The sequence below is a fragment of the Ostrea edulis genome, chromosome 5, assembly GCF_947568905.1.
Source record: "Ostrea edulis chromosome 5, xbOstEdul1.1, whole genome shotgun sequence".
Lineage (NCBI taxonomy): Eukaryota > Metazoa > Mollusca > Bivalvia > Ostreida > Ostreidae > Ostrea > Ostrea edulis.
This window is the reverse complement of record NC_079168.1, coordinates 74,855,107-74,927,195: the sequence shown is the minus strand read 5'-3', so window position 1 is coordinate 74,927,195 and position 72,089 is coordinate 74,855,107. Positions and strand designations below refer to the sequence as shown.

The 72,089-nt window shown below is 34.8% G+C and overlaps 1 protein-coding gene and 2 long non-coding RNA genes across 4 annotated transcripts; 1 reads left to right on the top strand and 2 right to left on the bottom strand.

The window, feature by feature from the left end:
- Positions 1-2,439: 2,439 nt before the first annotated feature.
- Positions 2,440-5,394, bottom strand: LOC130054766 (uncharacterized). Its single transcript, XR_008803092.1, has 2 exons — positions 3,349-5,394; positions 2,440-2,889 (listed from the first exon to the last, which is right to left on the bottom strand). It is a non-coding gene; the product is annotated as an uncharacterized LOC130054766 (long non-coding RNA).
- A 10,276-nt stretch (positions 5,395-15,670) lies between these two features.
- Positions 15,671-23,162, top strand: LOC125650634 (uncharacterized). Its single transcript, XR_007361049.2, has 2 exons — positions 15,671-15,873; positions 22,981-23,162. It is a non-coding gene; the product is annotated as an uncharacterized LOC125650634 (long non-coding RNA).
- Positions 23,163-31,608: 8,446 nt separating this feature from the next.
- On the bottom strand, positions 31,609-64,475 carry LOC125650625 (uncharacterized). Of its 2 annotated transcripts, none has more exons than XM_056165505.1 (15): positions 64,185-64,475; positions 63,215-63,268; positions 62,325-62,561; positions 61,760-61,867; positions 61,343-61,420; positions 39,685-40,471; positions 39,479-39,592; positions 38,470-38,615; positions 38,084-38,180; positions 35,941-36,021; positions 35,582-35,701; positions 35,317-35,381; positions 33,498-33,588; positions 33,150-33,208; positions 31,609-32,809 (listed from the first exon to the last, which is right to left on the bottom strand). In XM_056165505.1, exons 1-15 carry the CDS (start codon positions 64,452-64,454, stop codon positions 32,735-32,737), a joined length of 2,382 nt encoding a protein of 793 aa, XP_056021480.1. In that variant the 5' UTR covers positions 64,455-64,475; the 3' UTR covers positions 31,609-32,734. The 2 variants fall into 2 exon arrangements, with proteins under 2 accessions (XP_056021480.1, XP_056021479.1); XM_056165504.1 differs by lacking the exons at positions 61,343-61,420; positions 61,760-61,867; positions 62,325-62,561; positions 63,215-63,268; positions 64,185-64,475 and adding exons at positions 50,952-51,029; positions 52,241-52,348; positions 53,164-53,394; positions 54,651-54,704; positions 57,588-57,915.
- Between the last annotated feature and the right edge of the window lie 7,614 nt (positions 64,476-72,089).

The window sequence follows — 72,089 nt, the reverse complement described above, 5'->3', positions numbered from 1 at the left end:
TTCTTCTTACCTTGATTCGAGATCCGCCTCACGCCACCTTTTTTTTAATTTTCAGTTTCGCATTTTTAACACCTTTTTTATGTTATATAATTAAGTGTATATCATTCTTCAATAATATAATTCAAACGCATATAGCCATTCTTTATAGAAATTTATATCAAGTAAGGGGTTAGGGTTAGACAGAAAGTAATTAAAACCAGGTGAACTGTTACAAAATTTTTGTAATTTGTTGATGGCCTGATGCTCTCTCTCTCTCTCTCTCTCTCTCTCTCTCTCTCTCTCTATATATATATATATATATATTATATACTTTCAATTTCATCTCTTCTTATTTCTTTAAAAGTTTGCGGGCATATATCACACGATATATGCCCGGAAACATTCCGGCCCGCAAACATTACGTCACAATCAAATTTCTACGCCGTTAATTTTCAAATTTTTCGTGCTTTTCATCTTTTACTCAGTTAAACCGATAAAGTTATTGTTAAAAATAAAATTATTGTTAGTTTCTAAATGAAATTGAAAGTATATAATAAAAAGGTTATAGACTTTGTATGGGAAAATACAAATCGCAAGCTCGGTCCGTCTACGCGCCAAAAAACTCGGTCGTCATATTTTCCCATACAAAGTCTATAACCTATAAATATAGTGGGATAAATCTCCGATATAATATTCTAGGGTGCTCAACGTGGCCTCACGGAGCTACATAAATTGTATACAAAGGCAATTAAGTGGAACTATCCTCACCGTGGTCGATTTTATTCCAAGGACAATAGTCATGCCTCGACGAAAGCACATGTGCGACGAAAGAAAAAAAGCATGCCATGCAAGATATCTGCATTTCAATTTTTATAATTGAAATACTGTATTATTCATCAGTGACATGTTATTGAACATTGCCAGAAATAAATGTCTTGTAAAGCAAATTTATATCAAGTAAGGGGTTAGACAGAAAGTAATTAAAACCAGGTGAACTGTTACAAAAATATAAGATATCATATAGAGCTCAAAATGCGTAAATAATGCATGCACCCTGTTAGTAAATCGGCGTACGTTTATGTCTACATGCTCACTGTCATGATCGTGTGCAGGATTGGACAAAACAAGATGGCAGACGTTATTTCCAAACAAAGGTAGGCTCTTAAAACTCTTCATTTTAACGACTTATTAGACGACGACTTTATGAATTGTTTGTTGGAATTCTTACTCATGTACACGTACAACTCCAACGACAATTGCTACTGTAAAAATATCCATTCGCTATCTCCTTCAAATTGAACCAATATAGCAGATCTATACAAGAATCATCAATCTTTGCTTACGACAGATGTAACGTTGACTGTTCGTATCCAGGATATATAAGATCATTTTGACCTATAAAACACGTGAGAAATTATCATCATTTTATAATCCTCTGTAACAATATAAATTCGACGTTTCCTGAATTCAATTAGCCCGATTACATATTCCCTAATTCCAAACTCTGTTATATAGATTTTCTCCTTTGTTTCAGGTATCAAGCCCTAGAACTTCATTCCATGAGATGGGTACACTTTGAATGTGCGAAATTTGTGGTGAGGAATTCAAGACCAATTCTGAATTGCGTAGGCATGTATAAAGGAAACATCAATCAGAGAAATTGTCTTCGTTTGTGACCAGTGCAACACACGCTTTTGCACATTATAAAAGAAACATGAAGTAAAAAAAATTACATTGTTTTCTGAATACACAAGGTGCATATATATATACCATGGCACCGTTTTATATATCCGTTTATGTACATTATGAAACGATTATTTTTACGGAATTATGCTTTGTTTTACAGAGATACTACTAATCTTTTACATTGCATTTTACACATGTTGATTTGTTATTCCATTGAACCAGAAGTGTTCTTAATTTTTACTTGTTATTAAATATATTTCAATGTTATCGCGTTTGTATTGAACTGATAACAACTACATTGTAGTGAAAAAATTGTATTGAAGAGTAACCTCTCATCTGAGCAGCAAATATTGAAGAAGAAAAAACACCATGGACAAAACTGCTTTTCATTTAGGTTCATATTTCAGCTACAGGAGTGATATTGCGAATTTCTGAGAAAATATCCTTTTTATTTTCTTTCATCAGTATATGCACTATAAGGTTGAATTCAATGTAATTACAAGAAACGAAAGGTTTTAAAATACAAAAATGCTTATATTTACTACATTCCAACAAACACTTTTACCGTAAGTAATTATCCTTGTAAGTGAGTTGGCCTCGATATTTTGTATGACATATGCACCCAAGATTATTAGAATTGAAATGATAGGGAAATTTTTCAAAAGATAATAAATCCCGCTTTAACAATCAAAACTGGTTCCAGCAGAAGCAAACATATGAAAGGCACAAATGCATGTGGACAGATGATTAAGTATTGAAAACATGAACACCTCAACATCTTATTGTCTTTATTGTCATTGAACAGCTTTGTGAAATGTAAACCATCATGCCTGAAGAGATTATCATACGTCAAACCATGCTCAGTTTTAATAATTCCATGCAGATATCACAAATTTTAAGTGGTTGGGAATCGAACATGGTCTACATGTGTATATACAATAAAAATGTATTTGCTTCAGAAGGCAAAATGAAAACTTTTCAACGTTTTGATCTTCGAGAACAAGGCTCCTTCTAACGTGTGGCAGAACTTTAGATTCATGTGCGCGGTGAAATTCTCAAACACTTGAAGATTTTCGAGCTGGCTCTTCCGGCTTTCTGATAGTTCCTTGCTCCACGTGCTCATTTAGGTTTGTCAAATCCATGGTTTTATTAGGAGACATAAAATAGAACACACTTCATTCACTTGCAACTTTTAAGCTTAAGGAAGTCCGCTCCTGACTGGATCTGCAAGAAAAAAAATGCATGTACAATGTATTTCAGAAAGGGTCCAATCCTGAACCAAAATCGAGGTCCAATCCGGCACGTTTATCGTAGAAACGACCATAGTCCAATCCTGCACATTAGCAAATGTTCAAGTCAAGATATTTATTTAACCAAGGCGATTTAAGGGACGAGTCGCATACACTGGTTCAAATTTTCATCAAAAGATATGTGCAGAGTCTATTTTACCGAAATTATCTTTCTTAAAATGCATGAAAACATGATTAGAAACATCTTCGCCCGCTTCGAATTCTATTGAGGCAACATCGTCAACTTCGATCAATGAATTTAGAGTTGTACGTGTACATGAGTAAGAATTCCAACAACCAATCGACTTAATGACGCCTCCCTGGCCAGGCAGTGTTTTAAATTCATAAATTCGTCGTCTAATAAGTCGGTAAAATGAAGAGTAACTGTACTAACCGTGTGTTTCACCAAGATATCAGTGCAAAATCCATTCACAAAACATAAGGATAAAAACTTATTTCGTTGTCTTGTTATTAAACACAAGCTTTTTCCAACGCGAAATCATATAGGCCTAGAATGTTTTGCATTATAGCATACCCTCAGGAAATTATTACCTGTACCGGCACCACAAGTAATACATGATCATGAATTAAAGAATGTTTGGGCGAAGTCGAGAGTTCGACAACAAATGCGTTTTGCCGTTCTCACACTCCTCAGCAGTGTAAACCTTGCCGTCACTGTCGTCCATGTTGCATTTTTTTTTTCATTTTGAAAGACGTTAAGAATGACGTCACAATGACGTAACGTCACAAACGTTACTGAACTTCGCAACATCGCACTTTGGAGCGACCATCGCACTTTAGAGTCTTACACACACACATATATATATATATAAGATAATTGTTTACTTCATCATGGAAGGAAATGTTTTTTCCCCTCCGTTATCACGTGACGAGAAGCTTTTTTATGATATAATACGAACACCAGAGCACGCTTCTATCACTAAGCATCACCATCCTGTAACAATGGCGCAGTTAGTTACATACTGAATGACTCTCTCTCTCTATCTACTTTCTCATTCATTATTGTTTAGTTTTTAATTACATGTGTGTGCACGTATATTGAGTGTAATTAGATATAAAACACACGTAATTCAAATATGTAAGAATATTCTGACGAAGGGTTTATAGTTACCATTTATATGTAGTGAGATAAAGGATTATCACTCTGACTCATTTTCTATCAAGATTATTAGTTTAATTTTCGGAGATTTGGATTATTGAAAAATGTGTTTTATGTCTGATGTTTTCTGATCATGTTTATTTTTTACTACATTGATTACAGATTACCTAGTGAAAGCAGAAGCAGTGAGAATAAAGATCAGAAGAAAACCACAAAGAAAACACACAATAATAACTACGGCAAGCTCGAGAGTGAAAGCCATGGAACTAACAACACTCACAACAAACCCACCGTAAAGAACAACAACAACAAACAAAACAACAACAACAATGTCCAACAAAAGAAAAACAACAACAACAATGTCCAACATAAAAACAACAACAACAACAACGTCCAACACAAAAACAACAACAACAATGTCCAACACAAAAACAACAACAACAATGTCCAACACAAAAACAACAACAACAATGTCCAACACAAAAACAACAACAATCAAAATAACAAAGGCCATAGCAAGAACTCACAGTAAGTCATTATTTACTTATTGGAAATAAAAAGTAAGAAACAGTTATGAAAGATAAACTGTGATGTTTTAATTATTATCTTCAATAAAGAATGCAATATCTTGACATAAAAACTAATAATTTTACTAAACAGGCCGGAGAAAGGCGGTCACGATCCGATACCTCCTCAAACGCCTCCAGGGTAAGTCAGATCAATCTATACACAAATAAAATCTATTGGTTTACTTTGATATAGTTTATAAGTACTGTAACCTTTATCTGTAGAATATCTTACTTTATGTAACAGCATCAATCCCAATGCACAGATGGTGAACTATGACATATCTCCTACCCCATCTCCACATTAAAAAAGAGAAAAGTAGAGGAACCAACGGTATAGTATCTTCTTTTTACTTCAAAATACAGCACCATACAATTTTGAAACTGGAAATTCTATATGATGATTTTTCAAATGAAAAGAAATGATGGGAAAAAGAAACTACAAGGGGAAAAAAACCCTCACTAACAGAGAATATGAATCTAATCTCCTAGATCTGATCTATAACATTATCTGTTTGATATTTTTCAGCGGACTGACCGACATACAGCCCTGTTTTTACGATTCGACTTCTCCACAATAAGCTGCTGATTATATAGCTTCTCTCCCGATTGTAATGGACGGAAAACATTCAATAATTTCTTATCTGACGCGCCTGTATTCAAATTAAGCTTCTTTTAATTTTCTAATTCTAACCTACATTGTATATTGAATATTTGCTATGTGTTGATTAAAAATGGTTTGATTAACATCAAAATACGAAGACAAGAAAAATGAAATGAGAACAGAATCTCCTTCAGAGAATATATTGTTCATGATTATGTGTAACTTTAAAGAAAATAAAGATGGCAATCAATAGTCAAACAAAGTTAGTGCTCTTTATTGTCTGGTTTTCTTTTCCCTTTTTTTTTTTTATTAGCGTCCGACGAAAAAGGCAGTGTTGAAAAACTAACTTGCAGTTTCATATATACTGTGTATATATATCTACTTTTAGTAGAAGAAAATTATCTCATTTTCCCCGGCTGATGCAAGATAAACGGGTGTTGCTAAAACGCGGAACGGAAAATGAAACGGAACGGAAAACGGAAAATATTATATATGCAATGTTATGGGGAGGTCAGCATTTTTGCAAATTAAAAGGTTTATCGTGAACAAGGGAAGCAGAAATTACAGAGAAAGCGGGAAGTCATCCACATAATTCACCGTTTCATATACTCCATACTAATGCATATGTATATTTGCCATGAAAAATATTAATAAAGACCAAATAAATAATAATCATACTGAAAAAGACTTTTCAAATTTTATATCCAATGAAGAAAAGCCCCCCCCCCCCCCCCCCCCCCTGAAAACAACATTGTAAAAGTTAAATTAATTTTTCCAACAATTTCCCCCAAACATAGCCAAATTCTTAAATCGAACTTGCTTTTATTCGTAATTTAGTTCTACACCTGCTATAATACAAGTACATGTATGTATTTATCAAATTTTAAAGCGAATGAGTCCGATGTGTATAAAGGATTTGGGATGAGTTTATTTAAAAGTTCGTACATTTACTAACATCCTGCGGATTAGTGTTCAAGCCGAAGAGATACAGCAGGAAATTAAGAAAGATTGAAACAGAACCAATGAAAACTAACGTGAAGTTTACGATCCATAGTATGAAAAATAATATATGAAATAGCTAAAAGGCTAACAGACAATTTATGCTTAAATGAAATTATAAGGTCATCTCATCATTAACCTAAATGTTAAGATACAAGTATTTAGTTTAAAAATAAACTGCTAGAAGTCCTCCCTATTTAGGATTGGAGTGCTGCGGTCACAAAGTCTCTATTACTTAAAAATAATATATCAAACACAAGATGTTTAACTTGCTGACTTAATAAGATCATGCATTGTCGTTGTTATATATACATACCCCACTTCCTGTTGTAGGTACACTGTATTATGAGTAAATTTACATGTAAATGTGCGTTAATGACGTTTTGCCACCGGGGGTTGGGAAGTTGGGCATATAAAGTTAGTGTGTTATTTCCATTCTCTACCCATAGGTGTCGCTGCTCGCTAACACATCTGTCAATACCGACATTTCAAAATTTTTGCAAAACGCTTTGTAAATTCTTGCACAGACATTAAATATGATTAGGTGTGTAAAACGTTGTTATATTCGATAATCTTGTGATGCATGTTCTATATCTTGTGATGTATGTTCAATATCTTGTGATGCATATTCGATAATCTTGTGATGTATGTTCGATAATCTTGTGATGTATGTGCAATAATTGCATTGTGGGTAATATGACACAACAGCGTTCGGTTACAGTAAGGACAATTTTCATTGGTTGGAAATAACGAAAGTATCCGTGATGCAAGAATAACGTAATTCTTCTTTAATGTTAATGATATGAAATTAAAACTGAATGAAGCAAGAAAGCCTTTGCCAAAATTGTAAATTTCATGATCCTAGAGTAGGGCTATCAGGGTGGGACCAAAATTGTCATAGTGATTTTTAAAAATGCCTTTATCATTTTAAGTATTTCTTTAATTATTCTGATACTATTTAAAATGAAGCAGAGACATATGAAACTTTGACAAAAGCCGCTAGTAAAATTATGCATATATAGGAAATCAAAGGAATGTACCAAAATTTTGAATTTAACCCCAACCCCCCTAGAGTTCTGACTTTAAGCCCACAGGCACCCGAAGTATGGATACTACCCCTCCCCCCCCTTTTTAAAAAAAATTTTTTTTGCGGTGATGATTTCTCTGAAATGTGTATACCGGTAGAAGGCCAATCTCTATAGCTTACAAAAAGCGTGAAACGATTACATAAATCGAAAGAAGGATGAGATTGGCAGGGAATCGACACATTTAGGAGAAATCATCGCCGCAAAAAATAACAAAAGAGGGGGTGGGGGTGGTAAGCAGTGTCCATACTTCAGGTGCCTGTGTCTAGGACAGGTCCTAAGAAGTCATACAGTGTTACTTTTATCATACTATTGTATCATATTTTGCATCACCGGATAATTTCGTTATTTCCAACCAATGAAAATCGTCCTTACTTTAATAGTACGGTGTTGCATTATATTACCCATAATGCAGTTATTGCACATACATCACAAGATTATCGAACATACTTCATAAGATATTGAACATACATCACAAGATTATCGAACATACGTCATAAGATATAGAATATACCTCACAAGATATTGAACATACATCACAAGATATTGAATATACATCACAAGGTTATTGAACATACATCACAAAATATTGAACATACATCACAAGATTATCGAACATGCATCACAAGATTATCTAATATAGCAACGTTTTACACGCCATACATAATGCAGAATTTTAAGATAAAATTGTTTTACCGCTTGTAAACAAATTCCCACAATTTAGATTTTAATCATAATAAAGTATTTTCTTCCGATTTTTTGTGTTATCTTAGCTACATTAATCATTCTAATTCTTAAATTCTTTTCCATTTTCCGTTCCATTCCGTCTTCCCGTTCCGTTTTCCGTTCCGCGTTTTAGCAACACTCAAGATAAACAACGTTAATACTTTTATACGCTAGGATTCTTATAAAACATTCGAAAATAAAAGAATTAAAGGTATAAAAGGAATCAAAAGTCACATATATTTTTTAAAGAAAGATATGCGAACACAGTAAACAATAAAACAGGTGCTTGCGAAGAGGGAAATGGAGGCATGTTGGAAATACGTCCGGTGACCCCTGTCATCTGGGAAAAGACATCCGTCAAAAGCTTGTAAAAGGAAAAATGGTACATACAGTCAACAACCAAATATGTTTGACCTTTGTAGAGAAGTAAAAAAAAAAAAAAAAACATCCTTGAGAAGGAAGATGTTTCCGGAAAATACCCGGCCACGTTGCTTTTTTTTTTTTTTTTTTTACACTTAGTTCAAGCATAGACATATAACTGTTATATGTCTATGGTTCAAGCAGAATTTCATATTTGCAATTGCAGTTCAATCACAATGATAATAATAATAATAACCCACATATATAGTACAGAATGTACAAAGATGAACTAAAATTCGAAAAATATTTCAATATCCTACCCATAAAAGATGCTATAACCTTTTGTAAAAGTTATCACCAAAAGGCAAAACAATATTATCACGTTTAAAAATACAATGAGTGCAAACAAACACTTTTTTCTGAGAAAACCATGTTCCTTATAAAAAAGAATTAATAGAATATGCTCCTCGACGCGCACTGACTACTCAAATCTAAAACGGCAGATGTTGTTACAGTTTTATTTCTAGAATGTCTCAGCGTTTAACTGACAACTTCATGCAGTCACGAGATGGATTTTTTGATAATTCACCCAAATGTATTCTGTGTAAACACCTTGTTGATAATGTTACCATTCAATTTTACTTGACAAAATCTATTCCAGAAAATTTTATTAATCTTTTAACAGAATTTAGATTGTCTGCTCACCAGCTTAGAATTGAACAAGGTAGATATAATGGCACAGCAAGACAAGATCGATTGTGTGAATTTTGTAATTTGAACGAAATTGAGGACGAATATCATTTTATTTTAATATGTCCTTTGTACGAAAACCTCAGATCTGCATATATAAAAAAGTATTATTGGTCGCATGCTTCTATGTTTAAACTGGTACAACTGATGTCAATTCATAATAGAAAACAACTCTGTATTCTGGGTAAATTTTTAAGAAGTGCTTTACTCTTACTATCTAGCCAAATTATCATCTAATATATATGATGGGTTTTTTTAAAATGTAAACTTGACTTATAACTCTCTCCTCTAATATTCACTCCACTTTTCATATTGTATACATCTATTTTGTTTATACTCTGTAATTGAATATATATTATGTTGATGAGTCGTAAGTCTTAAAGCCAATAACAATACAATACAGTTAATCTCCATACTCTCACATGCCTTAAAACATTTAACCATTTTTATGTTACATACTTACACAATTGTGTAATTGTGATAAATAAAATCAGTTCAGGTAAGTATAGGGCCTTTAGATAATCTGTATCCACCCAGTGGTTGTCCGTCCTCGCGATACCTTTAAAAATGTTGGTGAAGAGGAAGGGGCGCGTCTTGGACTGGGGAACACAGTTTTGAGGGTGTTTTGAAATGTATGTGAGAAGGCAAATAAATGTTTTCAAACGATTATGTTGGTAATAATGTGTTGTCTTATAGTGTTTTCTAGATCGGATGAGCATGAGACTTGTTTTAACAATGTGAAGTCGGAAGTTATTTTGGGTCTATTAATTAGCATTGCAATTTCATGAAATTATGGGATTGACATTGGCCGAAAAATAGGGAGCCAACACAATTAAACCAAAATGGCGATGTACTGAATATTACTTGACTTTTCAAATGTTTTATTGCATCATCTGTCTTCGTTTCTCAATTTAAAAAAAATAAATAAAAATGCATTCAAACAAAAGGAGCATAAAGATGAAAGATTCCAAATACTGCAATTCATTCTGACTGTTTAAGAAAGCTATGGTGTATGCTACAACAGTCCAAACTTTTCAGGGTACAGCCCAGGCCATGTGAAGCATGTAGACCCCCCACCCACCCCCACCCCACCCCCATTTTTGACAGCGTTGAAATGCCGTTATTTATACGTAAAAAGTTACGTTATTTTCAAAGTAAAGGAATTTGCTGATCCCTCATTTATTGATAATAGTATAAATGTTAAGAATGTAAGCTAGAACTTTCTCTCATAGATAGGTTATTTCCACAAATTGGTCTATAAGGTACACATCATTACAACATATACTGACTGCCCATTTTACCGTACCCGGTATATTGAAGAGAGAAATCTAATCGTTTCCCGATGTATCATTTGAAGCTCAACAAGAACTTTATTTAACATATTTAAAAGATAAATACAGATGTATTTTATGGATGATTAATGAATATCTAGAAAAAAAGCGGTTATATTTAAAGCTGCAAAAATGTGTCTAGTTTATAATTCATATGTTGGTACAATTACTTTTTTATACATCCGATTTGCAAATCATATGTAATTGTTTCTCCATATGCTGCTGCATCTACAACATACATCACTGATATTGTCCATTTACTTGTGTATACACCTGATTTGCAATTCATATATGTATGTACTCGTTTCCCCCACATGCTACATCCACATGTAGTTTTTAATTCATGTAATCTGTAGTTAATGTAATCTTTTTGAAATTTCTTTCTTTGTAAACTGTCTTTGCTGTTAAATGCCCTCTGGGCCCAAAATTGGAATAAACTTATCTATTTCGTATAAATGTAATGTACGTATACAAATGCGGCACACTCCAAACATGTGACTAATGTACCAAGCAACAACATATGTAGGGGTGGGTGGGTTATAAGCTCTTTATTAAATGTTAGGAATTTTGATGCCCTCTGATTTGTCCAGACGATCTTTTCCTGGTATGCAAATTAGAGCGTTGGGCGGTTTATTTGGGATTTCCCTCTTGACCAACCATAGTTTTGCTACATTTTTCATAGACCAATCAAATTGCGCCTTTTACAGCACGTATCAGAAAGTCATATTCGATTCCGTTGTACTAGGGAAAACTGCCGCGACAAAATACACGGTCACATTGTTAATGGCTTTACTAAACATAAGTAATTATGATGAAATCACTATTTATTACAATGCAAACTTTTATTACTGTTTTGACTGTTGAAATACAATCTAATGCAAATGGTATATCCGCTCTCACACTCGCTACACCATGAGACGATGTAACATCTAATTCTAATTAGATCGGTTGAAATATGATGTGTTGCAATACACAAACAAATATAATTGCGAAAACTTGTAAAATTCCTGATCATTTGATAAAGCGGTTATAAACTTTTGATTTGTCCACTCATGGCTATACGGGCCTTGTCATGTATTGGTTGATAACGGCCTTGGTCAACCAATATTTGATGTGATCCGTCATAAGTAGACCTAAAATGTTGAGTGCCTGCGTGTAAAACAACGTGCAAACAATTAGTAAGTAAAAAAAAAAATTAGTAACATTATTATTTTAATACAGGAAAATACATGTAGCATGAATTTCAATGATAAATATTTCATTTTGAAGCGTGGAATCTATTTTAAAATTTGTCAGAGACGACTCCGAAAAGTATGAATTTTTTTCCGAGCTTACCATACAGGAAAATGAATGTATCTCTACTCACTCAGCTGACAATAGTGAGAACGTATTCTAGTTTATCATCTCTACATTTCCTTTTGTAGACACGCATGCATAGTTATATGAGAACGTGTACAAGAATTTCCAACTAAAGAAAACACCAACCAAAATCTAGGTTGATTGGTTCATTTCATATGATATGTCTAAAAGAATAGATGTATCAATCATATCTTATTTCTCTCATACTTGTATGCATCTATAGGTGTTGGGTGAAATCTGCTATAATTGTTAATTTTACAGTTTTACACAGTTTAACCTAAGAGTTTAAAATCACACATGTGTATAATCCCGTGGGGATCCGAGTTAGAAAAGGTCCTCAGTACCCCTTGCTTGTCGTAAGAGGCGACTAAATGGGGCGATCCTTCGGATGAGACCGCAAAAACCGAGGTCCCGTGTCACAGCAGGTGTGGCACGATAAAGATCTCTCCCTACTCAAAGGCCGTAAGCGCCGAGCATAGGCCTAAATTTTGCTGCCCTTCACCGGCGTCTCCATATGAATGAAAGATTCTCGAGAAGGACGTTAAACAATATCTAATCAATCAATCACATGTGTATGGAATTCCGTACCAATCTTTCAAAATAACAATTAAGGGCTAACCTAATTTGTACTTAAACAATGCCTTTCATTCGGTTATCACATGGATTTAGAATGATATATTTCAACGGTTGAACGCAGTTTCAGTACAAGTATCGAAAATTCTGAGAACTTTTGCAAGTTCCACAATATTTCTGGTTTTAAAACTGGAACTCACAAAATAAACCGGAGCTCTGTTGGCCTCGCTTCCTCTCGTTTGTGCATAGCGCCATTTAGCCGCAAAATAAACTGTAACTCTGTGTAACACCATTATGCGGGATGTCAGTTTAATCACAGAATTTAATGAACAAAGTCATAGAGCTAAAGAAATATATTTGTACATTGCACGATTTCTGAAATTGATATTTTGAAATAAATGCATGTCAATTAAACGAAACGAGTGACAGATACAGACTATGTAAGAATGTAAACAAAAGATGGTAATGTGGCCAACAGGACTAGCGATGGATAGAAAACTTCCGTTAAGGTCTTGTTTGGTAGCCACGTCATCAGTATCAGTAGCTACCAGTGGCGTAGCTTCCATTGAGGCAACCGAGGCAGCTGCCTCGGTAAAAAAAAAAAACAAACCCACCTTTTACGTTGTTAAAATGTCGATAGCTTCTGGTTAATATTCGAGCCCAAGCTACGCCTATGGCTACAGGGAGATTATAGTATAGTATACAGTCAACAGTAGAACATACCTTACCTTTGTAGAGATTTAGAAAGTATAGTATACAGTCAACAGCCGAACATACCTTACCTTTGTAGAGATTTAGAAAGTATAGTATACAGTCAACAGCCGAACATACCTTACCTTTGTAGATATTAAGAAAAATGCTTATATAACCAATATTCTTATGTTCTGTATTTAAAAAATACGATTACAAACATACGGTAATGGAAAATTTTTACTTTCAAAAATGAATAGTTTCACCCACATAACAAAGGATAAAGGAAAATGTGTTTGAATTAAAATTGATTTGGTAAATGATAAATTATGAAATTTTGAAATCTTTTCAAGAAACACTGAACCGGAAAAATAAAAACTTATATACTGCAGATTCAGGTTTGTCATACACTTGTGAATTTCTTGTTATCACTGGTTTCTTTCAACAGATCAAAGTCACCAATTTCCGAGTTTGGCCTGCATGTGTCGACCAGAATCAAAATTAGAAATATTTACATATACTTGGATTTCTGTGTTGCAAATACGAAAATATGTTCTGCAGCGGTTCATGACTTTAATTCGAAAAACTCTTTAACGTTGATATTTTTGACAAGAGAGCGCAAGGGGAAAAAAACAACAACGGACTGGATTTCGGAGATATCGAAGTTCATTCAATTTAAACAGTGTCTCTTGTCTTTTCCTTCACAAAATAAGACGATTGAAATACATGGTCAACAAATTAAATTCCGAGACAAAGAAAGTGAGTGTAAGTAAAATTCCATGTCGAAAAAACATTGCTACATGACAAGTGGGTTTTTTTTCCGGTGACATCTCTGGACGGCCGTTTATCCGGCTCCAGCATGTTCTTCTTTCCGATGATGACTATGATGTTTTTATTCAGACCTGTATAAATAGCAGCTTGTCGGTGTACTCAGCGGACAGCCAGTCCCACTGCAGACTAAGAGTGGTGCACCACTCTGCCGCCGCTCTGATACCAGTACTGGAATCGGTTTAACCGTTAAGACGTGTTTTAAACGATCGTTCCGTGCGCAGTCGGTAAACAGTTTTCTTCGATGATCCGTCGTTTGTATTAATTAATTTATTTTATGGTTTCTATAGAAACAGTATATGATATAGTAATAGATTCCAGCATATGTTGTTGGTTGTAGAGTTTTAGTTATGACATTAGTTAGATTATGTATGAGTTTTATCATCATCGTCATGCTCATCATCAAAATTATCTAATTACATGTAGATTTACCCTGTTTTTGGTCAGATGTTTGGTGCGTGTTGACTATGGTCATTTTGGGGTATTTTGGTGTTGCATATGCATGCATCTCGTAAGCATCTTTCTCGATGTGTTATTTTCATGCATTTAATTTTTACGCACTTCGTCTCCCATCGTTTTAGTCCGATTTACCGCTAGTGTTATTATGGTGTTCTGAACAAGCCACTCTCTCCCTCGCGTTTAGAGCGAAGGATCGAACTGCAAAGCCAACGAAGCGAAAGCACAAAGTTGCGATGGCGAAGACGCGAAACTTATGTCCCTCCCTTGCCCTCGAGTTTTCGCATCTTCGTCTTAAATGCGGTCTGATAAGAGGACACCACAGGCTATCTTCTCTTTTAGAGGACGTCACTAGAGTGACAAAATGGCTTACTACTCAGCTTGCACTTGTAGTAATCTTGAATTATTTTTTTTGAATGGATTCAGAAACGAGTTTATGAAATATACGCAAGCTTTTGTGTAGAACGTAGATCTGTAACCGTAATGAAGACGGATTCAACTCAAACCGATACCATCAGTACGACTGAGTTATAGACAGCAACCCTCAACTCTCTAATAGGACGTTCATATAGTATTATGTTTAGAGGTTTAAAGCGAATCTATAGAATCTCATACAGGTCCTTTTAGCAAATCCAGGGTCTATAAAGATGTCAAGAATTTTATCAACTTGATGGTGTTGTGTGGAATTAGAGACAAAATTGTTTTGAGATGTGTATCCCGGCTGGTTCGGCTTGTTCTGGGTGTGGTCAGGTTTTGGATCGGGGCAGGATGCTTGCAGGTGGGTTGATGTTGCGGGGGTTTAGGCTGTCTCGTTTGGGATCAGCATTTCGCAAATTATGTTATCTTATCATTGTGCCGTTGGGTCAGGTGCTGTCTGGCGTGTTTCGTGCCAATAGTTTGGCTAAGGGTTGCTCCGTTTGCCTGGTCTGGATGTAGGGCTTACAGTGGGTGTGGTCGGTAAGCGGGGAATACGTGCTCCTGTGGCTGGGTCCCACCTCTGGTATATCTAAGGGTCCGTGCTTTCCCAACTCTTGATATTGTGTTACTTGTAGAAGTTATGAGATTAGTTACTGTTCGTTATCTTCACCTTTCCACTCTGTACATTTAAATTAAACTGGATCATTGAATTCAGAAAATTAGAAAGCAGACGTAAGATGAATTTTATATCGTAAAAACATTTCTACATGACAAGTTTGATTTTCCGGTGACATCTCTGGACGGCCGTTTATCCGGCTCCAGCATGTTCTCCTTTCCGATGACGATGTTCCGACCCAATGACGACGATGTTCCGACCTGTATGAATAGCAGTTGATGTTAATGTAATCAGCAGACGAGCCGTCCCACTGCAGACTAAGGGTGCTGTCACTACTCTGTCTCCGTTTCAAAACAAGTACTTCATGTAATTCAACCGTCAATTAGATATTTGATAGGACGCTCCACTAGTACTGCTTTTCAGCATTCGTTGTCAGTCGGTAAGCCGATTTTTTTATTCCTATAATATATTTAGTTCTGAAGCGGAACGTTTTCTGAAGCAGTAAAAAATATATACATGTATTGTAATAAATAAGTGATAGTTCCTAGCATGTATTGTTTGTGGTGAAATTTTAGTTATGACTTTGATTAGATCTACAATCATTTCATTTCAAAGGTAAGGTGTGAATTTCAGGGTTTTATCATCACCATCATAAACAGCAACAAACCCGATGTATTCCATAATCGGTTTCACTCCATAAACGGTGTAAAATCGCCTGTGATCATTTGTATGCTGTTTACATGCATCTGCTACACATATTCTTTATTTCATTTACGCACTTAAACTTGAGTTCCGATTCGTCCCCATTGTGACGTTCTCTACAATAGTCTGTCACGAGAAGTTTGATTGAAACAAAATTGTTTAGAACGTACTTTGCAATATAGTAGTTTTACAATCTAATTAGATTGAGTGATTTTATAAAAGATGGATTCAGACATGGACACAGGTTTGTACCCTTATTGTTAAAAATAAAAGTTAATGAAGAGAGATGTATGAGAGTAAATGATAACCTTCACATAAAACCACTAATAGATATTTTTATTTTAAATGATGGAACTTTATACTTGCTATGCAATAACAGATTGTGGAAGGAAATCTCGTCTTTTCTGACGTCTTTCGCAAATCTAAGTTAACAATTTACGACTCCAAATCTGAGTCGAAGGTAACAAAAAATGAAGAATTTTATAAACTAGATGACGTTGTGTTGAAATAGATAAAACTGTCCAGGGATGCTACACTCGGTTGTTTCGAATCTATAGTCAAAGTACTATTCTGTTCAGAAAAATGAAAAGTGAGTGTATGTAAAATTCCATGTAAAAAAAATTGCTACATGGCAAGTTTGATGTTCCGGTGAAATCTCTGGACAGCCATTTATCCGGCTCCAGTACGTTCTCCTTTCCGATGACGTTGTTCCGACCCGATGACGATAATGTTTTATTCCACACCGTGTATCGTCACCCTTGGCTAGCGAAGATGGCATATAACCTGTGTCCCTTGTACATGTATGCTGTTTACTTGCATCTGGTAAAGATCTTTATTCTTTATTTCGATGCATTAATTTTTTACGCATTGAAACTTTAGTTGAGTCCTGATTTGTCTCCATTGTGACGTTCTCTCTATCAGTTTGTCACTAAAAGTTTGATTGACAAAATCAAAGTTCAGTTTATCCCCATTGTGACGTTCTCTACAATAGTCTGTCATGAGAAGTTTGATTGAAGCAAAATTGCTTAGAACTTACTTTGCAATATAGTAGTTTTACAATGTGATTAGATCGAGTGATTTTATAAAAGATGGATTCAGACATGGACGCAGGCCCCTGTTTGTACCCTTATTGTTTTAGTCTCGCTTTCCCCAGACTCTCGCCCTCGAGACTTTGCAAAGTCTCGAGGGCGAGAGTCTGGGGAAAGCGAGACTATTATTGTTTAAAAGAAAAGTTCATGAAGAGAGATGTATGAGAGATGCATGCAAAATTTAAGTGGATTTATATTAAGAACTTTCTCATAAAGCCGCTAATAGATATTTTTATTTTAAATGATGGAACTTTATACTTTCTATGCAATGACAGATTGTGGAAGAAAATCTCGTCTTTTCTGACGTCTTTTTCAAATCTAAGTTCAGAATTTACGACTCCAAACCTGAGTCGAAGGTAACAAAAGTGAAGAATTTTATTAACTAGATGACGTTGTGTTGAAATAGAGATAAAACTAGGGATGTTATACACTTGGTTGTTTTGAATCTAGAGTCAAAGGGCTATTCAGTTCAGAAAAATGGAAAGTGAATGCATGTAAAATTCAATGTAAAAAAAAACAACAACAAAAAACAAAAAACATTGCTACATGACAAGTTTGATTTTCCGGTGACACTTCTGGATGGCCTTTTATCTGGCTCCAGCAGGTTTTCCTTTCCGATGATGAATATCCGACTTGTATAAAAAGCAGCTTGTCGGTGTACTCAGCGGACAGCCAGTCCCACTGCAGACTCTGGGTGGTCATCACTCTGCCGCCCCTCCCAAAAACAATTATTACATGTAGTCCAACCGTTAATTACATGATTTATAGGACAAGTTTCTGCGTTAGTTCTCAGTTGGTGAGGCAGTTGTTTGTTCATAACATTTAATTCTGTAACGAAAGGTTTTCTGAAAAAGTGAAACGTATATTGTGATAAATGTGATAGTCCCCAGCACACATTGTTTGTGATGAGGATTTAGTTATAACTTTAATTAGATCTAGAATTATTTTATTAAGCAGAGTGTGAATTTTAGGGTTTTATCATCACCGTCATCATGAATAGCAACAAAACCGATGCATTCCATAATCGGTTTCACCCCCATGAACGGTGTAAAATAGGAAGTTTCATTTCCTTGCATTTTACTTATGTTCATTTGTATGCTATTTATCTACATCTTCCTTTATTCTTTATTTCGATGCATAATTTTTTACACACCGAATTCCCCATATTGTTATGAGAGTTGAGTCCGGATTTGTCCCCATTGTGACGTTCTCTACTATAGTTTGTCACTAAAAGTTGGGTTGAAAACTGTTCAGGACTTTGCAAGATAGAAGTTTTATAAAAGATGGATTGAGATGTAGACGCAGGTCCGTGTTTGAACCCATATTGTAAAAAGAAAAGTTCATAAAGAGAGATGTAATGGAGATGCATGCAATATTTACTTGGGTTTATACATGTATAGCTCTAAAACTTCATTGTTATTTCGGATTTCAAACATTTCGGTTGAGCATCACTGAGGAGACATTATTTGTCGAAATGCGCATCTGGTGCATCAAAATTGGTACCGTATAAGTTTTACATTATGACCCCTGGGTCGAGGGCTCTGCTGGTGGACTGTTGGTCCCCGAGGGTCTCTACAGCCCAGTAGCTAAGTACTTCGTTACTAGCTTGAAAATACGGATGTATATTTAATTGCTGTTATAAAATTTAGAAATTAATTTCAAAATTAAGGATTATCTCCCTCATGCATAGCTCTTATCCTTAGACGAATATGACTCCACTTTTTTTTTGGCACGCTGTTTTTGGCTACAATAGCTCTAAAACTTCATTGTTATTTCGGATTTCAAACATTTCGGTTGAGCATCACTGAAGAGACATTATTTGTCGAAATGCGCATCTGGTGCATCAAAATTGGTACCGTATATAAGTTTTACATTAAGAAATTTCCACATAAAACCACTAATAATCATTTTATCTTAAATGTTACAACTTAATACTTTCTATGCAATGACAGATTGTGGAAAGAAATTTCGTCTTTTCTGACGTCTTTCGCAAATCTAAGTTCAGAATTTACAACTCCGAGTGGAAGGTAACTAAAGTGAAGAATTTCATTAACTAGATGATATTGTGTTGAAATAGAGATAAAACTGTCTAGGGATGCCACACTCGGTTGTTTTGAATCTAGAGTCAAATCAAAGGCTATTCAGCTTTATAAAAATAGAAAGTGAATGTAAGTAAAATTCCATGTCGAAAAAACATTGCTACATGACAAGTTTGATTTTCCGGTGACATCTGTGGACGGCCGTTTCTCCGACTCCAGCATGCTCTCCTTTCCGATGACGTTGTTCCGATCTGCATCGGTCTACTCAGCGGACAGCCAGTTGCACAGCAGAGTAAGGTCTGCTGACGCTCCTAAATGTAGTTCAGTCGTAAATTAGATATTCCCGCGTTCGTTTTCAGTTGGTAAGCCGGTTCTTCCTTTATAATATTTAATTCTGTAGCAAAACGTTTTCTGAAACAGTAAAACTATATTGTAATGAATAAGTTATAGTTCCTAGTATCTATCGTTTGTGGTGAAGTTTTAGTTATAACTTCACTTCAATCCATACATGTAATCATTTCATTAACTATGGTGTGAATTTTATGAGTTTTATCATCACCATCATTATAAATAGCAACGAAACCGATGTTTTCCATAATCGGTTTCACCCCAGGAACGATGTATAATAGGACATTTCATGTCGTGTGGACATTACCTGTGGTCATTTTTATGCTGTCTACGTGCATCTGGTAAACATCTTTCTTGTTTTTTTATTTTATTTTAGTGCATTACTTTTTTACTGAAACTTGAGTTGAGTTTCGATTTATCCCCATTGTCACTACAATAGTTTGTCACTAAAAGTTTGATTTACAAAATGAAAGTTGAGTTTATCCCCATTGTGACGTTCTCTACATTAGTTTGTCACTAAAGTTTGATTTAAAAATGAAAGTTGAGTTTATCCCCATTGTGACGTTCTCTACATTAGTTTGTCACTAAAAGTTTGATTTACAAAATGAAAGTTGAGTTTATCCCCATTGTGACGTTCTCTACATTAGTTTGTCACTAAAAGTTTGATTTACAAAATGAAAGTTGAGTTTATCCCCATTGTGATGTTCTCTACCAGACTTTACATAACTAGAAGTTTGATTGAAACAAAATCGTTTAGGACTTACTTTGCAATATAGTAGTCTTACAAAAGATGGATTGAGACGTGGACGCAGATCTCTCTTTGTACCCTCATTGTAAAAAAGAGAGGTAAATGAAGAGAGAGATATATGAGAGATGCATGTAATATATAAGTAGGTTTAACCATATCAAAACTTTCTCATAAAACCGCTCATAGAATATCTTTTTTATCTTAAATGCTGCAAATTGATACTTGCTATGCAATAACAAATTGTGGAGGGAAATCTCGTCTTTTCTGACGTCTTCCGCAAAGTTCAGAATTTACGACTCTGAGTCGAAGGTAACTAAAGTGAAGAATTTTATTAACGAGATGATGTTGTGTTGAAACAAAGGCAAAACTGTCTAGGAATCTTTTGAATCTAGCGTCAACGGGTCTATTCAGTTCAGAAATCCATGTTAAAAAACTTTGCTACATGACAAGTTGTTTTTTTTCCGGTGACAACTCTGGACGGCCGTTTATCCGGCCCCAGCATGTTCTGCTTTCCGATGACGTTGTTCCGACTTGTATCTCATAACTCCTACAAGCAATATGAAATAGAGAGTTGGACAATAATCATTTCATCAAATTAGGTGTGAATCATATGAATTTTATCATCACCATCATCATAAACAGCAAGAAAATTGATGTTTTCTATAATCGGTTTTACCTAGGTGCAATAATGTAGGCCTAACCCTCTCCGATTTTTTTTATTCACACGTTTTCAGCCCCCCCCCCCCCCCCCCCAAATTTCGGATAGGGCTACATTATTGCAGCTAGTTTCATCACATGATAAGACGTTTCATCGTATGCATATCACTTATGGTCATTTTTATACTGTCTAATTGCATCTGGTAAATATCTTTCTTAATTCCGATGCATTGATGTTTTAGACACAGAATTCCTTCGTCTTCTTAAAGAAAGTTGAGATCCGATTTATCGCCATTGTGACGTTCTCTACTAGTTTGTAACTAGAAATTTGACAAAATTATTAAGAACTTTGTAATACAGTAGTCCTAGGAAAGACGGATTCATGCATGGACGAAGGTCCCTGTTTGTATCCTTATTGTAAAAAGATATGTTTATAAAGAAAGATGTATGGGAGAAGAATATCTATTTCAAAATTGAAAGTTGGTTTATATTAAAAACATTCGTCTTTCGCAAATCCAAGTTCAGAATTTACTCTGAGTGGAAGGCAACAAAAGTGAAGAATTTTGTTAACTAGATGATGTTGTGTTGAAACATAGGCAAAATTGTCTAGGGGTGCCACAGTCGGTTATTTTTAATGTAGAGTGAAAGGGCTATTCAGTTCAGAAAAATGTAAAGTGAATGTAAGTAAAATTACATGTCGAAAAAACATGACAAGTTTGATTTTCCGGTGACATGTCTGGACGGTCGTTTCTCTGGCTCCAGCATGTTCTCCTTTCCGATGACGATGTTCCGACCCAATGACGACGATGTTCCGACCTGTATGAATAGCAGCTTGTCGGAGTACTCAGCGGACAGCTAATCCCACGGCAGACTCTGGGTGGTACACCACTCTGCCGCCGCTCCAATATGCGGTCGATCACCAAAATCATTTCCGTTATACTCGAAAATCCAACGTAAAGTCGACACTCGATTTTCACCACACTAATGTTAACACGATACATTTTAGGCATTTTAGAGTAAATACAAGTTAAAATAGTATGAGAAATGATTTGATTGATGTTTATTATAGCGTAAATAAAGACATATCTTACAAAAAATATTATAACAGTTATAATTAAGAAATCTGGAGAGTCGTGTCGACTTTATACTTTTTGATGCCAAAGTCGACATCAAAACTGTATATATTTTAGAAAGGAAAATTACTTTTCAAAATTACTTTTCATATATATATATATATATATATATATGTGTGTGTGTTTGTGTGTGTGTGTGTGTGTGTGTGTGTGTGTGTGTGTGTTGCATTCGATTTCAGTGGTTAAACCTATACAGCAAATCTTGTTGTTTGTAAAGGTTTAGTTGTAATGTTTATCTCAGATTCACCTTACTTTAAGTAAGGAATGGATTCTAATATTTTCATCATCATCATCATCACCACCACCATCATCATTCTACTCATCAAATTTGATATTAACTAATCAGTTTTTACAGTGTATAATATATCTACCTTTCAGCTTACACGCTCCATTCAATATGCCGGCGTGAAGAGACTAAGTCGCTCTATTGTATATCATCGTGTATACTCTACAAAACTGAAAGATATTTTCGTATTTTACGTTTTAATAATTCTAACTGAGTTTTAGTGATAAATCAATATATTAGGTCGTATGTATCCGTGGGCAGTGATTTGCCTATTTCGAAAATTGGAAGTTTCCGTTAGTGAGAATGCTAAGGGAAAACGGGGTGAATGTAAATATAACTCGTTTGATTTATTGTACGCACGTTAGATTGGACATCAGTCGTTTTGTATCTGGTATACAATGCTTTAATTTGCCATGCTTTTGATTCTCGTGCTCTTAATTCCTCTCTTTACAAAAGTTTTAATTTCAATTTATTGTTTTTAAAAAAATTTAATGAATTTTTGTATGTATTACTTGTTAATTGGGTTATTTTACGTTATTTTTCAGTGGAGATTCAATCGTGCTAGATTGGAGCACTGGCTTGGAAATGACTCTATGTTTGTTGAAATTTAATGGCGAAATACAAATAATAGCCCCTTGGGTTAAAATAAAATAAAACATCTCAACATGAGTGAACAATTCTAGACGGGATGTAAAACAACCAACCAGCCACCCACCCGCCCACCAACCAGCTACCCACCCACCAACCAGCTACCGCCAGAAAAAGCGCTTTCCGGTTTTGCAATTTGTATCATAACAAAAATGCTACAGAAAATTGTTACAATATATATACAAAATAAAGATAGCGTATGTTTGTAAAAGAAATTGGTTAACCAGCCCAGTGATGAGCCTGTGTGTCACGGGTCAGGGACACAGTATTGATAAATAAAATTCCTGCATCTAACCACGGTTGCGTCAGTTCATCAGTATGGACTGGTCAAGATTTACTTATAAATATTTTTACATGATTACACTCACTGGTTGTTACTTGATTGTCATATAATTGTACGATACCAATAAGATGTATATCAATGTTTTAATAGACTAACTTATAAGGTTAGGGAAATTGGGGTGCGGTGTCTGTGGGTATACATGAGGGGTGCAGAAGACGGAACCCTCCAGTCGCGGACTGGGAGTTTGTCTCTACCTGCCTCGTTCATACAGGTCATATGTATACACTTCACTTTTTAAACCTTATAGGTTCAGGGGATTCAATTCATATTTAGATATTTTCAGAAGTTTATATAAGAACTATTTGTTTTATGTTATGTTTGTATTTGATATTGATATTTATTGTAATAATTCCAATTTATACATATATAATTGGGATGTTGTAAATTTAATAAAGAGTAGCTGACCGGAAAGTCTGTTTTTCTGCTTCCTTTGTTTATACAGGTTGAGTGTAACAGGACAACTCCCCTTAACCTGAAGAGATAGCTAGTCAACAGATCCAATAATCGTTGGATTTTAAATCTTTGAACAATTTTCAAGAACAGGACAATGATTACAATATTCCCCACTGCCTAAATCTTCTCACTACCGTTCATTACAGGGCATAGAGGGAAGGCACACAGAGGTCCCGACGAGCATTAATTCTGTACGAGTATATGCATGTTACGCTTTGTGTCATATCTGACTTGAAAATACTTCTTCAATTAGCAGTTTACAAATATAGAAGTCCAAGTCAGTTATGGGACAGAATTTGAGATGATATTTGTTCCGGGTATCGAGGTATATAATACATATTCCGTGTTCTCTGCAGATTTCGATAGTTACTAAGTTAGGAGCATCCTAACACACGCTAGAGCGAGACAACAAATGACATGTTAACGTCTTTTAACGTTTATTTAATCTTGTCACAGTGCAGTGGGTGTTGACACGAAAAAGAACACTCGCTGTTACGCCCGGTAAAGCGTCATACATCGGTCAAGTCTACTGCTGGCAACGTCTTTTTTATGAGCGAAAAAATATCCTTGAATGGGACGTCATGTGGTGTGTTGGAGCTGAGAAGAATCTCACCATTTTGTCTCGAATTCAAAATGGCGATACATACTCTTTTTCGTGACTCATGATATTTTCATTAAAGTGGCGAGTATTTATTCATAAAATAAGATATCTCTTTAAATAAGAGAGATATCTTTATTGGTTAAAGAGATATCTCTGTAAGTTAGAGAGATATCTTTTTACGCTAGGGAGATATATCTTTTGTTTAAAGAGATATCTCTTTAAACAAAAGAGATATCTCTTTAAGCAAATGAGATATCTCTTTACGATTGGGAGATATCTCTTTCTCTTTGAGAGATATCTCACAAAGCGAGATATATCTCAAAGCTAGAGAGATATCTCTCAGAGAGAAAGAGATATCTCTCTAGCGTAAGAGATATCTCTCTATCGATGTAAAAAGATATATATCTTTAAGTTAGAAAGATATCTCTTTAAATTTTCAAAAACAGATATCTCTTTAGTATAAAGAGATATCTCTTTAGATTTCCCCCCGGTGATCATAATGACTTCTCCCTGTTGCATTGTCAGTGAAATGATGTAACCCTATTTTTTAACCAAGCAAAATACTTCTAGTGTACAAATGGCGGGAAAGGTTGAAGAGGTGGTTGGGGTAATATTGTCAAGTTGCCGAGAGGCGAAATCTAGTCTAGCTCGCATATTTCATCAATTTATTGTCTTTGTTTTCTGTTACCTGTACATATATACATTTCACATGCGGTAAAAAGCAAAATCTTCCCACGGGATTGCAGCCATCAGGGTGTTGCTAAAACGCGGAACGGAAAACGAAACGGAACAGAATTTAAGAATTAGAATGATTAATGTAAATAAGATAACGGTAAAAATCAGGGATCAGGGGTGGGGGGTGGGGTGGGGGTCCATTTTGATTAAAATCAACAATTTGGGAATTGTTTACAAGCGATAAAACAACTTTATCTTCAAATTTTGCATTATAAATTGATTAATCAAATTTAGTTAAACGTTAGTATAAGAATTTACAAGGCATTTTACAAGAATTTCGAAATTTTGGCAATGACAGGGGTGTTAGTGAGCAGTGACACCTAACCTATGGGTAGAGAATGAAAAGAACACACGTGGTCCCCCCCCCCCCGGTGGCAAAACGTCATTAACGCACATGTACACGTATTTACACATAATACCGTGTATGTGTGTACTTATAACAAGGAGTGTGATATGTATAAAACAATAATAATTCATGATCTTATTTAGTCAACAAGTTAAACATCTTTTGTTTGATTTATCATTTTTTAACTAACAGGAGACTTAGTAACCGCAAAACCAATCCTAAATAGTGAGGACTTCTGGCAGTTAATTTTTAAACTAAATACTTGTATAGTTTAACATTTGGATTAAGAATGAGATGACTTTTAATTCCATTCAAGTATAGATTCTGTGTTAGGTTTTTAGCTACTTCATATATTATAAAACAAATCTGTTAATTCCTCTTACTATTGGTCGTAAACTTCACCCTAGTTAACATTGTTTTTGTTTCAATCTTTCTTTCCTGCTGTATCTCTTAAGTTTCAACACTAATCCGCAGGATATCGGTAAATGTACGAACTTTCGCATAGATTCATCCCAAATGAGGCAAAACTTGTTTCTTCACCGGACTCGTTCGCTTTAAAATTTGATTTGATACATAAATGTATATTGTATCAGGTGTAGAACTAAATTCAAATTCAGTTATCTTAAACATTTGTAGTTCGATTAAAAGCACGTTCGATTTAAAAAGGTTATGTTTAGGGAAAATTGTTCAAAGAATTATTTTATCTTTTACAATGTTGTTTTCGGGGTAGGGGGGTGTACCTTTTATTCATTGGATGAGCTCATAAAATCTTTTCTTACCATACCAGCCAGAATAAAGTAATAAATTATAATTCAAGGCTTTTCAGTATGTTACCTTATTTATTTTTTCTTCATTTGTGAAACATATTGTCAAAATCTGGGGAGTGGGGGGTGGGGGGGGGACAAAGCCGGGGAAAAAGATGGTGCCAATAGGTGCTTGCTTAATATTTTTATTAAAACTTACTATATGCAAAATATTATGCAAGCGCCTGTTGGTACATTCATCTGCAAAACACACCGTGTAAAAATATATGATAATGCTTTAGTATGAGGTATCAATATGAAATGGTGGATTCTGAGCATGACTTCCTGTTCTCTCTGTAATTTCTGCATTCCTTGTTCAAAATAAGCCTTTTGATTTTGCAAAATGTTGACCTCCTCATGACATTATTGCATATATTTTCCGTTTTCCGTTCCATTTTCCGTTCCGCGTTTTAGCAACACCCCAGCCATCATGGTAAGATTTGCTTTGGCGGGCTTCCATTTTGGGGAGGAGTACTTAAGTATTCAAACTAATAAAAATATTGGAAAGAGATATCTTTTTCTCTTTCAGAGATATCTCTTTTTCAACGATTAAAGAGATATATCTTATACTTTGAGAGATATCTCTCTAGGAATTCTTAGAGATATATCTCATTAAATGAAGGAGATATCTCTCAAAGTAAAAGAGATATCTCTCAGAATAAAAGAGATATCTCTTTAAGTGAAAGAGATGTCTCTCTAAGTGAAGGAGATATCTCTTAAAGTATAAGAGATATCTCTCTACGTGAAAGAGATATCTCTTAAAGTGAAAGAGATATCTCTTTAAGTGCAAGAGATATCTCTTTAAGTGTAAGAGATATCTCTAAAGGTAAAAGAGCTATCTCTCTAAGTGAAAGAGTACGGAAGCCGATTGGTGCCAGGGTATAGAATTAATATTTATTTAACTGGCGGCCGCCACTTATTAACTGACGGCCGCCACTTATTAAATGGCGGCCGCCATATAAATTAACTGGCGGCCACCACTTATTATCTGGCGGCCGCCAGTTATTTTATCGGACGGCCGCCACTTAATTTATATGGCAGCTGCCAATTGCAAAAACAATGTAATTCGTATCGCTGAGTGATTATTTTGGAAAGCTTTGGAATAGTACGCAAACACGCAGCATCGTTTTTCAAAGTATATAGGCACAGTCCGAGGAGAAATTGTCTTCTACAATTGTTGACAAGCAGAAAAGGAACCTAAAATGTCTCTTTTGTCCAAACTTCGTACTCCTAAATTGGAGGGAGGGGACTCCGTTCATCCTTCAATTGATCAGTTCATTCATTATTACATTTTTACCATTCATTACTACCACCCAAAGAGTGGGGTGGGGGCCAATCCGCCAATTAATCTTATTTCACATGTGAAAATAATTTAGTTTGCATGTGAAAATAATAGAAAAAAATGGAGGGTCAGCCCCGTGGTTCTACGTATCTAACAGTACAATCGAAAAACAATAATTTAATGCTCTTAATTGTGTGTATATATATATATATATATATATATATATATATATATATATATATATATATATATATATATATCACATACATATTACTAAGCATTAGGGATGGATTGCAACCCTTTCATTTTGAGAGAGATATAGAGAAAGAGAGAGGAATTGAATAACTGCTGACAGCCATATAAATGATTTAAATTTAGTGGTGGCCGCCATATAAATTAAGTGGCGGCCGCCAGTTAATTTATATGGCGGCAGCCAGATAATAAGTGGCGGCCGCCAGTTAAATTAAGTGACGGCCGTCAGATAAATTAAGTGGCGGCCGCCACTTAATTTATATGGCGGCCGCCAGATAATAAGTGGCGGCCGCCAGTTAAATTAAGTGGCGGCCGCCATATGAATTAAATGACAGTCGCCAGTTAATCTATATGGCGGCCGCCAGATAATAAGTGGCGGCCGCCAGTTAAATAAATATTAATTCTATACCCTGGCACCTATCGGCTTCCGTAAAAGAGATATCTCTCTAGGTGAAAGAGATATCTCTCTAAATGAAAGAGATATCTCTCTAAATGAAAGAGATATCTCTTATTTAGAGAGATATCTCTTAAGATTAAGAGATATCCCTCATCTTAAAAAGATATCTCTTTAAAATAAGAGATATCTCTTTAATTCAAAGAGATATCTTATTTTTCGAATAAATAGTAAAAGGGCTTGTCATAGGCGAGAGCCTGTCCCGAGACACAGTTAGATTATTCTAATTATAGTTATATATGTTGTCTCTGTTCACACTACGTAGGATTGGTACTCCCGGACTAAGAGTGGCAACGATGTAGGGTAGGTACTCCCGGACTCAGAGTGGCAACGATGTAGGGTAGTCCCGGACTTAGGTTGGCGACAATGTGTGTATGTAGACCGAAATATTACACGTATAACAATCAACTACGTGAATGATTGCTGCAACCAGTATACGCTCTATATTCTGAGTTATCAGGGTGACCAAACAAATGTTGCTAGTGTCAAGGATTATTTCACTATCAAAAGAAACGAAGATTGTGTAATAAATATGCACTTAAACGTCCTTGTAATAGTATGGTACGCGCAGAAAGAATACCAGCTAGGAGTCATATCAGTGTGTGAACCTACCCTCCTAATCCGACAGTGTGTTGGACATACCCTCCTAATCCGACAGTATGTTGGACCTACCCTCCTAATCCGACGAGTTCAGATGATTTTTTTACCCTTGTTTTGATACACGAGATCAGACTTATATATTACAGAGACGTACAATATATGTTTCCGATGCATGGTGAGCTACACACGACAATTTATATTCGCTGCCCCATCGTCACAAGTCGAGGGTTATTGATTCGTTACCTCGCACTAAGTTTGCGAGGTATCGGTAACGAATCAATAACCCATGACAATAATTGTCCAATTGTGTGATATTAAAGAGTACAAAATCTTCCACAGTAAAATACTGATTATCTCTTTATGGAAACCAAAGGTTATGTCCAAAACAAACGTAAACATTGGATGTCAGAGTAGAGGAAAGAAGGCAAGCTAAAGAGAAAGTGGTAAGAGCTACAACCAGACACCAAACACGTCAAGCACAGGAGAACTACACCCAAAAAGATCAGGAGGTGAAGAGAAATTGTAAAAAAAGACAAAAGAAAGTATGTAGAACATCTAGCACAAGAGACAGAAACAGCATGTAGTAAAGGAGACATCAAAACTCTCTATAACATCACCAGACAGCTGAGTGGTAAACCACCCACTACCAATACACCGGTAAAGGATAAAAACGGAAATGTAATAACCAAGATTGAAGAACAACTTACGAGATGGAAAGAACATTTTCAGGAAGTACTAAATAGACCACCACCGACAAATCCACCTGATATAGAAGCGGGGCAACCACTAGACATAAATATTGAAGAAGTTACAAGAGATGAAATAGATAGAGCAATAAAACATCTTAAAAATGGGAAATCAGGAGGAGTTGATAACATTCCACCAGAGGCAATTAAAGCCATGGACTATATTTCAGTTGAGGCCCTTCACCGCCTGATAAACAGAATATGGAAGGAAGAACAAATTCCAGATGATTGGCGAAAAGGACTCCTTATTAAACTTCCAAAGAAAGGTGACTTTTCCTCATGTAACAACTGGAGAGGGATCACCCTGTTATCCATTCCAAGCAAAATCCTATGTTATGTCATACTCTATCAAATTAAAGCAAAATTAGACAAAATGCTTAGAGATGAACAAGCAGGATTTAGACAAGAGCATTCCTGTGTAGACCAGATAGCCACCTTAAGAATCGTAGTAGAACAGACAATTAAATGGCAAACATCTCTTTATATGATCTTTGTAGACTTCGAAAAGGCTTTTGACAGTATCGACCACCAGGTACTGTGGGATATTCTCAAACACTATGGCATACCTCATAAAATCATCTCTATCATTCAACAGCTTTATGATGGATATAACTGCCAAATAGTTCATGATGGAAACCTGACCGATCCGTTTGATGTCACTACCGGTGTAAGGCAAGGATGTCTCCTGTCCCCTCTCCTATTCTTGATGGTTATAGACTGGGTAACTAAAACAGCACATAAAAACCCAAAAGGTATACAGTGGACAATGCAAAACCGCCTGGAAGATCTTGACTTTGCTGACGATATATGTATGCTATCACATAGATTTCAGGACGCAAAAGAACAGACCATCAGTCTTGAATCAACAGCAAGACAAACGGGCCTTCTAATCAATCCAGTAAAGACAAAGATAATGAAAATAAACACTGCTCAGACAGAGAAACTACAAATAAGACACAAAGAAGTAGAAAATATAGAAGAATTCACATACCTGGGCAGTAGCATCAGCACTACAGGTGGAACCGACGAAGACATAAAAGCTCGGAAAAGGAAAGCTCAACAAGCCTTTGCCATGCTAAAACCAGTCTGGAGAAGTACCACCTTGAGAACTAGTACCAAACTAAGGCTTTTCAACTCTAATGTCAAATCTGTCCTTCTCTATGGGTCCAAAACTTGGAGAGAAACATCAGCATCCATCAAGACACTCCAAGTCTTCTTAAACCGCTGCCCAAGAAACATCCTTGGTGCGAGATGGCCAGATACGATTAGCAACAAAAAACTGTGGAAAAGAACCAAACAAGAACCAATTGAGATAACAATTAGAACAAGAAGATGGAAGTGGATTGGACACACCTTAAGAAAACCTAACACCAACATAACTAAACAAGCTCTAGAATGGAATCCACAAGGCAAACGTAAGAGAGGCAGACCGAAAAACACTTGGCATAGAGGGATCAATGCAGAGCTACAGGCCATCAATAAAACATGGGGAGAAACCAAAAGAATAGCCCAAGACAGAAAAAAGTGGAAAGCTACTGTGGTTGCCCTATGTCCCCCATGGGACGAAGTGGATTAAGTAAGCAAGTCTTTATGGGTTTTCTGAATTTTACTGGTAAAATATTTATATTCATTGAAATAAAAGTTCAACAGAAAATTTTTGTATACATGATTAACCATTTCTGTCTGACCTGACTTGACTGTGGGTTACCTATATTGCCTTTGCATAAAGATTTTGTGAACACAATCCATGGATTTTTTTTTAATATTTCCAGAGTTACAATGTATTACATTTTGCACTTTGTGTATGAATATTTATACAAAATAAGATCATTATATTGAAGATCTATGTCTTCTCTAACATAGTTATCAGTTATATATTACTTCTTTAAAAAAATAACACCAAGATGCTGTTAAAATATTATCATTTATTTATCATAAAATCAGCAAAGTTAAGATGTACAGTGGCACACAACCTATAGCTTTATATTCTAAATGAAGAGCATTTTAAATTGCTGTTTATATCATTAATCTAGGTATTACTTTAAAACCCTGAGATATAAAATCAACACAAAATAATTCTCTGAATTTCAATCTCTACATACATGTATTTCAAAAGCCAAATAATTTAGATATGAAAAAAAAATCTTAGTAAAAATAATCAATACATTAAATAAAAAATGTGCCAGTTTTCTTTTTGTACAATATTAAACAACAAACGAGTCAGAACAATAATTGTAAAAAAGTACCATCGCGATCTCAGTAGTTGTGAATACAAGCATCATAGTATAAGATTTTATTAACCAAAATTTAATGCAAATTTAACTCGAATCAAACAAAACAAGCAATGAATTGTACCTGAAACTTGACCAAGAATAAACAAATTCAGAAAATGTTATCTTTTCTAAATTTGTAGAATATTCTCAATCTTCAACAAATTATCAAAAGATATTTGAAATTGCAAAACTTTTGAAAATCCTTGAAATAAAAAATATTACATTATCTATATATACACTGTATAGACATTGTTCATGTACTGTATGTTGAAAGTTGCTAGAACCAGCTAGCTGGGAAAAATTAACGTACATTTTAACTTTTGTGAAAAATTAACGTACATTTTATCATATGTGAAAAATTAATGTACATTTTATCATTTGTGACATCCAGGTACTGTAATGTTCTAAAAATAAATCAACTGTACAAAATACAATGGTTCAGGAACTACCTTAGTCATTATTTCTGTTTTGAAAATACAGACAATATTATTATACATAACATATGATAACAACTTGTTAGAAAACTTAGGCATAATGTTATAAACAGATCTGTGTATTGTGGTTTCATCAATTTTCATGGGGTGCATCAAATTCCATGGATTCATCATAAAGTATAGTTTCGTTGATATCGTGTATTCGTGGAAAGCTTAAACACGGAAAACAACAAAAACTGATATTCAATGAAAAATGAAGAAACCACAGAATATCAAAACAAATAAATGATGATAGTGTCAATAATAACAGGAATGATCATGTTCAATCTTTAGTTGACCACAGCTGAAGTGCACATTGTGTTGAGGCCACAAACCCCAGCGCCGCGATAGACCAAGTAATAACCCTGAAACGGAAACAGGAAGTTTAATATCATTGAAGTCTCCCCGAGAAACTATTGCTTCTTCTACAAGCAAAATAATATATACAGAACTGAATTTGTTCACAATATTTTGTGTTTATTTAGCGCACCGGAAAAAATGTTGCTAAACATTTTCATAGAGATGGATGATCTTGCAGAGCCACTTCACTGAATGAATTTTTTAATGCCTAAATTAGGCTCTTACAATACATACAGGTAATTCTTCCCCAAGTCTAAAAAGAAGATATATTTCCAAAAGAAAATTCATTGACGAGTTTTTCGAAAAAAAAAAAAGAAGTCAAGATAATGAACGATGATTACAAACCTTTTCTCCCCAATCTGGCCCCCAACTGTTCTTAATGATCCAGTATGGCTTACTCCCCTCTGAAATAGAACAAAATACACAATCATCAAATCAGATATAAAAAGTTTTTCTCTTAATTCCACTTTTATAAATGAACAACAGTGCACCCGTACTTTTAATATTTTATCCCATCAGGTCAGTGTCACAATAAAACTATATCATTTAAGGCAGACTGATTAACACAAAATTATCTCCCTCTCTCTGTAACTTACCCACTCCATACCCTACAATACTCTCTGTGTGTGTGTGTGTGTGTGTGTGTGTGTGTGTCTGTCTGTCTCTCTCTCTCTGTCTCTCTCTGCAACTTACCCACTCCATACCCTACAATTAATACTCCATGGTCAAGCTCCTTTGGGTTACAGAAAATTTTCCAGGGGTGCGATATTCCACCCATGTAAAACTGAAGAGAGAAATGACAAAACTTCATCAATTCCAGTACATGCATTTGAATTTGGCAACGTTACCTACAAATAAATCTTCATTGAACTGTGAAAAATTAACTCATAAAACTCTTGGAATGAAAATATATGCTTTCTTTCAGACAACTGAAATACATGTATATCTCAAAACTTGAAATATATTACCTCTCCATATACCAGGGGTATAACTACATAAAAAAATTCCAACTGTCTTGGACTTAATTGAGAAATCATGGGAATATATTACATTTGTTTAGGATTGCCTATAAGATATTAATTCTTTTGATGGTTCTCTTCCTGTAAACCAACTTTTATTCGTGTGCAAGAAATTTTCTCTGAAACTCATCGTCACAAATATTTCTCACTGTGAATCACTCCTTTAATATCTGGTATTTGTTTAAGATAATACGGGTTGCAAAAATTAGTCGGTGCAAACCAGTTCATCACTGGTAGATCATGAAATTAAGGAGAAATGAATAAGTTTGCTTACAGTAACTCTATAAAATCTTTGCCCACTATTTAGGACTTAGTTGAGACATCATGGGAATAAATTACATTTCATATGGTAAACTGTACTCATTTTATATATAAAACAAATTTAGTTTTCATTTTTGAATAAAATTTGTAGCAAGTGTCTTTACAGCTCTGTTTGATATGTACAGTAACTATGGGCAGCTAGCTTCAGACATTACAACTGTTGTTTGATATACAGTAACTATGGGCAGCTAGCTTTCTGACCTGACAGCTGCTTGATATGTACAGTAACTATGGGCAGCTAGCTTTCTGACCTGACAGCTGCTTGATATGTACAGTACATTAACTATGGGCAGCTAGCTTTCTCACCTGACAGCTGTTTGATATGTACAGTAACTATGGGCAGCTAGCTTCAGACATTACAGTTGTTGGATATGTACAGTAACTATGGGCAGCTAGCTTTCTGACATTACAGCTGTTGTTTGATATACAGTAACTATGGGCAGCTAGCTTTCTGACATTACAGCTGTTGTTTGATATACAGTAACTATGGGCAGCTAGCTTTCTGACATTACAGCTGTTGTTTGATATACAGTAACTATGGGCAGCTAGCTTTCTGACATTACAGCTGTTGTTTGATATACAGTAACTATGGGCAGCTAGCTTTCTGACATTACAGCTGTTGTTTGATATACAGTAACTATGGGCAGATAACCTTCTGACCTGATAGCTGTACAGAGACTCATGATGTTTACGTCACAAGCTTAAGGCTTGATAGTCCTAGATCACTAACCTGTTTATCTCCATGAACATGTATGCTAATGTGAGAAAGAAATCTAGAACACTGCTCTAGTTTCTCACTATGCCAGGGCCAGCGTAAGGACATGATAGATATTGCCACTAGTCAATACAATCTTGTAATCCTTTTAATCAGCGAAAAATAAATTCAATGACAAGCACCATATCATCATATAACTCTCATTTTTAATTAATGTGTTGTGTTTGACCATGGTTTCTTGCATGAAGATTTCACATAAAATCACAACTTTCTGAATAAATTTGTTTTACACGATCAATAACATCATGACAACTATTCAATCTGTAAAAGTAGCTGTGTTACATTATCACCAACACATACCTATTCCAAACAGTGATACGACCATGTAACAATAAAATTCATCTGCAGCAGCTTCAAATCATGGAGAACATGAACTGAACATTTACAGTAGCCATACCTGCATAGCAAAAGCATTGATTCCTATAGATATAGGTCCGTTCTTTGTCAACCATGCTGCCATCTCTGCAAAATCAGAGTAATCGTATGTTAGCATTTAATGGAATTCATAATATCTTTCTCCATAGGGCCTGATTTTGTTCAGTATTAACCAATTAGAGGACAGCTGGTACAGTACTGAAGATGGTTTCATTGTTATGTATTTTTAAGGATTTTCTTCATGAATCAAAGTACAATGAAATACAGTGAAGATGTGGAGAGGGCACCTGTTTCATTGCTGGAAATAGACACTGAGCCGTTGATTTTCACTCGGACCTCAGATTTATCGAAGGCACATTTTTCATCATGAGCTCTGTAGCGATAATCTGTCTCACTTTCCAGACCTCCTGTAAATATGTATGATGACCGATTAATTGTTAGTACGCATAGTTTAACTCTGCTGTAACAATACATATATAGTTAAAGGTAAAATTCTATGCAAAAAATTAACAAATGCAGTAAACAAAATCTCTCACAAATAATTTAAACAAGTCTTGACATGAAGTCTTTTTAAAAATAAATGACAAAATTGAAGTTATACAGATCTGAATATTGTAAACATTACAGAACGGAAATGTCTACCCACCTAATCGGATGATTTCTTTGTATGCCTGGCTTGGTAATCCACCATTACAACCCTCATCCACCTTATCACAGTCTACAAGCTCTGTAACACACAGACAATAAATCAGTAATTACAACCCTCATCCACCTTATCACAGTCTACAAGCTCTGTAACACATAGACAATAAATCAGTAATTACAACCCTCATCCACCTTATCACAGTCTACAAGCTCTGTAACACACAGACAATAAATCAGTAATTACAACCCTCATCCACCTTATCACAGTCTACAAGCTCTGTAACACATAGACAATAAATCAGTAATTACAACCCTCATCCACCTTATCACAGTCTACAAGCTCTGTAACACACAGACAATAAATCAGTAATTACAACCCTCATCCACCTTATCACAGTCTACAAGCTCTGTAACACACAGACAATAAATCAGTAATTACAACCCTCATCCACCTTATCACAGTCTACAAGCTCTGTAACACACAGACAATAAATCAGTAATTACAACCCTCATCCACCTTATCACAGTCTACAAGCTCTGTAACACACAGACAATAAATCAGTAATTACAACCCTCATCCACCTTATCACAGTCTACAAGCTCTGTAACACACAGACAGTAAATCAGTAATTACAACCCTCATTTGCCTTCAATGTACATGTACTATCTTTAGTTGATAAATGAATATTTAATTGGTTTATACTTTAATCAGTTATAATTATAGTAATTTATAGGGCTATATGGACCATGGGTAGCTCAGTGGTTAGAGCATCTGACTAATAATACGGGTCGTCGGTTTGATTCCCGGTTCAGCCACAGATTTTCTCCTCTCTCCTATACTATATAATAAACACAAGAAGACCTTGAATCTTTTACTGTCAATGCTGAATGGGCATGCATTGAGAATTCATTTAGAGTAGATATGCTAAGCATTCACATGATACTGCACATTGAATCTAATTCACATTAAATCTTCCCCATGTGAAGGTCAGGGTTCGACACTGAAGCTAGTCTTGAAAATACCACCAGATTGTAAACTCAAGAGTAGTAAATATGCTGTGTAAAGAAGAAAAGGCTGAGAAATGTGTACCAAAGCACTGTTACATAATCTATACCACTCCCTTATCAGCCAGGACACCACTCCTTCTCAATATTCAACAGGGTTGTCTGATGAGTGTATCATGAATTACATGAAGTCAAAAATTTGATACTTCTCTTATATTTCAGACAGTATTTTACCAAGACAGTGCTGACTGCAAGGACGTCATTGACTGGTAGATAAAATGTCCTTGAGGAGATAATTCTACAGAGTGCAGTCACGAATCTGCTAGATCACTGATAATGGATTTATACTACATGAACTCTTACACTTCTTTGATATCTTCCATTACATTTTGAAGGCCATTGTTAGTACCATTTACATATAATTTTACTTCATCAGATTTCAATGGATATTGATGATAAGGCCACACCTATTTGTAAAATAGTTCTTCGGATTTTCAAACAAAAGAAGTGAGGCGAGAGGGCGAAATTATTTTACACATATCATTTTTCATTTTGGAGATAAAAATCATGAGGCCAGCAAATACAAGAAATATAAATATTTTTATTTGAATTAAGTGTTATTTCAAAAAGCGAGTGCTTAAAAATAAAGAGATTAAAATCATCAGATATCATTTGTTTAATTACCACATAACCTTAATACTAGCGCTTCAAAAGTTTCATCAGCTTCCAGTTCAATTGCAGTATAAGGAACAACTTCCCATCTAGTGTTTTGAAGTATCGTACATATCAAAGATATGCATTGTCAAAAACTTGAAACGCCGTATTACACTGTTAAGAACTTTCTCGAGAGACCACACTTCTGTGATTCATCAACCACATGTATCGAGGTCTTTTGTGCACTTGTTGTAAAATGTCGAAAAAATTTATACAGATATTTTTGGACACGCAGGCAGAAATTATTTTTTGATATTATTATAATTTGGATTTATTATAAATGAAAGCGGTGAATCTGATGAACTAGATTACAAATTCGCATGGACTAAGTAAAATTATATGTAAACACACTATCATAACCATATCGCATGAATCCATAATTAATCCCTCTCGTGCAAGTGTGTAAAACTGGCTCAGGTTCATACCTTGTTCAGACAGGGAGATCAGATTTTTCTTCTTAATGGCCCACTGTCCTTCTATGTTGCCAGTGGTAGAAAAAGCCCAACATGACCCACAAGATCCCTATAAAGTAATCATATTCATACAAAAACTTTGTTATTTCACATCCTGCAACTCCGTTCTTTTGTTACCTGTACATCATGTGATAAACATGAATTCATTATAAATGTGTTCACTGCAACCATGTTTTACTGTATTGATACAGTGTTCACAACATTTTAATTGATAAATGTAGTCAAAAGGTACTACGCAACTTTGTTTTACGGGTCAATACAGCTGTGGGCTTATAAATGTCCTCCAAACTACAATCTCATGATCCTAAAAGTACAATTTGTTAATACAAAGCCCTGACCTGATTCTTAACTTCTGTCACAGCCCCATGTTTCCTCCAGTCAAAACTCTTGGGTAAGGATTTCATGTGAGGTATGGCTGCCTTCTTCATTCCTTTATTGGCATTCTGGTCCCAGACTTTGCCAACATACTGCTTGAACTCGGATTCTACACAATCATAAATTCAATACATGTAATTTTATGGTTGATGATGACTGATAACGGGAAAAGTTTTAAAATTTTCAAATCTGCCAAAGGCACATGGGCCACAATGCTCACCTTCACACATGCCCCCTTTTAACGGTGCATTATTTTTCCTTTACGTAATCTAATATGAATTTTCATCTACATGTACGTTGTATAGTCCCATCCTGGCCTCAAGGACCAAAGTTTGAGCATAACTAACTTAATACTATGTGAGAATGCATAAATACTGTTCTGACAAATTGTAGCCTTGCTGTTCTTGAGAACAAAAATATACATATTTCTCACTGTGAATCTACTTCATACAAGGATGCTTGCAAATTGTGTTTCATGAAGCAAAACCTTGCTGTCCTAACAAAGAATAAATTCAAAATCTGAATCCCGGTTGTGGCCCAATCCTATCCACCAAGGTCATGACTTGAACAATAATCTGCATGAGGAAGTTTGCATACTCTTTTGATAGGATGCAGCCTTGCTGTTTATTGCCTACCCCGATTCTGTGGTTCATGATTTGAATAGTCTTGTTTGTACAATATTCTGGGAAAATTTATACACAGCCTCTACCCTGCCTCCTCTATTTGCTAATCACTTCCCCTTTTTGAGTGGATGTGACCCTTCAATTGAACACATTTGAATTGCCTCTATACTTAATGGCAATATTAGCCCTGTGGTTCTGGAGAAGTCAAAATGTAAAAGTTACAAATATACAGAAATATACATTGTATATAGAAGGATAGACAGACAGACAGATGACTTGAGATCATAAAGGCTCACTTTAGTCTATGGCTCAAGAGAACTGAAAGGTTCTAAAATTATTTCAATCATACCAGACAGGTCTGCAAACTTTGTCATCCCATACACTGCTGTTCCCTTCTCAATATCCTGCAATTTCTGAGCCTTTCTCATGTTCTCACAGAAAATCTTAAATCGGCTTTTCTCCTCTGAAAAAAAGAGAGCGTAAAACTTCTTATGAAAGCAGGTCCTGTAAAATTTGGTGAAATAGACAGCAGATGGTACAGAAATTTTATAATACCTTGTTTAGACATGTACAGTCTCTTGAATCTTTCCTGAAACTGTTGGAATACACCCCACTGACATAGATCACCAACACCTCCATCAAACATGGGGCGTCCATTAAGTAGCATTCCAAATGCTCCTCCATCCATGGGAAGGGACTTTCCATGTGATTTCAAATCATGTCCATCTCCACCTAATAATTTTGATTTGCCATGTTGCTGCATATCATGTCCATCTCCACCAATCAAATTTTGTTTTGTATGAGGTTTCATATCATGTCCATCTCCACCTAGTATTTTTGATTTGCCATGTGGTTTCAAGTCATGTCCATCTCCACCTAACAAATTTTGTTTACCATGTGGTTTCAAGTCATGTCCATCTCCACCAATCAGATTTGGTTTTCCATGTGGTTTCAAGTCATGTCCATCTCCACCAATCAGATTTGGTTTTCCATGTGGTTTCAAGTCATGTCCATCTCCACCAATCAGATTTGATTTTCCATGAGGTTTCAGGTCATGACCATCTCCACCAATCAGATTTCGTTTTCCATGAGGTTTCAGATCATGACCATCTCCACCTAGCAATTTGGATTTGCTGTGTTGCTGCATATCATGTCCATCTTTACCAAGTAAAGGCTTTTTAAGATCCACCATTTTTCTCCCAAACTTCAATTTATTTTTACTCATATCTGTAGCTTCCATTATCTTCTGTGTGGCATCAGATTTTAATTTCAACCCAAGCTTCTCCTTTAACACTTTCATTTTCAGGTTCTTTAAATCCTGTTGTTCTACCACATTTTCTTGCTTTAAAAAACACAAATACCAATCTTAATTTTGACCATAAATAAATTTTAACTTATAATATTATAAAATGGATGAAAGAAACAGCAAAATCTAAGATTCCACAAGGTAAAATTTATTTCCAGAGGCAGCTAAGCCACAAGGGAAATACTTTTTATTAAAGGGAGACCATAGATTTCTCTACCGGTCAACAGGGGATACCTACTCCTCCTAGGCACCTGATCCCACCTCTAGTATATCCAGGGGTCCATGTTTGCCCAACTCTCTATTTGTATTCCTTATAGGAGATCGATTGATCAATGTTCATTATCTTCACCTTTCTAAATTACACATTCAAAACCATTTGATTTTATCACAACACATTACTCCAGAGAAAACTATGATCTATGTCACTCTATCTGTATATTTCCATTATTTTTGCATTTGATATCTCTACAAAGTGTAATGACAGCCATATTTCCTCATGAATGCATTGCAGTTGTAAACAATTTGTACGTATGAATACAGATAAATATTATAGTTTATGTCTATTTCAATGACTGAAAATTTCAACAGACGTGAACACAGAATGTAAATACATGAAATAAACTTCATTTTAGAAAATACACGAGGGTATGAACTGCAACGCTTCACACCGGCATACTTTTCCTGAAGTGCTGGCATGAAGAATCGCTGTTCATACTTTCATGCATCATCAAAAATCATTTACTGAAATTTTATTCCTTAGTAAATATACTTGAATTAACAGTGATGCTACATTGCATATGTATTTGACAATTTCAAAAATTACATCAGCAGCATACTCCTTATCAATGTGTGTTTAGATTGTTCCTTGTTTCAAAATGTCTGTCTATTAGCATACTTGATTCTAACGATTCGGCGCACCTGGGTTAATCGGCGATACCCGGCAACACACTTGATTGTGAGCTGGAATTATGCATGCATCCCGCTGGGTTCGTCGATTGAGCCGGAAATTTTGATAGGGGAAGGCAACTTTAAGCTGGCGTCCTTTCAGACAGTAGTATCGAGAGTTGTTTATTCTAAGACAAATTGTTTTTAATATTTACACTGGTGAAATAAACGATTTGTAAATAGGTTTGTCATTTCTATGCTGAATAATGTTCATACAATAGAAGGTCAACAGTTTCATTACTGTACTGTAGCTTGGTCACTTGTCTAAGTGTGTCACCGAGTATACTCGGCTCAGTTCGTTTCGGTCGGATTGTATCAGAATCAAGTATGCTATATATGATCACACTTTTAAAATCTGTGACTATTTTAAATTCATTGTCTAGCATACAGGTACATCTTCACCTCCATTCTCAGAAATCACTGCCTGTAGATTGTTCTCTTTGTTGAATTAAATCAAGGAGAGAACTATAGTCATCATGTAACCAAAAATCAGTTCTTAAGTAATTTGTCTTTTTTGACATGATTATTGGAAATCAGTTACATGTATTTCTTAAATGATCTTTTATACAGTGAACAGAATGTGCTTGTGAAATTATGCCCCCCCCCCCCCACCTTGATCAATATAGGAAAATCTGGACAAGACCTTAGTGAATAATGCTGACCTCTACTGGTCACATCATTTTAAACTGACCTTTCAGTTCATCAGCCCTAAAATCTCTTGTATAATTTAAAAGTTACAGTAAAACTCGAATATAGCGAACACGGATATAGCGAAATTACGGCTATAGCGAAGTGAAAACGATTTCCCCGGCAAATTCTATATATATTCTATATCAAATTCTGCATCTATAACGAACATGGATATAGCGAATTTACGGATATAACGAAGTAAATTCCTATTCCCCTTGAATTAAAAATGAACGTAAAAATCACCTTTTATAACAAATTTATTTTTTTCATTTTAAACTCTTTGTGATTTTTAACAATCGTTTTCCATTGAATTAAATTTGAAGTTTGATTGCATTTATTTTATCGTACACTCCTTTATTTGTGTAAAGCAACAAGTAAATGACAATTGCAATAGACTGTACATGTATGTATTGCACAAAATTTTGTTGACATTTCTCTGTCGACATGTTCTTGCATGACTTAATAATCCATAAAGATAAATTATCATATATAAATCAATATGTAAATTTCTTGCATAAAAATATTTCTTCTCGAAAATATATAGGCTTCATTTCTCTTAAAGACAATACAAATGCAAGTATATCGATTGCTACTTTCTTACAGAACTGATATACATGTAGAACAAATCAGTTTTAAAACGAATTCATTATATTTGAATTATGAATTCGCTATAAACGTATAGCGAATTACGCTTATATTGAATTTTTATAGAGGGTTCCCAGAAATTCGTTATATCAGAGTTTTACTGTATAACCAAGATTAAAGTTGTAGACAAAGAAGACACAGACCAAAATCAGTATTATCCCTATCTTTCATCTTGGAGGTACAAGGACAAAATCTTCACATATTAATACAAGAATGATATTTAAAACATTTTCTTTTTCAATCTTTATTCCCATGAAAAATTTCATTGGGTCCAGACAAAACTGAACATGAATTCACACAATATGGGGATGCCTCAATACCAATGACCTTGCTGTTCTGGGAGAAGGTCAAGGTCACATAGACCATGGTATGATACCAAAGGCCTTGCCATAAAATCTACATACAAAATATAAAAGTTCTAACTTAGATAGTTCGGGATATATTGAATAGGTAAGATTTTTTAAAAGTAGATCATACTCCAAGGTAGCTGCTATAATGTAGCCCCATCCAATTTTTTTTATTCTGACATTTTAGGGATACTCTCCCCCCAAAAAATCGGAGAGGGCTACATTATTGCAGCTAACTCCAAGGTCAAAGTCACAAGGTCAAACACCATGGTATCACAAGGTCTTGCCATAAAGAATCTATATACAAAATATACATATGAAAGTTTTTCCTTAAATAGTTCAGGAGACATCAAATAGGTTAAATTTCTTAAAAGTAGGTCAAACTTCAGGTCAAAGATCATGGTATGAAATGAAAGAACTTGCAGTAAGAAATCTACTATATACAACATACGAAAGTTTAATATAAGTTTTATACCTTAAATAGTTCAATCAGGAGATATTGATTAGGTCAGGGTTTTTCTAAAGTAGGTCAAACTTCAAGGTCAAACACCTTGAAAACGCATGAAAGGTCTTGCCATAAAGAATTTACATACAACATATGAATGTCCTACCTTAAATAGTTCAGGAAATATTAATGTATCAAATTTTCTTAAAAGTAGGTCAAACCGAAAGGTAGAAAGGTTACAAGCTTTAATATGAAAAAAATGTTTTGTCACAAGGAATGTATATATATGATATATGAGAGTCCTCTCATTCACCATTTAAATGTTAAGAGTAAGGTTAAAGTATATGAAATTTGGGTCAAACACCAAGGTCAAAGGTCATGTATGACCTGTAAGGCCTAATACCATACAAAATCTTTATTTGAATTATTAAAGTCCTTAAATAGTTCAGGAGATACTGAATAGGTTAAATTTTCTTTAAAGGATGCCATACTCCAAGGTCAAGGTCATAAGGTTGAAAACATTGGTACCAAAGAAAAGATATGTCACAAGGAATGCAAATATGAAAGCTCAAAAGTTATGATCAATGCTAAAGTTTCGGACAGAAAGGACGAAATATGCCCTTGACTTTAGTCATGTCTGGGGCACAAAATGTTTTTTAAAAATCTACACAATTTGCAAACATTTGAATTAGTGTGGTCCTGCTACTTTTGAAAAGAATTAATGTTTTAACAATTGTTTAATAATTTTCTTGTATATTCCCATATAAAATTTTGATCCCCTTTTGTGGCCCCATCCTACCCCTAGGAACCATGATTTGAACAGCTTGAATCTACTCATGTCAGGAAGCTTTCAAACGAATTTTCACTTTTCTGGCCCAGTGCTTCTTGAGAAGATTTTTAAAGATTCTCCCTATAAATTTGCATTTAAAATTTTGATCCCCTATTGTGGTCCCATCCTACCCCCAAAGACCCTGATTTAATAAATTTCAATCAATCTACTCTTTGTCAGGAAGCTTTCATCTAAATTTCCACTTTTCTGGCATTCTGGGTTCCACTCAATTGAATTAAGGTATCCCATACAAAAATAAAGTAAAATGCACATATAGAACAGTCGTAAGTGTTTTAAATGGATAATATTTAAGGAAAAATATCCAAAAACAAATCGACATTTAAACCAATACCTAGTAGGAATCCATATATTTTTATTGACTCGGAGACAGGTGTTTATTATCACGAGACTATCACGTGACATTACATATTTAAAACCAACAATAATGATTGTAATAATCGCGAAAGTGCAATGATACCAGTTACATGCAGGCTGACCCTTTTCATATTGAAAAACAAAGCCTACTTTACATTAATTGAAAAGCCTTGGGAGCAAGTTTTCTGATAAAAGGAAGTAATTTAAAATGCATCTAATGCAACAAAGATTATCAGATGCAGAAAGGGGTTTCTTTTTGTGTCAGAAGTTGCTCCCAACACTTTTCTGATATATCAATGCAATAAGAATATAAATATATAAACTTCAACCACCACCATACACTGTACATCACTGCACTTTTACATTTACTGCAGCTGCTCACAATAATTATGTAAATTAAACGCAGTGATAATCGGAATGAGGAGAAGACATACATGTATAGGGTGATTTCAAGGTAACAATATAAAATAAATATCACCTTCGCGCAAACTATACATGATAAATGCAGAGTGATTTGATATGAAGGAAGAAATAACATCTGATTATACATGTTTGATAAGCATTTGACAAGAAAAATGTTCATGTATATTGCATATCACTTCATAACAGTAGTAAACAATGACATAATATTATGACATTTCCCCCGCGATACAACTGTAAGAACTTGAACGTCGTGACTTACGTTTTTATTGTGATGTCATACAGTGCAAAGTGCACTGAGGTACATTTACATACAGCACTGTAATGGTCTCGGGAAGCCTTAACTGAACTGAGCAACAGTCTCGTTTAAAATCAGCATTTTGCAAATTCCATGGTCGTTATAATGATCTATTTTGCCAATACAACCTATCATTGGGTCAAATGCTGTCTGACTTGTTTCATACCGATTGTTCGGCACACCGATTTTGGCTACGGATAACTCTGTATACCTGATCAAGATATAGGGCTCACGGTGGGTGTAACAGGTCAACATGGGATGCTTACTCCTCCTATAGGCACCTGATCCCACTTCTGGTGTGTCCAGGGGTCCATGTTTGCCCAACTATCTATTTTGTATTACTTATGGGATTTATGAGATTGATCACTGTTCGTTATCTTCACCTTTCATGAGTGATTCTTGAGGAGATTTTAAAAGAATTTTGCTATGTATCAGCATGTAAAATATTGATCCACTTTTGTAGCCTCATCCTACCCCCGAGGGCCATGATTTAAACAAATTTGAATCTACTCTATGTTAAGAAGCTTTCCTGTATATTACCACTTTTCTGGTCCAGTGGTTTTTAAGAAGATTTTTTCTATATATCAGCATCTTAAACTTTGATCTCATATTGTGGCCCCACCCTACCCCCAAGTACCATGATTTAAACAAACTTGAATCTACTCTATGTCCGGAAGCTTTCATGTAAATTTCCACATTTCTGACCCAGCGGTTCTTGAAAAGATTTTAAATGACCCCACCCTATTTTTATATTTTCTTGATTATCTCCCATTTGAGGAGGCATGGTCCTTCATTTGAGTAAACTTGAATCTCCTTCAACCAAGGGTATTTTTTGCCATGTTTGATTGAAATTGGCCCAGTGGTTCTGGAGAAGAAGATGAAAATGTAAACTAGTTAACACGGACATCAACAGATGCCAGACAAATTTTGATCAAAGGCCGGCTCAAGTGAGCTAAAAACTGTTTTGGTGTTTATTTTCCATTAAGGAGACAATAGTTCCCCACTGGATGGGAGACCAGTCAATAAATAGTTGTATATTTCCCACTGGATGGGAGACCAGTCAATAAATAGTTGTATATTCCCCACTGGATGGGAGACCAGTCAATAAATAGTTGTATATTTCCCACTGGATGGGAGACCAGTCAATAAATAGTTGTATATTCCCCACTGGATGGGAGACCAGTCAATAAATAGTTGTATATTCCCCACTGGATGGGAGACCAGTCAATAAAAGATTAACCCTAACAGTAATAAGTACATCAGGATGATTCTCATTGTATTGGGCAGTGCAATTTCTGAGATGTTTCCTTTCAAAGCAGTAATTCTATCACATGTAGAGAAACAAACAACAGTATATGCTGAATATATAGGACAAATGCACAATTAAAATCCTACATAGAACAAAGCAAATCCAAACTATGGTTCACTACTACATTTGTATCAATGAAACAAATCGTCATATGGAATATGCAAGTAAAACTATATACCTTGTAGTGAAAGTATTTGTAGTCTATGTGAGAGACTAATGAACAGGTGTAGAAGATTGAACCCCCTCCAAATGGGAGACAAATATTGCTTCTCTATTTCATGATTGACACCGAGTTGAGAAGTTTCAATAGCAATTAAATAATCTATCATGGAATGCATATTCAATAACTGTTTGACAGGTTGTTTTTCTTCTATGTCTGACATGGAAATCTGATGTAAATTCATCCCAAATCATCAAAGAGAAAAGGGCCTGTGAAGTTATGTGAACAGCTACAATATACCGACTAATGGACAGATTTGTTCGAGAAGCTGTTCAGAAATGTAATCACAAGGAGCATGGCTTAACACAAACCCTTGGAGTGTCCTCATCTCCATCATGTCGGTTAGAAGTATCAGTTTAAAGTGTGCTACTCTTGTCAAAGTTCAAGCACAGGCTTACAGCAGTATGTAACAGTGTCAATATAATTTTACTATAAATATTGTGATGATATAGATTCAGACTTAGATATTCACAGTGGTCTGAACAGGGATTTACTTGTGGTTAACAGTATTTAAAAAAATAGATTTAATGCCCTTATGTACAAATATTTAAAGTTTTACATAAAAAGTCAGAAAATTCTTCACTCAAGATACCCAATACTGTCTATTCTTACAGCAAACGTTTTCTGCATATGTTATACAGTAATGTTTGTTCAATATCACTTTAAAGACAGTCAATTAAGGTACAATGTACAGGTAGATCAATTTTGATTTTAAAAAATGGCCTTGATGCAAGGTAGGTAATACTCTTCACTAATCAGTACTGGCTATTGAACAATTTCACTAAATTTTGATCATGTGTCCTATATTAACTTACAAATTACTTTTTCAGATCACCTGAGACTTCAATGGGCTTTCCTTATCAGAGACTGCCCATCCTCTGTCTGTATCACCTGATAAAATTTCACATTTACATCTTCTTAAGAACTGAGACTAAATTCTCCACCAAAATCTGCACAAACACGAAATCATTCTCAGCATTGTTGGTGATGCCCAATATTTAATTAACTATGAAGACCCATTTTGTTTCAATCTAGTTAGATCTGGTTTTTAGTGCCATCTGTCCGTGTGTGAATGAATATATACACATTCCATGAATTCTGTGGCCCATTTTGCTGCAGTGTTGAAATTGTTGGAAAGTATGTTTTTTGGTTTAATTTTCACCTTTTACCAGTATCTAAACTTAGAATAATAAATAATGTTTACCAATATTACACTATGGTTTATTTTGTCCTTCTTAAACTATTTCCCTTTACCATTGTCCAAATATGGAAATCATTACCAAATATGGAGACAAGTCAAGGTCAGTGGATTTTCAGCTGTTATGTTTAAACAAGAGGCCTACAGGCCTTATCGGTCACCTCAATACTAGTGAAAAAGTATCACTACTCCCACGGGCTATGAAATCTAGAAAAAAATTCCTGTTCTAAATATCTAAGCTAAATTCTAATGTTCAGCAACAGCATAAAACGAGATTTGTTCTTAAAACTTCACTGCCCTCAAAAGTGCATACACTGATGAAAGGCTGGGTGTATTAACATTAAAACATCAAAAGATATGACTAATTTGGACCCATCATAAAGTCATAACCATGGGTTGTGAAATTCACCATTTTTTGCACATCCTTTTCTGCTTAATTCCTAAGTATGCATTTATATTTTATACAGTATCAGCAAACTTACACATAAATACTATATACTAAGTTTGGCCCCACCCTTACTCTGGAGATCATCAAATTTATAATTTTGGTAAAAGACTACATGTTCTATCCATTTAGTTTCAATTTAGTATCAATAGCACTAAAGAAGATGTTATTTAAGTTTGGCCCTGCCCTAGAGTCAGAACCCCTAAGCCTACCCCGGGGATCATGAAATTTACAATTTTGGTAGAGGCCTTCCTGCTCTACATCACTATGCATTTAGTTTTTCTTACATGTGTGGGGTTCTTGAGAAGATTTTTGAAAATTGGTCTATTTTGTGCAGTTTTGCCCCGCCCCTAAGGCCCAAGGGGTTCAGGAATCCTAAAATTTACAATTTATGTTCCCATTGTGCCAAATATGTTTCATACTAAATTTGAAAAGAATTGAAATGATAGTTATCAAGAAGTTAAAAATGTCTATTGTTCACACATTTAATAACTGACCATTTTGGCCCCATCCTTATACCAAAACCCTATCCCTGGGATCATCAAATTTACAGTTTTGGTAAAGGACTACCTGTTCTTTCTAAATATCTATTTACTTTTAATTTAGTATCAACAGCACTAAAGAAGATGTTATTTAAGTGTTTTACATGTAAACACTACATACCAAGTTTGGCCCCGCCCTGGGGTCAGAACCCCTACCCCAGGGATCATGAAATTTACAATTTTTGTAGAGGCTTTCCTGCTCTACATCACTATGCATTTAGTTTTTCTTACACGTGTGTGGTTCTTGAGAAGAAGATTTTTGAAAATTGGTCAATTTTGGACAGTTTTTGCCCTGCCCCTATGGCCCCAGGGGTGCTGGAGTCCTGAAATTTACAATTTATGTTCCCCTTGTCCCAATGATGCTTCATGCCAAATTTGAAAAGAATTGGAATGGTAGTTATTAAGAAGAAGTTAAAAATGTTCAATTGTTAACGCACGACGGACGACAACCAATTGCAATAGGTCACCTGAGTTTACTCAGGTGACCTAAATAACTTACAGGTCAATATTATCTATCTATTACGTACTTAAAAGTATTTAGGTTATGCATTTTTTCTGCAATGTTTGCAATCTTCTTCTCCCATTTAGCAAGCCAAAGAAAGCATTTTATCATTTAAATAAATGTACTGCCCAGCTGGATTACATGATACTTTCGTTTGATCTCAGTGTTTAGATTTTTTCAATCGCTTGTGGAGTGAAATGCCTGAATTTTACAATTACAGTGACTGCTAATGAGTGTCAGAGTAAGCATGTAAATTTCAATCACACCACAGTCCACTCATCAAAGGTGGGCCATCAAACAAGCTTATCCTTTGTGTGAGCAGGGGTGACACTAAATCTCGATATATACTATAAAAGTTAGACAAAATATTCACACAACTCTACGACTGTTTTTCTCTGTGAATATAATTTTGAAATGGGTTAGAATGAAATAAAAATGGAGAGGATTAATGCACAAGCCATCACCCACAACAGACACCACAACAAATGCAACCAAATGATTTATAAGATGGCTAAGGAATGTTTAATTCTTGCACGAAATCATGTACAACTCACAAAAATTCCAACTAAAGTCGAACTCCTTGAATAGAAAATGTATTTTAATGATTTCGTTGATTCCCATCTTTGATATCATAATATTCCAGAACCCCAAGAACAACAAAAATTGGTGTTTAACATATAATGATAGTACATGCATACACATTGTAAAAGTCTTGAAAATCTGAGCACCCCGAGAAAAAACAAGTACAGATTGACGTATAAAACACAGTGATATACAAAACTTTAATAAAAATCTGACAAAATAACAAACAAATTAAGTAGGTTGAACTCATGCAACAAAACCACTGGAGTAGATGTCCGAAGAAATTAGCAAATTAGTAAATAGTGTTAGTTGCCATTTCACCCAGGTGGTTATATGATGGTGCCATTTAATGCTGTAAATATCAAATATAGAGAATGTTACATGCTGATAAAGTCAAGAAAAAGAAAGATGTGCACAGAGTCAAGAAAAGATAGTGCTGATCAACTGGTGGAGGTTTAAAATATTGTTAAAAACTATCTTCCAGTTCACAGACAACTTCTGAAATTTGCTAACACTGGCTTAAAAGTTGTTAGTACTGTATGATCAAGTTCATTTGAAGGAAATTAATATTCAATCCATCTCATATGCAGAGCTAGTTTCAGATTCATATTTTCAAAATTCATGATGTACAATTATGCAAAGCTAGTGTCATCACAAAAGTTTACGATTTGTGAACTTTACGAAATATACAACAAAAACAAAGAAGCACATTTCAGATACTGACCTTAAACATGAGCTGTTGCAATGTGTACTTAGTTGGCATCCAGGGCTGGGACATGATTTCCACGTGCCAGGTGGAGGACTGAAAAACACCAAGCATAAAATGTATTGACATCAAACTTGTGTAATACCCACTTTGAAAAATCGTATGATAAAATATTGTTTATTACATTGCACCGACTTTCTTCACGTGCGAAAATATGTCATTTATTTCTCCGACTCTAGAAAATATGCTCTCTGTCTAAACTACAGACCTATATTATGAATACAGTATCTATAATATAGGTCTGTACTTTAGTCAGACTGGAAGATAAGCAGGTTTCTATTCATGGATGCAATTTTTTGGTCACATGCCAAAAACAAACTTAAACAATTCAGAATTAAGTTTAACCTGCATAACATTCATTCAACTTGTTTATATCTATAAGGAAGTGTGCTGGAAAAAATTATTATAATTTCCTCTTGCTTAGAAATACCAGACTTGTATACAATACACCTCCTGCTACAATTGCCAACAAGAGTACTGCAAATGGTATAATATACGCCAGTCGGATAATGAAATTCAACCTTTAAGCATATTATGCACTCTGAATTGATACAACACAAATTCTGAATAGAAAAGCCTTAAAGTGGGTCATGGTGCACCAATCCATCTGACATATGAACTGATTGTGTATTTCTCCGAGAGGGAGGTTGTGACAAAATTTCAGAGCAATACCTGTGACCATACCAAAATTTTTTTGGAAAACTGTTTGACTTACTTCTATCCCTAAAGTAGGTCATAGAGCACCAATCCAGCTAAAATGTTAACTGTACCTGTATTCCTCAAGCCTGTGACTAAATTTCAGGGCAATATCTGTACCAATAATGAAAAAAAGCCCAGAAAACTGTTTGACATACTTTTAGTCCTAATGTAGGTCATGGACAGATGGGCCAATCCAGCTAAAATGCAAACTGAACTTGTATTCCTCTGAGAGGAAGCTTACTTGTAAATTTCAGGGCAATATCCGTATCTCTAACAAAAACAAGTCTGGAAAACTGTTTGACGAACTTATAGCCCTAAAGTAGGTCAAGGACGGACCAATTCATCTGAAATGTAAACTCACTCTTACATTTCTTGAGGGAGAAATTGTGACCAAATTTCAAAGTTATACATGCATCTGTTATGAAAAATAGTCTGGAAAACATGACCTCGGACGTACGGACGGACAGCCAGCCAGATGCATGGACAGTGCCATAACATAATATGTCCCATCTAATGAGAGGCATATAAAAACTAGACTGTAAACTCACCAATCCTTTTCTGTTCACTGAACATAGAGACAGATCTGTTGTGTCTCCCTTGGTGCAACTGTTTTCACTGAAGGTGACGTCACATACATATTTCATTCCGGCCACAACCTGTAAAGGTCAATATATTAATACCTAAACAATACTAAATAAAGAAATTAAGTGAAAAGAATGTATAATTCTTAAAACAAGCAAAAGTTTCATCAATACACAATCTTCCCTCAATGGTGATATTCTTCCTAATGGGTATTTCCAAAATTAAAACGGTCCAAGTGACAATAATACTTGCATACATGTATAACTTCATTTGTTTTTAATGAGTAGTCTCCCATTATCCTACTGTTATCTTAATCTACACTATATCACACAAATTACTTTGTACTTCATGTTGTGTAGACAATTACTTCATCTACACTATATCACACAAATTACTTTGTACTTCATGTTGTGTAGGCAATTACTTCATCTACACTATATCACACAAATTACTGGTACTTAATGTTGTGTAGACAATTACTTCATCTACACTATATCACACAAATTACTGGTACTTAATGTTGTGTAGACAATTACTTCATCTACACTATATCACACAAATTACTGGTACTTAATGTTGTGTAGACAATTACTTCATCTACACTATATCACACAAATTACTGGTACTTAATGTTGTGTAGACAATTACTTCATCTACACTATATCACACAAATTACTTTGTACTTCATGTTGTGTAGACAATTACTTCATCTACACTATATCACACAAATTACTTTGTACTTCATGTTGTGTAGACAATTACTAAATGTTTTATTTTCCTTATAGTGTTTAGTACAATTTTATGACTTCTTGTAGAAAACCCCTGCAAATAAACACAGTATGATTCAAGACACAATATACCAGTAAAACAGCTGAGTTATTTCACTGACCTGTTCGAAACAATGACTGAAATGTACAGGGGTCGTTCTGAACAAGCTGTTGCTCTGCATGTCCACCTGGGAGGCAGCGTAGTTCATGGCCTTTAGGAATTGGTCACTGTTTTTATCGGCAGGGGACATACCCCCGACCCCAGTCTGATGGTCAGAGGTACAGTGGTCAGAACTCAGCTCCCTGGTGCTAGTCCAGGACTGGTCAAACACAAGAAACTGACACACAGTTCTCTACAAAAGTACCACAAGATGTTAGTCACAGACTGACACACAGTTCTCTACAAAAGTACCACAAGATGTTAGTCACAGACTGACACACAGTACCCTACAAAAGTACCACAAAATGTTAGTCACAAACTGACAAACAGTACTCTACAAAAGTACCACAAGATGTTGGTCACAAACTGACACACAGTACTCTACAAAAGTACCACAAGATGTTGGTCACAAATTGACACACAGTACTCTGCAAAAGTACCACAAGATGTTGGTCACAAACTGACACACAGTACTCTGCAAAAGTACCACAAGATGTTAGTCACAGACATGAATCAATAAACAATACATAGAGTCCCAAATTGATTTCTAAATTCAGTGCATTGTGTATGCAAATATAATCTTAAAATAACTCCACTTTCATACATATTCTATTATTATCAACTAAAAATATCACCGAGTTGTGTGGATTAGGAAAATATCTTTGATAATGTTTCAAATACAAGAAGAGAAAAGTAGAAAACTTGGATATTTTTATTATGAATTGTCATATCACATCACCATGTCCTGCTATGTACAGTCTACTCCATTTATACTGAAGTCAGTTATATTGAACTATCTGTTATACTGAAGTCGGTTATATTGAACTATCTGTTATATTGAAGTTGATTATATTGAACTGTCAGTTATATTGAAGTAAATATAAATCCTCACTAACATTATCTATATAGTTCAACATATCATTTATATTGAACTTTGGATATAATGAACAATTCAGGCCAGTCCCCTGAATTTTGATATATGTAGTGTAAACTGTATATGAATAAGTATGTATGTTCCTTCATAATTATTGTACAATTATTTCTATGTAAATACTCTAAACCTGGAAATTACATAGTTTTTTTGTAATAAGTAATAAAATGCACATTAATTGAAATCAATAGAACTGAACATGCTGAAAGTAGAAATTATTCATAACATCTACTAAAATTCTGTTCCTGTTTCAATGGACTCTGAGCTGTAGTTCAAGGACTTACATGTGTCACATAACTATGCCGAACTGAAAATCTAATCACAATCACAATGAAAACATTGATGTGTTAAGAAAATTAGCACTACCACAATGTTAAAAGTTATTATAAAACATAAACTTTGCATGTTCTTCAATCACTATCTATATAGACTGAGCTATGATAAATATGCACAAAATTTGGCAGTCCTCTGTTGTTATAAATACTGAACTACATGATAAAAAAAACCATGAAATTTACCTGTCCTCCACAGGTGGCCTCCACTGTCATCTTATAATTGACACCCGAAACAATCTGTTGATTAAAGAGATGAAATTCTACTAAAAGCTTTCCATTTCATAATTCAGATTAGACTGTCAGTATACAGTAAAACACGTTTATAATGAATTCACACTTATTGTGAAGTGATATTTATTCCCCTTTGAAAATAAAATTTGTATTGGAGATAACAAAGTTTGTTTATAACGAAATATTTTTCACACTGGCCCTGTACGTAGATTCACTACAACCGTGCTTTACTGTATAATGAAGTTTGGTTATAACAAACTATTTTTCGCTGGCTTTGGAGTTCACTATAACCGTGCTTTACTGTATAATGAAGTTTGGTTATAACAAACTATTTTTCGCTGGCTTTGGAGTTCACTATAACCGTGCTTTACTGTATAATGAAGTTTGGTTATAACAAACTATTTTTCGCTGGCTTTGGAGTTCACTATAACCGTGCTTTACTGTATAATGCAGTTTGGTTATAACAAACTATTTTTCGCTGGCTTTGGAGTTCACTATAACCGTGCTTTACTGTATAATGAAGTTTGGTTATAACAAACTATTTTTCGCTGGCTTCGGAGTTCACTATAACCGTGCTTTACTGTACAGTGTTATGGAGCAAAACACAATTTTCATGGATGTAGGTTCATGTGTTAGTCATGTATAGCTTGTTGTTCACTTTTATAGTAAACAGAAATAATTTTGCTTTCATATATTTTTTTTGCAACTTTCCTTACATTGCTAAGATTTTGCACTTCAAATTATAAACTTTAAAGTAAATTAAAGAAGTTGAAACTGAGTTTTGTAGCATTCATAAATTCATTTTGGAAGTATATTTTGAATTTCTACATTGAAGGGCAATCAAAATATGGAGAGAAAAAAATGATGTCATATTTGCTTGTTGTCATATTAAGTGTGCTCAATTTGACCTTTCTGCACTTAAAATATACTTTTCATGCAATTGCATAAAAAGAATTGTCTGCTGGTGTTAACATGTAAATAAGCAACATTTACAAATTGAAATACATGTCTAGGGGTATAAATTTTGTCAATATATTAGATGAAATAGATCTAGTAAAATATTATGCAAATTTGTAGCTGTTCTATTAAAAAAAATCCTTTTGCCACAAAATGCAGTTCTTTCCAAACCCATGATAACTTTAAAATGACATGAAAAACATGAGAAACATAATATATATAAACAAGTGGTGTATTGGTACATAAATAGTCATAGCATCTTGCACAGTTGTTGTGCTCATAAGCTAAGGAGATAACAAATCATGATATAAGTACTTTCTCTTCAGAGAGAAAAATAATCATATCCTGATAAACTGTATTTAGTTTTTCTATATATATTCAGAAAGAGTAGGTTTTAATGTGTCCAATATTATATTAGGTGAAAATCCACTAACTTTTAATAACAAAGTTATGAATTTTATAATTTTATATGTTAAACAATACATCTTTACCTGTTTAATGCAGGATAAGGAACCAAACCTTGTTGGATTATTATGTCACTTAAAGTTAAAATATCATGTGGAAAAATATGCTGCAATTCAAAAACATAGAATGCACAGCTTTGATAAAATGTGGAAGAGATGGGAAGATATTTTTGAATAATTTCTTTTTTAATTTTTACATGTTTTTTTTGTTATGCTTCATACTGTACAGCAAGTGACCACAGGAGAGAATGAAATGTATGTATGATTGATTGTCCGTTTGTTTATTTGTCTGTGTGATTATATTGTATGTGTCAAAAAACAAATAAATTATAAAAAAAAACCCTGTATTTAGTTAGATCCAAGGAGAATAATGTCCCTATGTTGTAGAACTTATATGTTAATTGTTGTAAGATAAACACAGTTTAAACTTATGAATCAATTGTAAGTGATTTCTAAAATGATAAAATTTGACAGTCAAGACCTAAATGTTAAGGACAGATAATCAAGAACTGAAATGGACATTTTCAGGTTAATGTACTGTATGTGAATTTCATATCTCAGGTGCATGTGCATAGGTCATCATGGTCATGTTATTGAACTTAATGACTGTAGATTCAAGTTTGCGATACATTATGTTAGACCCCCCCCCCCCCCCCCCCCCCCCTTATCAGTATGAATATAGCAAGATCTGGCCATTCAAAACTCTGCTACCTATGATTATTCATTTACAAGTTGATCATGATCATTATTTTGCATCTTGTTAATCAATAAATGTAGATTAAAGTTTATGATATGTTAGAATCCCCCCTCCTGTTATTTATCAGTATGGATATATATTAAGATCTATTCAAAAGCAATTAATTTGATTATAATCATATTATGTTAGACCCCCCCCCTTTTTTTTTTTTATCAGAAACGATACATTCATGATTCAGATCTGTGAAAAAGCCTATGATTAATCAAGCTGACCATGATTATTCAATGACAAGGCTTGAAGCTTACAGGTACATGTACACTGTACATCTTTTCATAAACAGAAGTCGTCTGTCATATGAAGTAATTTAGTGACATGGGTGAATTGTAAGAAAAAGGAGGTGGAAACGGATAGGGCTCGTTTTAAGAATGGACAAAATCAAGCATGCCAGAAAAGCAATTAACTTTAGACTCCTGAAGGAAAGTGCAAGAGAGACCATGTCGACCCAAGTTTTTTCCTGTACAGCTACAGTTCTGCAGCTACACTGACACATGGAAGTACCATATAAAATAAAATTAAAATACAATCACTTCACATATACATTTATGTTTCACAAAGTACAGGTGATGAAATTCTCTTTACTTTCATAAAATGTTTATATGCCCACTGCTTGGTGATACCTGGGTTTGAGAACAAAGATGAATCTAGTTAGAACTAAAAACAAAAAAAATTACCAATGTGACTCATTGTTTACCTGTGTCTCGGCGTGCTTACCTGTGTCTCGGTGTGGGTAACACTGAATTTTGCATCACACAGAACATTCGATTTGGTTGCATATGCCGTGAGAGCGAACTGTGCCATCTTGTGTACCATAGCATTATTTTGCAGTACATCGTTATCCATGGGACAATATGCTCCAGGCATACATGTTGCAGACGTATAAATCACCAACACACATGGTATCAATAGTGATAAAGTTCTCATCGTTAAAAAAAATCTTTCTTTCAAACAAAAGACGGAGAAAAATTACTCTTTCACTGTCATGTCATATGATTTCCTTCTATGTTTATATACAATGAGAGACCTCTAACGGTCAGGAAAGATAACACCACCTGCTCATTTTCTCCGGTATCGGGACGGTTTTGCCCCGATACGATTCGCCCCCGTTTTATCCGTATTGGCACCCGTACGTGTTTTCGAGGTGAATAAAACATTTGATCTTTCCAACATCAGGCCAAAAATAAATTGGGAATTTCAAAATTCATACTATTGAATATTATTTTTTTTGGTAACTCAACAAAAACTATAAACGTCTCTATTCACTTTCAGCTGTCTTGATAATTTCTGTGGAAACGAGGGGGTTATTTTACATGTATATTCGGTCTTCCCTATCTCCTATCCCCTATAGGAAAGACCAAATATAAATAACCCCCTCGTTTCCACAGAAATTACAATCTTGATAACTTGAAGTTATGACTGACGTCTGTATACTAGTTATAACAAATATTTGTGATCTTGCAATATGATTTCTATCACATAACAGAGTAACCATTTTTTTATTAGGGGGGGGGGGGGGGGGTTCAGCTTCGAATCCGATCTAAAGATGGCTTCCAGATTCTATAAAACCTTGCAGATAAATTTGCATATGATTTCATGAATAACATGAAAGTTGATTTTTCGATTTTTAAAAAAAAATTATGCCATTTGGACCTACTTATTGTGAAAGACTGTACGTAAAGACTATGTGTAGCACTCCAGCCGTAAAGGAAAATGGCCGACCAGGTTTCATTTTGTAGACTCTAGTAGCCAGTTTTGATACTTTAAAACATTTAATTATCATATAAGAAAACAAATGACATTGTTCTCGGTCAATACAATGCTTTAACCACCTCGAGGTACAATATTCACCCCGCCCAAAGGCATTAAATGTCTTTTTAAAGAAATCTCGTCTACAGTTTTAACCAGTGCTTGAAATTGAATAAGAGACATTTTACATATCATTTTGAAACAAAGTAAAGTTAACTAATAATGATTAATATTATATTGTGAACCTTATGGTGAATTATCCGTCCTTAACAAAAGTATTAATTCCTCTAAATATTATGGATTCATCTATCCATGTTTTCGAATTCTAATAAAAGTACAACTTTTCGTCGAGAGATTTCTTTATCTGATATCCGCAGACATTATGCTTTCCCATGCACTTTGCGCAAAATAAGATTGATATAAGATTAAAGCTTTATCTTCATAAATTAATAAATATACACATCATTGCCACTATAATGATTAACAACCATACTGACCTCTCATTAAATACAAGACGGTTACATATACATTAACGTCCATTCATTATTCCTATTCATTTTTGCCAGAGATATAGTACTGAATTTACTTCGACGCTAAAACATTCTTTCACTCTATCAGGGCCGTAAATTACATGGAGGCGGAGGAGGCAGCTGCCTCCTCCAACTTTTGAGCCAAAAAAAATTAAAATTTAAAGTTCATTAGAATTTATGTTGTTTCCAATAACTAAGAACATGATACCTCCCTTAAAAAGCATTCCAAATCTTTCTTTTAGAATGAGTTAGTCAAGTAACATCTTAGAAGGCCCTAGAATCAAGGATTTTGCACGAAACGTGTTCAGTGTGCACAAAATGTGCTCAGCGTCTGGGGGCCTGGGCGGCCCCCAGACCCCCGCCTAATTTCCTGCCTCCTCCAAATTGAAGGTTAATTTACGGCCCTGCTCTATTCTACTGCTATTAGTTATTGCCATAATAGCTCGATCGCGGTGATCGATTCAGCGGTTAAAGTGTTCGCTTTGTAAGCAGAGGTTATTTGTTCGAGACGCGCAGCCGCTCGTGCCATTTAGAAGAGAGAATCTCGGGTCTTTCGGATATGACCTTTTCAAAAGAACAAAGGTTCCGAGTCATACACCCTCACTGATATTTTGTGGCACTTCCTCTACAACTGGTGACGTCACAATATGAGTAAAATGTCAGTGCATTCGTGATTGTAGCATAGTATTAAACATGAGAACTGACATTTGGACATGCTGTTACGATTAAATATTCATCACAATGGGCCCTTCAGATGTGTTTCCACTAAATATTAGCTAGTTAGTTATTCACGCCAAAACTCAAATCTGTGTGAAATTCGAGCAATCAGTATGTTCATAAAGCTTATACTGATCTGTAAGTTAAAAAAAGAGTTGCTACTTTAGTTTTTGAACATGTGAAATGTAAGAATTTTTCTAGATTTTGCACAAGATTCATAGTCTTCACACGGGTCAAAATTCACCATTATGGTTTCTATGGCAACCATGCACCACAATCACAAAATGTGCTTCATTTTTTGCCTTTATTGCGTGGACTTTTTCTTCTCTGTAACTTTTATCCAAAAATCCTGACGTCGCGTCTAACTTTGTTACTACATGCAGAAATGATTCGTTCGCATAGCAAGTGAAATTCGTAGGTTTTTTGGACATGACCGTAAAATGGAGGTCCACCTCTCGCAGGGACGTTGAAAAAAACCCTCAGTTATGCCCTCGAGCGCCACACATACGCCTTTAACTAAAGGTGGTGATCTGAGTGAAAATTTCTCGAACGGGACGGAGAGATCATTTAAACACACACACACATTAAATACAGAAAGTTTTGGTCAAAGCGGAGAGTTGCCCTTAACTCTATCTAATCAGAGCAATAGTAGGGATATTGTGACCATTATGCCCCGTCAACAAGTTCGGGGAGCAATAAATTTGTTATTGACCTCACAGGCAGGTAAATCTGAATATCAAGAATGAAGACAATGGAGAAAACAATATATGAAAAGGCAGGATATAAAAAGTTTTAATAAAAATCAAACATAACAGCAACAACAAATAAATTAAGTAGGTTGATCACGCACAACAAAGTCACTGAAGTAGATGTCGGAAGTAATTGATAAATTGTGTTGGTTGCCATTTTACCAGGTGGTTATGTGATGGTGCCATTTCAATGCTGAAAATGAAATACAGAACATGTTACCAATGTATATAGTAAAGATAGACAACTTTAGATATGTATAAAACCAGGGGAAGTACCGAGATTGAATTGACAAAGCTTGAATACTGTCCAAAGATTACCTTTTGTATAGGTTTGTAATGATTATGTTTTATTCAAATACTTAAACCAACATTTATTCGCGTGTAAAGTTTTTAGCGAGGTTCGCAAGAACTTCATCATCGCGAATATTTCTCGCCGCAAACTAGTCCTTTAAAGTCGCTTGTATGTTAAAGATAATATCGGTCGCGAAAATTAGTCGCAGCGAAGCAGTTCATCACTGTTGAATCGCGAAATAGAGTCGTCGCGAATAAAAGTTGGTCTACAGTATATACAACTCATTGACACACTGCTAGATGTGTGGTTAGATAAAGTACAAAACTTAGCATTTGTGATTTACAAGAAACAAATTAAAGCAAACATTCATAAAAACGGCAATATATGGATGGAACACTCCAAAAATTAACAAAATATCTAAACCCAGATACTGACCTTAAACGTGAGCTGTTGCAATGTGTACTTAGTTGGCATCCAGGGCTGGGACACGATTTCCACGTGCCAGGTGGAGGACTGAAAAACACCGATACAGAGATCACAGAAGCGTGTGGAGTAATATTATACCCACAAGGTAAAATGAATTTTCTGACATTTTTGCTTTGGATAATGCTAACGTTCATTTAATATGTTTTAATATCTCTCTTCCACATGTAATCGAAAGTAACACTAATATCATGTAGAAACAATCTTTGTTTCCTACACTGGTTTCTTCATGTAGTTGTTGTATAAAAATTACCACATTTCAACTCGTCCATATAGATATGAGAAGAACCAGTTTGTTTGAATAGAAGCATTAGTATTAGTATTGAACAGCAGCTGTAAACAAAGCTGTAAACAAAGCCGTAAACTTACAAATCCTTTGCTGTTCACTGAACATAGAGACAGATCTGTTGTGTCTCCCTTGGCGCAACTGTTCTCACCGAAGGTGACGTCACATACATATTTCATGCCGGCTACAACCTGTAAAAGTCCACACATACTATCTATAAAATTTACTTGTGAAAAAGGAACATACTCGTATAAAAGTGAACATAAAAAACTCTAGTATTTGAATACAAATGAAAGATTTTGGCTTTTTTTTAATGAAACGGTTCCAATTTTATATGTATTTAACAAAGGTCATAACATATTTACAGAAACAAGTGCCTGTGGTATTTAAGTAATTTTCAAACAAGTGCCTGTGGTATTTAAGTAATTTTCAAACAAGTGACTGTGGTATTTAAGTAATTTTCAAACAAGTGCCTGTGGTATTTAAGTAATTTTCAAACAAGTGCCTGTGATATTTAAGTAATTTTGAAAGATCAATGCAATAATTTCTATTTTATATCAATATGTACAGTATATCACAAGTTAGATTTATTTCGCAGGAACTTCCTGCATGTTTACCATTTGTATAAGTGGTTAGATTAACACCGACCTGCTGGAAACAATGGCTGAAGTGAACAGGAGAGACTTTGAACATGCTGTTAGTCTGGGCGTCCACCTGAGAGGCGGCATATCCCATGGCGTCCATGAACTGGTCACTGCTTGTATCAGCGGGGGATAAACCTCCAACCATGGCTACACGTTTATGTCCATGGCTGCAGTGGTCAGATGTCAGCTCTCTTGTATTGGTCCAGGATTGGTCAAACACAGTGAATTGACACACTGTCGTCTGCAAAGGTATCATTGGATGTTGTAATATCATTATTGTCAAGTTTTTTTTAAACAAGGAATATCTCATATTCATTTGTTTAAAAGAAACTACATGTATATAGAGTTAAAAGGCAATTTTGCCCCCTCCCCCCACTCCCCCCATCCAAGACTTTAAGATTCATAATGTTCTTTGAAGGATCACCAGTAAAACAAAAAATCATCTTGTTCACAACATCCTTCTATGGTTTTGAGATATTTTTTGAACATAAAGAAGAAGAAAAAGCAAGCATATAGAAAAATCTGCGAAATTTGATAATGACCATATATATATATATATATATATATATATATATATATATATATATATATATATATTGACGTTTTCAGTTAAAATGACGATCGATGATAATATACCTCATTTCTGATAGCATTATGTAGTGTCCTATTTTAATCAGAAATAGACTACCCTATGATAAGAGAACATGTTTCCAGTTGTACCATAATTAAAAATAGACTGGTCTATGATTAGGAAACACGCAAATTTCTAATCCTCCAGTAGTCAGAAATAAGACTAAATTTGCCTGCCCTTTTATAATACTTAGAAAGAGGATGTATTATAATTACAAACTTTATCTTCCTCTATAAAACGTGAATTATAATTGGAAAATTTACCTGTCCTCCACAGGTAGCTTCCACTGTCAACCTGTAGTTGATACCTGCAACAACCTGTTAATGGAAAAGAAACACTATTCTCAATAATTCTCTTTACGATGTGGGCATGCGGTGCATAGAGCGATACATGTTTTGGGGTTTCATTTAATGTACAAGTCAATTTAGTTGTTAATTTATTGTATAGTAGAAACAAAATTTTGCATTTTATATTATCAAAAATATTAACGCAATGTGAAAACTGCGGTTTAAAAAAAAATGTCCGTTTCAATTCCTTTTTATCAACATTGATTGTGAAATAATAATCAACTTTCTTATTGCATGATTGATTACTCGCTATTAGATCATTGCTAGTTTTTAATGAACATAAAGTTTTATTGAGACAAATTGTTTCAATTCATTATCTAAAAAATTCAAAGAATAATTTACAACAGACGAATTATGATAGACAAATCAAAGGTACTTTCAGTTAATGTTTTCTCAGTGACGCTAACCAGTGGGGTGTAAAAAGTATATGCCCCCCCCCCCCCCCAAATGTGATACATATAATTTTCCATGAACTATCCAGAATATTTTTAGGAGTAAACATGCATCCAAACATGCCATTAAAAATTAATTGAGAGGAAGTATATACTTTAAAGGCTGAAAGTTGAACATGTCAATACAAAATCGTATTCAGGTGACCCACTTTCATCTACAGTTTAGTTGCTGATCTACATGTAATTGCGTCAGGAATTCAGAATTTACAGACCCATTTCAAATTTCCATCAATATAGAGTAAAACAGGCTTATAACGAACCCATTTATCATGAATTTATGCTTATTGCAAAGTGATATTTATTCTCTCATTTGAGGAAAATAACGGAAAATTAATCGGACATATATAACGAACTTTGGTTATAAGGAATTATTTTTCGCTGGTCCTAAAGGTTCTCAGTAGCTGTGTTTTACTGTATTGAGTTTAAATTTTTACCTGTGTCTCGGCGTGTTTAACTTTGAAAGTTGCATCACACACAGCGTTTGATTTGGCTGCGTAAGTTGTGAGAGCGAACTGGGCCATTGTCTGTATATCGGGATTGTTCATATCCGTCACTGGACACGACCCTCCGGGCAAACACCCTGCAGACACATAAACCACCAACACACACGGTATCAATAGTGACAAAGTTCTCATTATTACAAATTTCCTTGTTACAAACCAAAGGCGGTGAAAAATAATTGCCTTCTTTGGAGTATCTGTCATTTCCTACATATTTATATACACTCATCCTCTATAGATAAGCAGCTGGTCGTTTTCCCGAGGCCGCGAATACACACTAATCGGTACTCTCCCTTTGTCTTGGACAATACTGGATTGCAAAATGTTCTTCTGTTGAGGAAATAGGAGGATAGGTCAGATAATTTGTACATTTTTTTTTTCTAGAAACGATGATGGTTATCTTCCGGTAAATTAACTTTAAAAAAAAAACTAATTATTAGAACTTGCGACATTTTTTATTTACTTAGTGAAGCAGTAATCTAGGGCGTTATGGACATTCATCGTAATTTGGACTTGATCTTTCTATTTGAAGATCCGTGTTCAAATCCGACTGAATGCAAAGGAAATTTTAATGTTCTTTTGATTCTTAAATCGTAAATAAAGCAATATTAGACTCAAACTATAGTACACATATTTGTATTCTAACCTGTAACGAAAAATGATATCTCTTTAACTTTGAGAGATATCTCTTTAACTTTGAGGGGCATGTCTTTAACTTTGAGAGATATCTCTTTTAACTTTGAGAGATACATACATGTATATCTTTAACTTTGAGAGATATCTGTTTAACTTTGAAGGGCATATCTTTAACTTTGAGGGGCATATCTTTAACTTTGAGAGATATCTCTTTAACTTTGAGAGATACATATATCTTTAACTTTGAGAGATATCTCTTTAAGTTATAGAGATCTATATCTCTTTATTACCGATATAAAAAAGATATCTCTTATTCAGTTAAAGAGATATCTCTGTCAGAAAATGCAATAGAGATATCGCTTTAACTTTCAGAGATATATTTTTAGTTAAAGACATGACTATGGAGCGCCAAATTAACATAAACTCAAATAATTGAAGATATCTTCAATTATTTGAAGATATCATCAATTCATTTGATGCGCGCAACAATTGAATTAAAGATCTCTTCAAATAATTAATGGTATCTTCAATTCTGAATTATTTCGCGCATTAATTGAATTGATGATAGGATTAATTCTTCAACTGAAATGATGTGCGCTTCAATTGAATTAATGATCTCTTCAAATGAATTAATGATATCAACAATTGAATTGATGCGCGCTACAATTCAATTGAAGAGAGCAATAATTGATATAATACGCCATTAAATCAATTGATGAGAGCAATAATTGAATTGATGCGCGCATTAATTCATTTGATGAGAGCAATAATTGATTTAATGCGCGCATTAATTCAATTATTGCTCTCTTCAATTGAATTAATGATATCTTTAATTCATTTGAAGAGAGCAATAATTCTTTTAGAGAGAGCAACTATATAATTAAAGATATCTTCAATTCAACATATCCACAATTGAATTAATGATATCTTTAATTGAATTGTTGCTCTCTTTAAAAGAATTGATGCACGCATTAATTCCTTATACAAAATCATTGTAAATGATTTAAAGATATCTTCAATTGAATTAAAGAGATCATCAAATTATTTAAACAGAGCTCTAAATTAATTATTGCGAGCAATATTTCTACTAAATTGATGCTCTCATCAAATGAATTGAAGAGAGCAATAATTGAATTAATGCGCGCATCAAATCTATTATTGCTCTCATTAATTGAATTAATGCGCGCATCAATTGAATTGAAGAGAGCAATAATTGAATTAATGCGCGCATTAAATCAATTATTGCTCTCATTAATTCAATTGATGCGCGCATTAATTCAATTGATGAGAGCAATAATTGAATTGAAGCGCGCATTAATTCATTTGATGAGAGCAATAATTGATTTAATGCGGGCATCAATTCAATTAAAGAGAGCAACAATTGAATTGATGATATCTTCAAATAATTAAAGATATCTTCAATTATTTGAGTTTATGTTAATTTGGCGCTCCATACATGACCTTAATAAATTGACTAAAATGGTTACTACAGTCTATGACCTTCGCCTTTTGTATGACATGATAAGTGCACGTGATCAAAATAGCTGAATATGTAGAGGAGGTTGTCTCTACCGTGTTGAACAGTAGATTTGTTGGACAAAGTAAATAAAAGATAGTATATATATGTATAAGATGTTTGTATTTTTCATTCCTAAATGTGCGCACATCGAAAGCCAAAAATGCTTGCATCTGACACTGATGTAATAAAATTTTGGCGCGTTTCCGCTTTGGGGAGCATTCCGTGTGCATTTAAGAATAATTTTTAAAAATCAAGAGAAATATCTCTTTCAGATATAGAGATGTCTCTCTTGAGCTCGGAAAGAGGTATTTTTTCTGTTTTAAGAGATATCTTTCATTCAAAATCTTATAAAGATATCTCTTAAAATGAGTGATATCTCTTTATATTAAAGAGATATCTAAGTGAAAGAGATATCTCTCAAAGTCAAAGAGATATATCTCTAAAGAGATATCCTTTACTTTAAAGAGAAATCTCTTAAGGTTAAGAGATATTTCTCAAATTTGAGAGATATCGGGTATCTCTTAAGGTTAACAGATATTTCTTAACTTAAAGAGATATGTCTTTAAAGTAAGAGATATATCTTTTTAGAGAGATATCTAACAGAGTTAAAGAGATATCGCTTTCTGGAATAAATAGTAAACGGCTTGCCATATCACACCGATCTTTTAAATTTTGAATCTGATAGTAACCGAATCTGACAGTAAGCGCTCACCAGTGAAAAGTTTTTATCACCAGTTATAAAGGATAAATGTCACGCGTTACAGCAATGTAAAGGTAACTGTATAACACGGTAATCAGCAAAGGAGAATTCCACTGCCGGTAACCGTGTCCAATTATTCGAAGAGAAAAACACCAAAGATTAGTCTCTAGTTTTCACAGTGGAACATCTATGATACATAGGTATATGGATTCAAATGAAAGATTAACAGATTTGCTAAATCTCTGTAACAACGTAACCGGCACAATAAATACTCAAGATTAACTGATCGGTATGCATATCATTGAATCATTGCTGTACAATCGGACCTTCTTATTTTTTATATCTTGTGAAATGAACATCAGCATTAGATGTCTTTTCCTTTTAGACCGTATTGTTGGACAACTCAGTGGGTCAACTTGTGAGCCTGCTGATCTGAAGATCGTGGGTTCGAATCTAGAAAGGGTCTTAATTTTTCTCCTGCATTTTTCACTTAATAAAGTAAATTTTAAAAGTTTTCAATTTTAAAGTTTTATTGTAAATGTATCCTCTACTTTCCATTCATAGAAAGTTGTTAATAGCGTGCTATTCCTCCTGAAGTAAATTGTATTAACTAGTAATAGGAATGATCCCAGGACCTGTAAGAACCAAGGATTACAATGGAATAACAGCCTTTTCAAACTGACACTTTAATGGCAATATTAAATGTGAAAAGGATCACTGGTTGTATTTGCTTTGGAAACTATGGAGAATTAAGACCAACGAGACCCATTGTTTACTGAACTTGTTACACTGCAGGCTACATGTTTTTCATGATTATGATTTATTCCGACTGGCTTGCCTGGTCCACAGTGCAAGCACATAAGCTTGCCTGGTTCCCTGTCCCTGCTTTACTGCGCGTCTACGGGATCATGGGTTGCGTTCAAGATCGTAATGGCTAGACTTGCTGCTAGACAAGATATCTGGGTCTATTGAACGCACTACAAATGCATTGACGCTTGTTGGTTAGAGTGGGTGTTCGCTTAATTTCATAGCGCTATCTAGCACTAAGTAGCCGCTACGACCTTGAACGCAGCCCAGGCTAGCTTTGACAATCGGGAGGCCTCGGGAACTGGGCTAGTCACCGGCTAGTAGCGCGTTATTCGATGATTGTTTATAACCAAGTTTCCTTGAAAAATCATTATCATTCTTAAAAAGAAATAATAATTTCAGTCTGACAGTTAATAGCACTGGTTTTGAATCTTTTTATTAAGTCTCATGAGAACTTAAACCCATTATCATAAGATTAAAATGACACGAATCACATCCCTGCAAACAACGTGCCCGTGTATTACAAATGAGAAACAAAACAGGTACTTCTCGCCTAGTGGTCAGTGAGTACTCAGTGGTATAGTCAAGGGTTGTGCCAATGGTCCGAGGACTTGGTCTATAATTCTTTTAAAACAAGTTCAACATTTTTTTTCTACAAAATTTGTGTTAGGTATTTCTGATGTACACACAACATGAATAATATCGATCAGATTCTCCGACAATCCTTTACATTGTTTGATCCTCAAGTCACCTGTCAAAATCACAATGAACGTCACCACATATATGGAACAAGGTGCATTTAGAGAAACTATCACAATATTAGGTCAAACTGTCATTTTGGAAATGAGAATAATAACACGTGTTTGAAAATACTAGTATCATGAAATTGGGATTGAGTGGACTGAAATATCATCTTTTTTTCTGGCTTCATACTTCTTAGAAATATGACTTTAGAAATATATCATGAATTTCTTCGTATATTCTATAGCTTTAATTCTATATGATGCTCAGTATTGGGTTTAGAACAAAATTTTATTCTTGCCTGGTGTTTCGCATACGTATTCATGTACTTTTCTCTACAAAAATGTTTCATCTTAAGCGGAGAGGCATCATAAAAATCTTGTTAATGCTATATCCGCCAAATTTTCCTGTTACCACACATCTTAAAGGGGAGGGGGGGGTCCCAGGAATTGCGGTTAGGGGGGGGGCGCGCAAAATTAAGAGGCAGGGGGGCGCCTTGAGGCCCCCAGTGGGTCCAGGGCAATCCCTTATAGGGGGCCTAGGAGGCGAAGCCCCCGGAAGCTCCTTGATTTTACAGATTTTGTAGGGCTTAAAATATGTCTCCTATGTAGTCATTTTTATACGCCCGTCATTATGTTATGGCGCCGTCCGTGCGTCCATCCGGCTGGCTGACTGGCTGGCTGGCCGTCCGTCTGTCCCGGGTCATGTTTTCCGGACTTTTTTCTGTAACGGATGCATGTACAACTTTGAAATTTGATCGCAAGATCTCCCTCAAGAATTGTATGAGTGAGTTTGCATTTCAGCTGGATTGGTCCATCCCTGACCTTCTTTAGGGCTATAAGTAGGTCAAACAGTTTTCCGGACTTTTTTTCGTTACAGATACAGATATTGCCCTGGAATTTACACATAAGCTTCCTTTCAGAGGAATACAAGTTCAGTTTGCATTTCAGCTGGATTGGTCCATCCATGACCTACGTTTCAGCTAAAAATAGGTTAAACAGTTTTGCAGGCTTTTTTTCATTACGGATACAAATATTGCCCTGATATTTAGTCATAGGCTTCCTCCCGGGGGAATACAAATTCAGTTTGCATTTCAGCTGGATCGGTCCATCATTGACCTACTTTTTGGAAAAAAATAAGTCAAACAGTTTTCCTGGCTTTTTTTCATTATGGATACAGATATTGCCTTGATATTTATTCAAAGGCTTCCTCTCAGAGGAATACAAGTTCAGTTTGTATTTCAGTGGATTGGTCCATCCTTTACCTACTTTTGGACCAAAAATAGGTCAGACAGTTTTCCGGGCTTTTTTTCATTATGGATACAGATATTGCCCTGAAATTTAGTCAAAGGCTTCCTCTCGGTGGAAGACAAGTGCAGTTAACATTTCAGCTGGATTGGCGCACAATGACCTACAGTACTTTAGGGGTAGAAGTAGGTCAAACAGTTTTCCAGATTGTTTTTGGTATGGTCACAGGTATTGGTATTTGCTCTGAAATTTAGTCACAGCCTCCCTTTCAGAGAAATACATAATCAGTTCACATTTCAACTTAATTGGTGCACCATGACCTACTTTAAGACTAAAAGTAGATCAAATGGTTTCCTGGACTTTTTATCATCATAGATATTGCACCAATATTTTGTTTCAACCTCACTCTCAGAGAAATACATACTCAGTTCACATGTCAGATGGATTGGTGTGCCATGACCCACTTGAAGGCTTTTCTATTCAGAATGTGTGTTGTATCAATTCAGAGTGCACAATATGTTTCCAGGTTGAATTTCACTGTCCGACGGGCGTATATTGTACCGTTTACGGTACTCTTGTTACTATTTTTAACAAGGTGAAATTAATAAAATGACGATAATTTTAAGGGTTTTTGGAAAAAATGAAAGTTCTTCCAATAAAGTAATTCAATAAATAAAAAAAAAATTGTCATTTATTTCTCCGAGAAAGGAAGAACTTATTGCTTCTTTTATCATTTACATTTTTCTATACAAGATACCACGATTTACCTTATTCATGTATTCAAAAATTTTAAGGGGGGGGGGGGCTGTGCCGCCCTCCTTAAATCCGCCACTGTGATTTATATGATTTCTCCTTGGCATTTCTTGATATTTAAATTTTTAATGTTTCTGCCTTCGATACCTTTACCAATGAAATGATGACCATTTCCTCATGAATGTGAACAATGTGCGTATGAATCTTGATAAATATAGAACGACTATTTTAACAGCTGGGAATTTCGACAGAAAGTGAATATAAACAAGATGTGTTTGTCAAACATTGGTGTCCTCCGACTACAACATAGTGGAACTCATTTTAATGAATACTTTTAAAGTAGGTCAGAGGTCAATTCCAAGGTCAACAAAGGTATCAATGAAAATGTCTTCTGACCAAGAAATGCATATCTATATGCTAAATATGAAAGCAGTGCCTTACGGTTTAAAAGATATAGCTTATATTAAAATTTTCTAAAAGTAGGTCAAAGGTCAAAGTAAACGTCACCAAGTCAAATATTTTGATACTAGTGGAAAGGTCTTGCCACAAGGAATACGCATGCCAGATATGAAAGCTGTACCTCTTATGTTGTAAAAGATATGATCAAGGTTAAAGTTGTTTTAGACTAGATCAATGTCACAAGGTCGACAATTCTGGTACCAATAGATAGGTCCTCTCACAAGAAATGCACATGTTCAACATAAGACAATACCTTTTACGATTTGAAAGATATGGCTTAAGTTAGAATTTTCTAAAAGTAGGTCAAAGGTTAAAGAAGAGATCGTCAGGTGAAGATTTTGGTGTCAATGGAAGATCTTGCCACAAGAAATACACATACCAAATGTGAAAGGTCTGACCTCTTATGATGTAAAAGATATGAAAAAAGTTAAAGAGAGAGATATGTATCAAACCGCCGTTCGTGTCGTTGGTCATTGTAGTGCTCTCTCTCTCTCTCTCTCTCTCTCTCTCTCTCTCTCGTCACGTGAATGTCTCTTGAGTAGATGGTCGAGTGAGATGTTTGTAATACTGATTTAAAACCAAATACTTCTAATGAAAACAGCTGTAATGGTATCAAATAATTATATTGCATATCTTTCAAATACGTGTACATAAATGCGACAAATTAACAATGTTTTTACCCAGTGAACAACATTTGTCGAAACATCAGACCATATACAGCCTTCAAGGAAGTCCTAACGCCTCCATTTTTTAAGGAAAGCGTGTTTTATGAATATTGGAAATCAAAGTGAAAGAGGCATGTTGGTCTACATTCTGCTGTAAATATTATTGCCCGCAATAATTCAATTGATGATAGCAATAATTGATTTGATGCGCGTAGCAATTCCATTATTGCGCGCAATAATTGAATCAATGATATCTTCAAATAATTAATGATATCTTCAAATAATTAATGATATCTTCATTTATTTGTGTTT

What these genes read in the sequence shown, in the direction of transcription:
- LOC125650625 (XM_056165505.1), bottom strand. Translation starts at nt 64,454, where the DNA reads ATGACAGATACTCCAAAGAAGGCAATTATTTTTCACCGCCTTTGGTTT. An exon ending in TGACAGAAGTTAAGAATCAG is followed by an intron (nt 38,181 to 38,469) that starts GTCAGGGCTTTG and finishes ATTACTTTATAG; the next exon opens with GGATCTTGTGGGTCATGTTG. An exon ending in GATCTCCCTGTCTGAACAAG is followed by an intron (nt 36,022 to 38,083) that starts GTATGAACCTGA and finishes TGTGTGTTACAG; the next exon opens with AGCTTGTAGACTGTGATAAG.